This window comes from Seriola aureovittata, chromosome 8 (genome assembly GCF_021018895.1).
Source record: "Seriola aureovittata isolate HTS-2021-v1 ecotype China chromosome 8, ASM2101889v1, whole genome shotgun sequence".
In the NCBI taxonomy this organism is placed as follows: domain Eukaryota; kingdom Metazoa; phylum Chordata; class Actinopteri; order Carangiformes; family Carangidae; genus Seriola; species Seriola aureovittata.
Window position 1 is genome coordinate 29385018 of NC_079371.1, and position 72089 is coordinate 29457106.

The following is a 72089-nucleotide window of genomic DNA, read 5'->3' on the forward strand; positions in this document are numbered from 1 at the left end:
CAGATGGACACATCAGCATGAGGAAATTCAACTTGTCGGTATAACACAATGTCTCATGTATATTTAGGTTTTGTTTGACTTTGTTGATGACATGGCGAGTGAAATTTTTGTGTTGCAAGAAGCCACATCATCAAGATTGATTGAGAGCAGTTCCTCCGGGTCAATAATGGATCATGACATAAAGGCACCTTCAACTCTACATGTACTTTGGTTTTCAAATCAGGATGTACAGGTGAATATTAATGTATGTTGCATTTAATTTCCTATCTCAAATGAAAACAATATTTGTTTGGTTCGTGCAAGCTCATATATTGTGCTTGTTTGTTTTCAAATAAGGAAATTCTCTCAGGTCACCAAAATGATGGAGCTTATGCCCTACACCATGCATCGCCTGGTCAGCCACTACTGCCTGAGCCCTCCACCCAGCCACCACCGGCTGTGCCCTCCAGCCAGCCACCGCTAACGCTGTGCTCCATCGAGCCAAGGCTGTCTGTGCCTTCCACCCAGCTAACACTCAATCTGCTCTCACAACCACTAGAAACCTTGATTTGTCAAGATGAAGAACCACTCACTCCTTGATCTGCCCAGGAGACAATCATTATTCTTAATGAATAAGAGGAGCCAGTTTCATAAAATCTGTCTCCTGTATCACAAGATCACCTCAGAGAACCTCTGGATGAGTATGATTTTTCTCATTAAACTTACCTGTATATTGTTTTTGTGTGTGAAGATTTTTCTCTGTCTATACCACCTAAAGGACTCACACTAACTGAAAGTTAGTATACCCAGTTAGTGTGATACTTATATCCTGTTACCTTTAATCAGGTGGTTAAAGTTGTAACTGCTGTAAAATATGGTACATTTGACATATGAATAAAACACATATACTTCTTTGGTTGCAGGATTGATCTACAGACCATACTGAAAAAACTGGTCAGCAAAGTTGATGGAAGCCTCTGTCCAACAAGCAACCAAATAAATGGATGCTGGAGTAATGTTTTCATGTGTAGCTTACACACATTCAAACATAGTCACTTCAACCCTGAAGCAAAGTTGGACATTGTGTTTGTGGATGGCAATGGTGAAGGGGCAGTTGATGAAGATGGTCTGACAAGAGACTACCTAAGACTGTTGATGAGGGCCATCCATCAGACAAACGTCTTTGAGAAAAACCGGCAGTTGTGTTTTGATACTCAAGGTAAGTAAGCCCACATTCTTATGACTGTCTTCATTCAACTGGCAAAATGTTCCTTTGTTTAATTATTTTGCCTTGAACTTTATTCTTGGTTAGGTTTTTTACCTTGATTCGTCATTGCTTTGTGTTTTTTAAATGTACAGAAAGACCTTTTTGTGTTTTGAAAGGTGTGTAGCGTACATACATGGCCTGGCATCAGTCACAAGCCATTAAGGAAGTTCATTATAAGGACATGCAGAGTTACGGACTCACAATTGACACTTTGCGACTCTTTCCATCATCAAACTATCAGATTGATAGGAAACAGAGACAAAGGACCCCTCCTCCACAAACAGACCATGCTGTTAGCATGGCTGAACGACACAGAACCAGACCAAAGATCAAAGGGTCAGCTCCAGGGGATCAACCAATGGACACCAGATAACTGGAGAAGTGATATTTGATTGTTTCTTGTATAGGACAAGTAACAACAAAAAGGACTGATTAACACTAAGGTGTGAATCCTGGCCTGTCTGTGCCATGCATGAACACACACACACACGCACACACACACACACACACACCAACCTCTCTTCCTCTGTCCCTCTCTAGATAAGAGTCATAAACTACAACCCACATTCCAATCCTGGGTAGTGACAAGCAGAACACTCTTCACAGACACAGATCAAAGGATGAATGTAAAATTAAATATCCAACTGTTCTCTAACTCATGAGATGTTCCTATGTAATAGTTTAATCCCGAACTTCTATCCCATAGAATGTTTGAAATGTAACATGTAGATTTTAAGACAAGGTCCTTCATGTGACCATACTGTCAGCATCCTTCACACAACGTAACACACTACATGACATCCAGAATGTGCATATTATTATTGTTACAGTCGAAGAACTGCTGTGTAATCCATATGTATAGATTATTAGCTTTGGGAAATGTTTATATTGTTGTTTGATCAATTAACCACTTGTATCATAATTAATTCCAGGTTTGAAGGATGTAATATGAAATCAACACTCCTATTACTCCTCTCTGCTATTATTAGTGCAAGTAGTTTTATGTTATTTCATTTAATGTTTTCTTTGGTCATGGTGGAAGAAGGATGTGCAAGTTTATAAGTAAACTGTAGATTTAAACTATTCTAAAGTTCAGTGGAAAATTACTCTCTTCTCCAAGTGGAAACACAGGAGAAGATGGGTGACGCCCATGAAACATGCGCCAGCCCCCAGGGGATAAAACAGTCGTGAACCATTCACACATGGCCAAAAGCCTATTTTTTCTAAGTCAAGAAGCCAAGAAGCTAAGAAGCCAAAATTGCCTATTGCCTATTTCTAAGCCTATTCTGAAGCCAATGCCGGACAGAAGCCCTGAAAATCTGTTCAGAATCCAGAAACCAGAAGAGAAACCAGAGGACAAGAAGATGCGCGAAGTGAGAAACGATGCAGAAACTAGAAGCTGAGATCTTTGCTCAAAGCTCAGAGTCCCGGCTCAAAGCCCGGCTCTGTAGCCATGGAAACTCTTAGCTCTAAGCTGCTAACCACAAACGCATGACTCTTAGTCATTTTTGCACTTTTCGCGTCTTTTATTTTTCTTTGCCACCAACTACAAGTAACATGATTTTTGTCTACATGCGCGATCTTTTATTTTTATAAGCCAAGTCAAGACCAACTGAACCAAAGCAACAGAAGTACCTCAGAGTAATTTCGTAACTTTTAATCATCATCAAGTTTTCCTTTTTTGAAGATTTTGACAACTTTAGAGTCATCTGGTCAACGCCAGTCTCCTCTAAGTTACCCAACCAGAGAGAAGAGCATTAGAGTTTATTTCGCATCAACCCGCAAGAGACACCAGCAGATAACACATCTGCACGACCTCCTGCAGAGAAGCCGAGCAGAAATCAAGAGAGCCCGAGACAGAAAGTCTCCTGGCAAACTCCACCAGAGCTGAACTGCTGAGACACCGGCAGAATCCGTCATCGTGATAACGGGACACGGCCTCCAGGAGAATCCACCTAGACCCCGCGTCTCCAGGGTTACCTCGGCAACCACAGCCGCCTGGGTTCCAGCCGAGGGTCTTCAGCTACAGCGCAACTCACAGTAGGCCGGTCTTAACACTCTGCTCATGACTGGGTTGATGTCGAAATATAGCAATATTTAATCATCAAACCTAATTCGTAGATGTAGCATCATTAGCTGTATAGTCATAGTGTATAGCCATAACATATTCTCTCCCACCATTACCAACTCATCACACTGCTCATTCATTATATTATTTTCATCTTCATGATTATTACACCTTGCATTTACTCTGTACATAGTAGTTTAGTTAATAAACTCATTTATTTACACCCAGTTGTTGTCCTGTTGTATTCTTTTGACGTAGAGACTGGAGATCCATTGAATCGAGAAGTCATGGCTTCCGATATGAGATTGATAAATTTGGCAATGAAGTAATTCATTGTTGTCCTCCTAGAGGACTGGTGCCCCATTTCAACGAGAGTAAATCATTAAATATAGCGTTAACGCTACAGGTGCTACACCAATAAAGTTGTCAGTAGTACCACTAACACTTATCATTCTATTTTTAAGACACGTTTTTAGGAATTATTAGAGCATAGCAACAGTTCACTGCTGTAGGACAAAACTGTACACATTGATGGCAAAAACTATAGCTGTGTGTGTCGTTCATGGAGGAGTTGGTCCATACTTCTTCTCCGAAAGGCTTTTACAGCAGATCTGTGGGATACCAACACCCCCCACTATAGTAGATAAAGTTGGTGACGATAGCTTAAGGGAAGAGTTCATCAAAGTAAGTAGTAGATTAAAGTTATTACACATTGAATGTACAGTCTGTTGTGACACATCCCTCAAGCTGTCTTCTATTAACTTCTTATTAATCTTAATCCCCCCCTTCTATTCATGGTGTATACCTATTTACATCTATATAGGGGAGATATCCTTATAAGCCAATTTTGGCTTCTTGGCTCTCCTACACAATGTTTTAATTATCCTTGTTGTTTTTATGTGCAACTCCCTCACTCACACACTCTCTCTCTCTCTCTCTCTTTTCAGATACAGGAAGCAACAATGGCAAACGGTGCTATTGCAGAGGCAGCACACAGTCTCAGCATTATAGGTGCTTTGAGACATGTATCCAGCCTGGAGGAAAGGGACTCCCTTGTCCAGTCTGCTGCAGACTTCTTTGTCAATGGAAGGATGCAGACTGCCCTGGACCAGTAATCAAATCCCTGACCTGTCTCTGTTCAGATAAATGAAACATGTCATTAGTTCAGGACAACTTACACATTATGTAACATATTTTACAGATTTGTTGAGGGGTTAAGAACCCTTGGTTTACTGGAGGAGCTGAGAAAGAATCCAGCAGTGTTCTACAACATGTTTGTCAGTGAGGAGACGCCACTTCAGACGAAGGACCTATGCACTCCATTTGAAGTGGACTTCTTTGTGCAGGGCAGCAACAGAAGAGCAAGAGAAAACATGACAATATGCTATTGGCGTGACTGGTTAATTGAAATCGATACTATTAGTATATATACTATTAGTAATAATGTCATGTACTTCATAAGTACAATGATTTATGGTCATGTGTTGATCAGTCCAAGACCTAGTCCTAAAATGTCTTGTTTTGTCATTTTGTCCACAACTCAAAGCTATTCAGTTTACTGTCATAAAGGAGTAAAGAAACCAGAAAATATTCACATTTAAGAAGCTGAACTAAGAGAATTTTGACTTTTTTTCATTAAAAATGACTAAAACCAATTAAATGATTATCAAAATAGTTGGAAATTAATTTAATAATTGATTACTCATTGCAGTTCTATCTTCAGCTCCATCAAGGAGTGAAGGATATCACAGACTGTTAGTAGTACTCGTTTCATTCTACCTAAACAGCTAAGAACCACTTTCTTGTGTTGCAGAAGGAGAAAGCAGTCCACTCACCCTTGAAAATGTATTGGAGTTTACCTCTGGAGCATCAACAGTGCCTCCACTGGGATTTCCACACCGTCCACAAATTCAGTTCTTGCACGAAGCCAACAAAATCTTTCCAGAGGCAAATACCTGCCTCATAATCCTCCACCTACCCATACATGATGATTTTGACACCTTTGCAATCTGGAGTGTGACCAGTAAATGTAGAATTGAACTAATAAATTGATTTTTATTTTATGTCAAAGAACGTTTTAAGTTTGCTATGTTTTAAAATCCTGGAAACAGGACCTTTTCCTGCAATGTTATTGCAATGTTTTGCAGAGTTTTCACAATGACAAGAAGTTTGCAATGCTTACAGAGTTTTACTATGTCTACAATAGGTACACCTCTGTAGTGTGACCATTTAATGTAGAACTGAATAAATAGATTGTTTCAACCTTGACTTTGAAGTTTGTTCAACTTGCCCACTGCTGAAATATAGCATATGTCAAGTTTTCTTTTGCTAACATGCCTCTTACAGCATTACCCCAGTGGTACTTACTAGATTTTGTCATGAACTTTCAAAGATGTCACAGTAAGTATAGCTCCACCATTGGTAAAACAGGTGAGAAGTTATAATAAACTTTGCCAGTTTATTATTTTTTTAATAACATTTTAAGTTTGATCTGTTGCAAAACTTAAAATCCTGAATAAAGGAACTTTTCTTGGAATATTTTAAATATACAGAAAATACATAACCAGTGGATTCAGAGACAGAAGTACCCCAAGTTATGTCCATGTCATTCTTTGATTTCTGTAGAAAAAATAAGACAACCAGTCATAAACAAATATTTACAAAGCTAACGTACAATGTCACTGACAAAACCAGGTATTTTACTTATAATATATAATGCCTTTAATATGAGGCAAGTAAGGAAATATAGACAGTTCCGACTAGAGTTGAAGAGTATGGAGTTACTGCTAAACACTGTAGATTCTATGAAAGCTGCTCCTTAATTTTAACCCCAAAATTAAAGAAAAATGACAGTAGGCTGGAGGCATGATGTCTGATTTCTCTTTTTTCATATTCAGCGAATATTGATTTCTTTCTGGAGTTTAAAAGTAAAAGCACAGGCAAAGTACAAACATCAATTATACATTGATCCAAACAATGAAACATATAATGTTCCAAAATATATAAACCGAAGTTCAAGCAATGTCATCTGCAATTTCAAAATTGAAGCACAGGGGCCTGAAACATCCCAGTATGGTGCATTTGCATAAAATGTGGAATCCTACCAGGTTCAACTACACAGGAAGATGAGAGGCAGGAAGTTTCCTGATGTCATGAACAGATGCAGCATTTCAACAGATGAATTAAGACACAAATAGATACAGCAAACCATTTCTCAGTTTACCCTACAATCTGGTGAAAAATCAGGGTCACTTCACAGAGATGAAGATCCTATTGGGAGTAAGCACTCAAACATGTACATGTAAGACATTATGCACACATAGGCCTGCACACAAACAGAGCATCACCTTAAATACTTCAAATGCAACCCCAGAATGCATTACACAGCAGTAAGTTTATGGAAAAGTAATATTTAGTCTTTGATATGATTGTTGTGCCATGTGTAGCTAAGTTGCACTTAACTGCAGCTACACTGTAAGTTATGTCACTAAACTTTACACTACATGCCTTGGTTACTCTCAGTGATCACAGCACAACGGTTGCTTGTTTTAGACCTTAATTAGACTGCCTGTCAAGTGTAACAAGTCACACAGCATTAATTACATTAAGATCCCAGAGTGAACAAATGTCTAAACCTTATAATACAGTAAGAGAGAGTAAGAAGAGCTTACTGCGCTAACCGGGCTTCAGGGAAGGTTTCGCGAGTGTAACATCATGTGCTTCAGGGAGACGTGGCTGAGTGAACTTTCTCCGGACTCACATGTCACACTGGACGAATTTCAACTGGTACGGGCGGACAGGAAAACCACGGAGTGCGGTAAGAAGAAGGGAGGAGGGGTTGCTGTGTTCGTTTATGAGAGATGGTGCCACCCTGGACACATAAGTGTCAAGGAACAACTCTGCACTAGAGACTAGGAGCTGCTAGCGGTTAGCATGCGGCCATACTATCTCCCGAGAGAGTTTTCACATGTCATTGCGGTGACTGTGTACATGCCCCCCTCGGCCGTCGCCGCTGCAGCCACAGACGAGATCCATAGTGTTGTCTCTCAACTCCTAAACCAGCACCCCCATTCCATCCTCCTCATCTCTGGGGACTTCAACCACACGTCCCTGTCCTCTGCTCTTCCTACCTTCACCCAGTATGTGGATTGTCACACCAGGGACAATAAAACTTTGGACTTGTTGTATGCTAATATCAGAAATGCATACACCTCATCCCCCCTCCCCCCGCTGGGACGCTCAGATCACAACGTCCTTCATTCCAGCAGCTGTCAGACTCCACAACTCCTGCTCTTCCTGACTATGTGCAAACTTGCACTTTTTCATGTACATATCGTGTGTATTGTGTATATTGTATTTATTAGTGTATATTTGGTATATTTTTGTTGTATATTTCCATAGATGTTTATTCTATAGATGTTTATTTTCTGCTGTGGTAAATGAATTTCCCAGTTGTGGGATAAATAAAGTTAATCTAATCTAATCTGAAGAGAAAAATATCTCCTGCGTTCTGTCTACAGCGGATGCATTCAGCTGTGTATTTTATGTTTTAGGTTTCCATAACATTTGAAATTTCTGTAGAGCATGCCAGATACTTTATATTCAAATCAGAAATGTGATCAATGGCATGAGAGATTGATTCATTTTGCTGTTGACAGCAGATTGAGATTGCGCTACAATTACAGCTGGGAGATCATCCTCATCAGTAGTGGATAAAGAGTCAATTCCATGCTGTGCCAGAATTGCCTCCAAATTTTGTGGTCTGTAGGGATTTTCCCCGAAAACATTGTCAATAGCTGCACTGTCCATAGCCGGTGTTTGGTTGTTTTCTGTACGCAAAGCATGGTTGTTCCAGGCCTCCCTAAAGCACTCAAGGCTTTTTTTAATCTCAGGGAGAAAAATTATGTGAAGAGAAAGCTTGTGGACATCATTACTGGGATCCAGAAGCTGTGAATCCTCAAGAGAGTAGAACATGCTGTAAAAGGATTGCAACAGATGCAAAAACACATCCCTCCAGAGATGTTCAATTCTTTGGTTGTGGACTGATTCCCCTGTAATGAAACTGTGGCGTTCAATACCCTGCACAAGATTCATGAACAAGGTCACCTGAAAGTTTTCACCACCATAATCTGATCAGACTCTGAACAGTATTCCATAGAGTCACGTGGCTCAGCACAGTGGTGGCACTGTTGTCAGTGTTGCAATTCAGAGAAGTGATCAGCCAAGAGTGTCCATCTATGGCACCATGAACTGGAAAGCCCCATCTAAAATGGTGAATACAAAGACATAACAAATACTTTTGCTTATTAAACAAATTTGAAGTGTGAAATAACAAACCAAAAGAAGGCATCAAATAATTAAAAGGTGTTATGACAATGCAGTGTTAAATGTCATCACTGTCTTTTTTTATTAGGCTACCACAAGAAATATTTGAGTGGCAGCCTACATAATCAAGACAGACAAAACAGGCTGCCAGGGTCAAAAATGTTTACACTTTAGCATCCCAATTAAATAGGTATTTATCAGCTGGTTGCATTCACGTATAATTGTCAGTAGCTCTGATTCATTGTGTGCTGCATGGCCAAATGTCGAAAAATATGACCTATAAATGTGACTACATCATTACAGTATAGAGGTCATAGACTGTGGTTAACCAACATTTTTACCATGATGAATTTATCTTGTGAGGAACATATTTCCATCTATGTGCCACAGGCTGTTAGGGTAAGGTGCATGATACACCCGTCTTGCCACAGTGCCATCTCCTAGCAGTAGCTGCTGGGTTTACCTGAGCCAACATCTCTCACACCCTACGTTGTGGAACCAGCAGTCCATCTACGTGTAACAAGGCTCTTATCATCTAAAATAGTAATAATGTCTGTAATGCGACTATCCAAAAGATGCAACAATTAGCCGCTGAGAGGGCTGCATAGGGAGATCTGTCCGACACGCTGTGTACAAAGCAAGAACAGGAATCGGCATCTGCGTCTTACTTGGCATTTATTTACAAGCACATAAACACTCTCTATGTCCATAAACTGGACATAGAGCGGTCAACAGAAAGTATTGGCACCCCATCTCACCCTCTCTCTGTATCTAGCAACAAAAAAAACTCTCAGACAGGTAGAGGTGTGTGTGGAGACAACCATTCAGCCCCCATGACACACACACACCCACAGCTCCACACACACACACACACACACACACACACACACACACACACACATTACCCCTGGTGAGAAAGTGAGTAAAAACAGCACTGCTCCTACATTCCGGCCCCTAATTATTATAACATAATAATTATTATAACATAATAATTAGAGAATAATAACAGCAGCACAGAATAACTCATTGCAACATATATACAAACAAGATGAACAATTAGATTTTACCCTTTTTTTCACAAATATGAGTATAGTTCATTTTCAATGTCCTTAAACGAGCAGGTTTTTCACGTGTCTTCAAGTGTCTCTAGGCCAGAGGTTCTATAATTTACGGAGTCTAGATCAAGTGTGGTCTGTGGTCACAAGTCACATGTTCAAAGTCAAGTCAAGTCAAAACAAGTCATGTCAACAAGTAGCTCATCAGGTGTTGTCTGCTTCCCGAAGCAGACAAATCTTTGTGACAGGCCTGTCCAGACAACTTGTCCTTGTCTTGACCTTTACTTGTCGTACGAGTCCTTTGTTATCTGGAACAGCTTCAGAAACTCTCCCCATAATCCAAGAATTTCGCGGTGCAGTCATCCACGATGAGTATGATTTCCATAGAAATGAAGTTGCGCTTAACTCTGGTCCTCTTTTGACATTCCTGAAGCTGCGATAGATATTCCTTTGTGCATCTTTTCCAAAACAAATTGGACATATACTGCAGTTGTTGCCGTCTGTGGACAGCATACAAGTCCTCCTTTTGAGAGAGTCCAGGTGGCAATAATGGCTGACCTTTCAGGAGCAGGAGGTGATTAGGAGTCAGGGCCTTTGCCTTTGTTATTGGTCTGCTATTAAGGATACCTTCTACCTCACAGAGCACTGTGTGGAGACTTTCCTCATCAAGAGCTTGTACCCTCAAGGTAGAGTTAAGGACCTTTCGAATGGAACGAATCAATCTCCGTGATGGGAACCAGTAGGAGGATTAAAAGTCCACTTTATACCTCTCTGCAGGAACTCGTCATGGATTTGAGATTGATTCCATTGTTCAATAGACCTTCTCAACTCTCTCTCAGCGCCGACAAAGTTGGTACCGTTGTCTGAGATGAGTTCTTTGACTTGTCTTCTTCGTGCTATAAAGCGGCGCAAGGTGTTGATGAAGGAATAACAAATGATGCTGCCACTTCAATATGCACAGCTCTTAATGCTAAGCATGTAAATATAACTCCATACCTTTTCACTTGACTTCGTCCATGTCTCACGTCAAATGGACCAAAACAATCAACTCCCACTGAGGTAAATGGTGATTCATCTGGAGATATTCTATTGAGTGGCAAATCTGCCATTTGTTGGCTGCCTGGAGCTCCTTGTACTCGCCAAACAACGCATTTTGCCAGGATCTTTCTTATTGCCACACTGGCACCAGTAATCCAACACTTCTGGCATAGCCTTGCCATCATGTGGGCTCTCCAACAGTGGCTGACCTCTTTATGCACTTGTCTCAAGATGATATCAGAGATATGTTGATCTTTGGCCAGTATAACTGGATGCTTTGATTCTTCAGGCATAACTGCCCTATTAAGCCGTCCACCGACTCTTAAAACACCACCTTCAAGCACAAGATTAAGTTTGTATATATGACTTGACCGTTTCACACTAGAAAAGTCCTCTGTGAATCTTTTCCTTTGACAAAATCTGATTATTTCCATCTCAGCCTCCCTTAGCTCCCCCACAGAGAGAGAAACATGGGATAAATCTTTGACATTCTGCAGCCAGAATAGATAAGACGTTGAGACCCTGCATTAACTACCGGGGTTTGAATGACATCACCATAAAGAACCGGTACCCTCTGCCTCTTATCTTGTCAGCTTTTGAACTGCTTCAGGGGTCCACAATTTTCACCAAACTTGACCTTCGCAACACCATCTTGTCCACATCAGAGTGGGGGATGAGTGGAAGACAGGGTTCAACACCCCCACGGGGCATTGCAAATATCTTGTAATGCCTTTTGGACTCACCAACGCCCCTGCCGTCTTCCAAGCCCTCGTGAATGTCGTGCATGGGGACATGCTCAACCACTTCGTCTTTGTATACCTCAATGACATCCTAATCTTCTCGAAGACCCAGCAGGAACATGTTCATCATGTCCAGTCAGTGTCCCAGCGTCTCCTCGAGAACTCCCTGTTTGTAAAAGGCGAGAAGTGTGAGTTCCATGCTTCATCCGTCACCTCCTGGGGTACATCCTTACTCCCGCAAACAACTGCAGCGCTTCCTGGTGTTCGCCAATTTCTAACGCCGCTTCATCTGCGACTTCAGCTCTGTGGCCGCCCCTCTCACCACCCTCACCTCCTCCAAAGTGACCTTCCAGTGAACTTCGGGTGCTGACGAGGCCTTCCAGACCCTCAAGTCCAGGTTCACCTCGGCGCCCATCCTCCAGATGCCTGATTTTGAGTGCCAGTTCGTGGTGGAGGTGGACACTTCTGATATAGGGGTGGGAGCCGTTCTGTCCCAGAGATCTGTCACCGACCAGAGGCTCCACCTCTGCGCCTTCTTCTCTTGGCACCTGTCACCGGCTGAGAGGAACTACGACATCGGAGCACAAAATTGTTGGTGGTGAAGATGGCTCTGGAGGAGTGGCTGGAGGGTGCCAAGGAACCCTTCCTGGTTTGGACCGACCATAAGAACTTGGAATACGTCCAAACAGAAAAAAGATTGAACTCCCGCCAGGCCCGCTGGTCCTTATTCTTCACTCGGTTCGACTTCACCCTCTCCTACCGTCCAGGGTCCCGCAACATCAAGCTTGACGCCCTGTCCCGGCAGTTCCAGAAGGGGGAGGATTCTGCTGAGGGGTCTGCACCATCCTTCCTCCTCCCTGTGTCATTGCCACCCTGAGCTGGGATATAGAGGAGACAGTGAGATGCCACGGAGGGTCAACCTGGTCCCAGCGCCTGCCCGCCTAATCGACTGTACGTCCCACAAGCCCTGAGGTCGGAAGTGCTACAATGGGCCCATACCTCCAAACTCTCCTGCCATCCGGGTTCCCAGCGAACTCAAGACGTCCTATTACAACGCTTCTGGTGGCCCACCCTGAAGGAGGACACTCGCGATTTTGTCAAGGCCTGCTCTATCTGCAACCAGCATAAACCCTCCCATCAGGATTCCTGCTCGCCATGTTGCCAACCCTGACCTCATCTCCGACTTCCACCGTGATCACCCTGACCAGCCCTCCAATACCACCGCACCACCTAGGGGTCGCTGTCCGACGGTCCACGCCTCCTCCCTGCCTGTTCCCTCTGACATGGATCTCCCTGCGGAGGGGCCATCTGACGACGAGTATTGCCTGCCTGTTTTCTGTTCCTCGTCTGCCTGTGGCTGGTTGGCACTCAGCCTGTTACTGCTCAATCAAGAGACCCACCTTGTCAGCTTCGCCTCGCCTGCTCACCTCCTCTGGTGACGTCAGCCACACCGACTCTGTCTCAAGGTCCGGATCCACACCCCGCCATACTCACCTGAATCCAGTTCTCTGCTGCCATCCTCGGGTTAGCTGTGTACCTGTTTTGATCTGCCAAATAAAGACTGTTTCCAGACTAAAACCTGGTTCACTTGTGCTGCTATTGGGTTTTCTCCATACCTGTTACAAGGAGACTTTGGGGATAGATACAAGACCTAGGTTGGGGATAGATAGGGGGCTTCTGGACACCTGGCACCATTACTATACCCTGGCATGCCTGGTTTGGGGAAACTACACATGGGGCTGGACACCATTGTTCCCATAGTGTTGATAGGTTCGCTTAAGAAAATAAGTGGAGAACTCACTAAGAAGGAATTATATATGATGATTCACAGGCACTCTCTCTTTAGTTCAGATCCAGATCCGATCTCGCTTTTGTCTTTGTGTAAGAATAAATTCTATTGCATTGGAGTCTGATCTCCTTTTTTAAAATCTTTTTTGACTCCAGTAAAAGTGCAGTTTTTGTTGAAAGTTAAGTGTTGGTGAAGAGGTCTAGACCTTGACTCTGGCCCGGACCTGGGCTTTTTTGCCATCTGACTGAGTTGGAATTTTATCATACGTTGTTGCTCTTTCAGAATGAATTGGTGCAAACAAATTCTATTACGGGGTGCCATTTACAGTATTGTTGCCTACATAATGCATTTGTCTCCAGATTCAGAGAGGTTTCTTTTCAAACAAGATCACGTATAAACCTGGTATGTGGCTGGACCATGTATGGATGCCAACCTTGGGCTTAGGGGTACACCTCTTGTTACAGGCAATTCACCAGGTGCCCTGGTTTCCCGACTGCTCAGGAACTGCAGAGAAATGGAGGTCCAGGTCACCGAGCCTCCATTATGGCAAATAAACTACTTTCACTACATGTATCATTATTACAAAAGAAGCAACCAGAAATGAAACAAAATGCTTACTACAGCACATCAGCAAAGCAGTAAAAGCCATGTCAAGAAATAAAAGGAAACAGAAACAGAAACACTTAAATAAATGTAAACAGCTTTATTGTAAAGTCAGCTGTATTAAAATACTGTATATGTGAGCACAGAGAGGAGGAGCGAAGAGAACAGATAAAGAGCTGAAACCAGCTGATACTATATTGAAACCAGCTGAGACTAGAGTGAATGCAGACGGCACGATGTCAGTTGTTTACTGCGATTCCACAACAATTTCACACATTGACCATATTCATTCCAGCAATATAATTGGCTGTGAGCTAGTCTTGTTAGATTTGCAAATGTATATTTACCTCTAGTTGTCTCAGCCATCTTCAGCCTGAATTAATTAACAACAATGAAAATTCAGTCAGGTCAATCCGCTAAAATAATATTTTTCTAAATTTGTGTTGTTATTCAACGCTTTAAAATCAAAAACACCATTAATGTTATTGAGGCAGGGGATGCCACTCCATTCCCGGTATAAGCATTTAAGCTAGCTTGTTTTAGCACTGGTAACAACAACAATTGTTAAATGGTGCATATTTTCAGTATGAGGGGATTTCATGATGACCTGATCCGTTCACTTATTGTATTTATAATACATGTTTATACGGTGTCATAATGTCATATAGTTTAGAAGTTAAAACACCTGCCCGTAAGTTAGGTTACATTGGCTAACTGACAAACTTTTCAAGAACCGTGATAACATTTGCACTAAAAAGTTAGTTTTTTGGGTGAACTTCTTCTGAAATGTTGATTCCTGTTTTGTTGGAGCGCGTCACATGAACTGACTGGGCTCCAACAGCATTGGCTCACCCAAATAAATGGGATATAACAGCCTCCTTAACCTACTAGTTGGTTTAGGAGGCCCCTACTTGAATAAGCTTCCCATATCTGTGGGACAGATGTGTAATGATGAAGCTTATTCAGTGGTTTGACTGGTATCAAACAGTTATCAAACTGTTATCAAACAGTCAAACCAGGTGGAATGGTACACTCTAATTGACAGCTTATGTGTAGGCTGGTACTCTGGTTGGGTAGCTGGAGGGGACTGGTTATGTGGAGGCTGGTGCTGTGGCTGAGTTGCTGGAGGTGAAAGGATATGGAGATTGGCACTATGGCTTGCTGGTTGCAGGTGACTGGTTATTGAGGCTTGTACTTGCACTGGCTTGATAGCTGGACATGACTTGTTATGTGGAGCCTGGTAGGCCTACTGTTTCTGAGTTGCTGGAGTTGACTTGTTATGTGGAGGCTGGTACTGTGGCTAAGTAGCTGTAGGCAACTGGTTATGTGGAGGCTGGCACTGTGGCCTGGTACCACGAGGTGAATGTTTTTTTGGAGGCCGATAATGTGGCTGGGTAGCCTGGGGTGACTGGTTATGTGGGGGCTGAAACTGAGGCTTGGAAGCTTGAGGTGACTAGTTATGTGGGAGCTGGATCTGTTGCTTGGCAAATGGAGGTGACTTTTTATGTGGAGGCTAGTACTGTGGCTGGGTAGCTGGAGGTGACTAGTTGTGGAGGCTGGTACTGTGTCTGAGTGTCACAGGATGCAAAACATTGCTAGAGTTTTGTTATGATCGGTTATCTTGTATATTTTGTTATTTAATTAGTTTATTTTTGTACGCTAAACAAACAGTGGACAATATTGATTTATTGATTTTTATTTGATTTATTGCTGTGCGCTACAAAGGCGATTATTATATTGTGTTTATGGTTTGCTGGATTTATTGTGTGCTGTGTTTGACTTTTACCCGCTTCAAATGTAAACAAAGGCACTTGTTGCTGCAGATGGACACACCTGAGCCTCATCACATCAGTGATTGCAATCACCGGTTGTTCCTCCCAGGCTTTTTAAGGAGAGCACCAGATACCTGCGGGGCGTTGGACTGAGGACAGGTCGCCGTCGCCGTCGCCGTCGCCTCCGTCTCCGTCTCCTTCTCCTTCTCCTTCTCCTTCTCCTTCTCCTTCTCCTTCTCCTTCTCCTTCTCCTTCTCCTTCTCCTTCTCCTTCTCGCACTCTCCTGTTGTTGCTGTTGCTGGACTGGATCCACGGTTTCCCTGGTTTGGTGAAGGAGATCTCCAGACTCTAGATCAACGCTTGCAACCCTCCACAAAAAGGAAAGTAGTCAATCTTCCTCACGGGGTGTGTGTGTGAGTTCCTTTGTGGATAGTGTGGTTGCTGAGTCCTGTTTTTTTCTGAGGGTTGAGGGCAGCGGACCTGGATGACGGAGGATGGTGGCATGTTGAATTGATGGGCATTCATGTAATGTTTTAAAGGAAAGTGCATTAGTTGAAGGCCACTTGAATTTGCCGGCAGTGAGACAGGCTGGGCGCTGATTCTACTCTTCCCCTCTGACAGCGGCAGACGGCGGCGTGGGAATCCTGGCACCAGATTCACTGAGCGGACCGAAGGCGTAGGGAGCCTGCTGGAGCGGGCCCTCCTCTCCCGGCTGACAACCGAGGTGACAAGGAAAACCCCGGGCGGCACGACAACACCAACTGGACTCGACTGTCTGGTATCTTGACTTGCAAAACTCGGTGACTGCCTCTGAGACTTGGACAGTGTTTTATTTTACCCTGATTGTTTCATCTTTTATGATTTAAAAAAAAAAAAAAAGAAAAAAAAAAAGCAATTGCCTTTTTAAACTGAATATTTAAAATAAACATTCTAATTCATCCGTGCTTCTCATTGTGTTGGTGTGGCTGGGAATCAGAATATTCAATTAAAGATACCATATCTACAATCTGGTACATGAGCAGCAGGAGGTGATTTTTAGATTCAGACTGGTATTATAGCTGGGTAACTGGAGGTGACTTATGTGGATGCTGGTCCTGTGGCTTGGTACATGTAGGCAACTGGTTATCGAGGCTGGTTGTTGGTTATGGAGGCGATTTCTAATTGCAGCATAATTTAGGTGTAGACTCTTAAAAAGGATATAATTTTTTTTTTTTTTTTTTTTTATGTCTAAAGAACATTATTTATAGTTTTTTTTTTTTCTAATTTGATACAAACTACAGCTTAAGTCTTATTACAACTTTTACTTTATTAGTATCTAATTTAATACAAAGTGCGGCTTTTTATGTCTTATTAGTGCCTAATTTTAATACGAAGTACGGCTTTTAACGTCTTATTGGTGTCTAATTTTATAAAAACTACAGCTTATGTCTTATTAGTGTACTGCAAAATAGTGACTGAGTTATGGCCAATATTGGCTAAGCCCCGCCCTTTGCAAAGATATTTTGGTTGTTTTTCGACTGATCTTGCTCATTTGTAATAGAAATGTGTCTGTCCCCCAAGCTGGATACCAAATGTAGTATTGATAAAGTAAAAATTAAAAAACTTTACACTATTTGTTTTGCTGTTTTTTATGATATACTTATTAGCTAAAAATCCGTAGTGGTGGCTTTTAAAATCAGAGGCTTTTTGTAGAGAATATTAAGCTGTAGGTGTGAGTTAAATTTGAAGATGATTGGACCTTTGGTGTGGCAGGGACAGAATTTCAGATTTTTCACAATTTTGACTGTTAATTATAGCACTACCATATGGTCAAATGGGATCAGATTTTTTCTGAAACATTTACACATCATTTGTAGTTAGGTTACCAATTCTTGTGTCCCTGGCTCATTCCAACTCACTGTAAATTGAGCAAAGGCTTAAGATAGCACATATTGATAAATAGTGCCTGCACATTTTCATCAATCAATATGGCACTTCAGTTTTTGATTAATACTTGCCCCAAAAACATGTGTACAAATTTGGTGAAAATCTGTCCACCGGATTTTGAGGTACACATTTTTGGTATTTGTGGTGCCCCCTATAAATCAGACTCAAAATGCTTTTTTGCCCGATCTTGCTCGTTTAATATAAATATTTGTATTTTTGTCCCACAAGGCTGGATACCAAATTTGGTGTTTCTTATCTCAAAATTCATAAAGTAATTTTACTTTTTTTCAAATTATACAAATGACCAAAAAATCTATTTAGGCGGACTTTAGTGGTCCAATTGGGTTTTTTTGTAGAGCACGTTGAGGTGGACTTGTGTCTAGAGACCAAAGGACCATTGGGGCTTGTGGCTTGGCTGAAAGTGGTGACTGCTTTGTTGTGACATCACAAAGTTCCAGAAGTCCTGACTGCTCATTTTAAGGCTGAGTTTCCTAATACAGGCTGTGTGCATTGCTCTGTGGACTGAGCGCTTTTATACTTTCACAGTATTAATATAAAACCTAGACCTGCTTTATAATCAAACAACACATAAACATCTACCTTTATACTATATGGACCTTCAAGTCTGGTTCAACTAGTCAATAAATTGACTAGTTGCTGTAGCGGGATTTCCAGGGGTGATGCATTCATGTGGCTGAGGGGGGCAGTGTTGCGCACACAAGCGTTCAAACGACGTAAAATACGAGGAAGAAGAAGAGCTGAAAGGAAAAGGAAAACGAGGAGAAAGGAGTCAGTGCTCTGTGCAGGTTAAAGTGATCAGTGTTTGAGAACAAAGTGAGCGAAGACCATGCTGAGGGCTTGTCTGAGAGGAGCTAATGCCACAGCCCGGGTAAGAGCCGCAGAGAGCCTCCCCAGACCCGCCGTCCGCTGCCATGTTAGCATTAGCTTGTTGTCATTCAGTGACCCTCAAGGTGCCACAGCGGGTCTGCAGTGAACAGAGGCGGGGTGTTGACTTTAAAACATGAGCTAACGTTAGACTGCAGAAGTAACACGACTCTTTAGTGAAGCTGTCACCAGGAAGAGCCGGTGACGAATGAGCACAATGTCAGAGCTACTTGTTAGCTTCAAGTGACATTTGGCTAAAGCTAACGAGTTTAGCAACTGTGTTTGGGTCACTACATTTCTGCTCTAAAGCAGCGCTAACTAAAAGCCCCGGGCGGTTCTGCCCTACATTCCCACGGATCTGCCTCTACATGTCGGCTTCATGTGTGACTCAGATACTCTTTGACTTAAGTTAAAAATTGTCAGTGCTGTCCGCTAGAACCAAGACAAGGATCGTGACATGGCCCAGGGCTAAGCCCTCTAATTTCCGAGCGTTTAGCTTCACCTAGTGGTTAAAACCGAGAACTCAATTGCTTTGGATAATGTGACGTTTCTACAGTGTAACAAATATATCGACAATATGATAACCGTCTCAAATATTAGTTGCTGTGTTTAAAGTAATAAAACTTTGTTCTAGTTATTACATTGTGGTTTAAGGGATTTTTGTTGTCAGAGAAAATTGTGATAACTTGACATATGTTGTAATGAATGAATTTTTAGGACTGGTGTGTGGACATTATGTGCATCACCTTTGCAGAGACATGGGCTACATCCAGATCAACAGAATAAAATACGACTTTAGTATGTACTAAAGTGAAATTGTCTTTTGTCTACCAGGACACAGCACCAGAAGTGAACATTCCCTTACTGGTGTCCTTAGTCTCGGCCCTAGCACCTTTAGTTCAGAGGTTAGAGATGTGAGGAAACATCTCCTTTATGCTTGAAGCATTATCTGACATCAGTCTCTGTTGACACCTGTCTGCAGCAGCTTTGTTATTTTGAATGTTGTATTTGCATAAGTGGGGTGTGCTGCTCATGCTACAGGCAAAGGGTAATGTGCAGTTAGGCAGGAAATATGGCCATTGTGTGTGTTTGAGACATTGGAGGTAATCTCATGAACTAGCTGTGACCGATATTAAATTAATTTTCCCTCTTCCTCTCTCCTGTTCTCTCTTTAGAAGCACTGTTGGAGGACTCCTCTAACCAATCTGCAACACTCCCGGCACTACACCACAGGAGAGTCTGGGTAATACACACACACACACACGTACACACATACACACAAACACACACACACACACAAACACACACACACACACAAACACACACACAAACAAACAAACAAACAGCCCTCAGTTGTCTGTCCTCTTCCACCACAGTGGAGCTGCTAAAGTGGTTGCTGCTGGCTTGGTGACAGTAGGCGGAGGCATTGGAGGTACGATACTCTACGCCAAATGGGACCACAAGTTCAGAGCAGCTGTGGAGAGCAATGTTCCATACTCCGACTGGCTGCTGGGTGTGGCTCTGGGACCCCCTTCTCAAGATGGCCTCCCAGTCAAGAAACAGGTAACTGGAAAGTCCTCTTCATTAGATTAGACTGTTTGTCACATTAGATAAACACCAGTGTTGTGTGAATCCTGGGATCTTACATTTACCTTTACAATCAACAGCAGAGCAACAGTTATTTACTTGAATGTAAAAGAGTGTAGAGTCACATGATCAGATAAACTGGTTAAAAACTGAAGAGCAGGGATTTATGTTGAATAATCACACAGCTTGACATGAACTGTCAGTATAGACAGTACAGACGTCCACTGTGTTGAACAGAGACTGAGAGTCTGTCACTGTGTGTGTTGACCTGACAGCCTGACAGCTGCAGACAGATCTTAGCTGCAAAGACACACTGAAAACAATAGAATCCTGAATAGAATTCAGTCCTCTTCAGACCTGTATAGATCTGGTATTAACATCCATCTCAGGTGATCTGATCACCAGTGGTCAGCTCTAAGTTCAGGTGTGGACGCACCCTAGACGCACTGAGGATGCATTTGAGATCCAATCAGTCAGACCACATTCAGAAGTGGTATGTTCCAAGTGTGGCCACATTCTTTTAGCAGTGTGAACGTGAATGTGTATTAGGCCACATTGAAGGACCAGTTACTCTACTGAAGGACTGCATACTTTACTGATGTCCGCTGAAGGACTGTTTACTCTACTGACTTCCTACGAAGGACTGTCTACTCTACTGACATCCTCTGACAGTCTGATAAGTCCCAACACAGTTTATAATTAACCAAAGATATTTTACAGTGTCAAATGGATAAAACTTTATTTAAGTGAGCCAGAGCCAGAGCTCATATCTCTACACTAAACACAAACTGAGCTCAGATCAGTTTTTTTCTTTGCTTTCTGTCCTGACAGTCCCATATACTGTTCATGTGACTTTGATCACTTGACAACATGCACACAGCATGCACTAGAGTTGTGTTTTTAGTGGGACACAAATACAAAGATAGATCTTTGCCGGACTCTACTGTGTTGTTCTTCCTCAGCCTACTGGTGTTACACAGCTGCTGTGTTTTATGACAGCTGGTTCTACACTCTCACTACATATGAGAATGAACATTAAGCCGCTTTTCCACTGCAGAAACTTTCCCCAGGAACCTTTTGAGGAACTATGCCAGGAAGCAGGGTCTATATTTAGTTCCAGGGTAATTGGTCGACCCCCAAAAAAGTCCCTGGTCGGGAAAGGTACTTTCCAAAGGTTCAGGAACTTTGGGGGGTGTAGTCTGGAGTGCTGAACATTTCTGACTGGTCGAGCACTCACTGCATTTTATTTCACCCGCAATGTTTAAAAGTTCGCAGCGAGCGAGTGAGCAAACACATTTTCCACACCGCAAAACAGGTCTGCGAGAAGGTAAAAAAAAACTGGAACTGGGACTTAAAGTTCTAGGTACTTTTTGATCGAAACGCGGCTTTAACGTTTGAATATGAAAAATTATTTTGTGCCTGTGATCGACTCTGTTCTTCCCTAAGATCCTCTGTCAGACATCAGAAATGAAATGGTAATATGTACTTGCTAATTGCTGTTCGTTCGTTGAAGCATCGAACTTGTGTACCTTGGTGTGGAGTTAATGGTTAAACTAAACTGAACTGAAGAAAAAGTAGCAGCTAAGCATTTTCTCAGAATTTCACTCTTCTTTGATCAATATCGGAGTTCGAATGCATTTTTTTTTGCAATGAAGTCTCAGTGTAGAAAACATTCAGATAGGAGTTATTCATGTTTTAGAACTCATCATTGGTCATGTTTATGGGTTCTCTACACTGCTAAAGACTGTTTATGAAGTAAATGACACAACCTTTAAAATCTGTGTTTCTGTAGTTCCATCAAAGCAGACAGAGTAGTACCTCCTCTCTCTAGATGATTGTATTCATGTCAGTTTCAGGAGTGGCATTCCCTCAGTTAAACTGTCCTTATCGGATCAATAATTGAAATTAGTCTGCCAAACAGGACCTTCAGTAGTTTGAAAAATGTGTTCCAGATTTAGATGGCTTCAGCTGTTATTTCACTGTGTCAGATACATATTTAATCAATATTTAGTATTGAATGTAAACCACCTGATCAGACTCTGTTGAAGATTTGCAGCAATAAAAGACTCTGATCAGCATCAGGGCCAAAAACACTTGACTTGATCATTACATTGAATCATGAACTTCAAGTAATTTAAATTCCATCTAAAATGTCTTGTTGTTGGATATGACTTTGTCCAGAACTGAGTATCATATGTGGCTTTACACAGTTAAAATGGCTGCTATTTCTGCTGTTTAGATGGAGAAGGCCCAGCCTCCCTCCATGATGGACAAACAGGTGGAGGCATCCAAAGCGAAGTCAGAGAAGAAGGTTAAGGAGGCAGCAGAAGGTTCAGCCAAAGAGAAGCGTCCTGTGTCTACACAGCCTGCACAGAGCATAGAGGGTAAGTCTTCAGACTCATTGTCCACTGACCTCAGTCACTGCAGGTATCCCTCAAAAAAACTTTGAAACTGCGAGGCCAAAGTGACCTCACAATGATGGTTTCGAACCTAAGCTTGTCCCCACAACCATAACAAGACATGTATGCACACATGTACATGCCCTAACAGAAGTTGATCTACAATAAAGCTACTGTGATATCTCCTGCTAGAACAGAACAACATGGACAACAGTAAAAAAAAAAATGCCCTGAGTTTAGCCAATCACAGTCAGTTTTGTAAAAGTTTGGGCAGTAACCGCACTTGTGCACTTGTGTGTTTTTGTATATACCAGTTCCTCATATCAGTTATCAGTCTCCTTAATCACTAATGAACAATATCGGCCCCGAAAAAAGCCACATCGGTCAACCCCCATGATGTGTGACCACACTTCTGGAATTTTAAAACATATTATGTTCTTTATCATGTTACATGAACATAATTTGATTTATTTAATGTTGAGGCTAAAAAGAATCTCTCAACCTGTTCTGATTGAATTTGATTTGTTCATTACATAGAGAGTTAATGGAGTCTTCAGGGGTCAATGTTCCCAAGAGCCCACAGGTAAGACCAGTCTAAGGAGCACCAAAGGGAGACAGAGACTGAACCATGATGTCGGAGACTTTGTTACTGTGTGTGACTCATTTTAATATTGTTGAAATGTCAGTGTTTTATGTGCACTCTGTTGTTTTCTGTGTCCACAGAGACATCTGAGGGTAAGCTGTCCTCTGTCCTACTTTAGCTTCCTGTAGCTTCCTGTAGATCTCTGTGGTATGCACACACAGACATGGTGGACACTGAATTTTCAAATTCAGACATACCATTATTTATTTAGGTGTTTATTAATGACTTTTTAATTAGAACTTTTATTATTTATTCATAGATTAATGTAAAATCTTTTATAATAATTTTGTCTTTTACATTCAAATATCAATTAATGAAATACTTGTAATTAATTAATTTATGGATTAATTAATTCATTTATAAAATCAATTTATTTATTCTTGTTTTTATTCCTATATTTTTATTCTGCTTTTGTTGTCTAATCAGTGAAATGCTTCATAAGTACTTCCATGGTCCCTTGAAGACCAAGACCTGAGGACCAGTCCCAGACTAGAACCTGCAGTCAGAATAGGTCCTTTAAAAGAAGCCAAAAACAGTCTCAAGACACCTTTTCATAACAGAGCGCCAGATCAACCCTTTCAGTCTCTATTTGTGGAGTAGCAGATCTAGAATGTTTTAGAGACCAGTCCTGATCCACGATAGTAGCATTGAAGTCTGGATCACAGTTAAATAATAGAGTAAATCCACTGAAAAGCAGAAAACACACACTAAACAAAAAATTAAATATTAGAAATATTCATAAATATTAAAAAGACAGAAAAAAGGAAAAAACATTTATTTAATAAACTAAAGTGACTTGTCAGTCTTGGTATGAGAGGAATCGATGACAGGAAGCACAAACACTTAACAGAGATCATTCCACAAAGAACACAGTCTCAGATCTGGATCCGGTGTTTTTAACCATAGTACCGCAGCGACCTGCAGACTCTTAGTCTATAAACTCCAGAACTTCATCAAGGTTCAGTCCATGAGTAAGTCAACAAAAAGAAGAGCATGATCCTGTCTTCACCAGACGACTGACAGATGCTGGACAGTTCTGCATTAAGTATTTTATGACAATAACCACTGACAACACAAGTGTGAAGCCGAGGTGTCTGTGCACCTGTCCCGGGTAGGGGCAGCTCAAGTGCAGGAGCTGGGATGAGGTCACACTGAATGTGGTGACATTATTGATTCTCTAGCGAGTGGACATGAGACAGGACCCACCTGTTTCCTCAGTGTGAATCTGCTGCTGCTGGTCTGGATAGAAAACATGGTTTTGATGTGTGTCATATGTCTGTGGTGTGTGTTGCCCTTTAGTCCTTTAACTGAAGTAAAACACCTTCACTTCTCAGATGTGAACATTTACTGCTCTTTCTTTATGTCTGACATTTTAAAAACTGAAAATAAAATAAATAGCAGACTGATTGATGATGAAACTGATCATTTGACTCAGCCCTCTTCCTTAGGGCCTTGTGGCCTTAAATACATGTACAGCTCATAGGTCATTAGACTGTAGTGCAGTCCAGTACATTTAGCTCTGTGATAACTTACCACACTACAGCTGAAGCTGTTAGTGCAGATGAAACCACGTGCTCACAGACATGCTGTGTCTTCCTGTGTGTGTCCCCCCACCAGAGGCTTCAGCAGAGGCAACTCATATCATCTCTGCCATCAGTGAGGTCCCATCAGTACCTGCTCCCTGTGACACCGAGGCAGCAGCAGTCAAAGGTAACATGTCTCCACCACAGGGTCACTATGATATCTCTGCGAAAGAATATATATATCATATCAGTGGAAGGATTAATGTTTGTCAATTAGCTGGTCATCTATAATTATTACATTTTTCATACCATCAGCTGACAGTGGATTATCACTGAGTTAATGACAGTCAGATCAAGCAAGAGATCTTAACCTTTGACAGCAGTGTCCACTGGTTATTACAATGCATGGCTGCTTTAACCGTCCTACTGCAAGCCGTGGCAGCATGGTGAATTTCGATGATTCACCATGAAAAATCAGTTAGCTATAACTCCAGTATACATCGTCCAAACTGCCTCAAACTTTCTGTGTTTATAAGAGTAATAAATAATTACTAAATTAATATAACAATGTAAGGTTAAAGTAAATAAACAGATTCTACGAAGCTGTAAAATTTGAAACAGGAAGTGGTTATAACTCTATTATACTTTGTCCAGTCTTCTCCAAATGTAAGCTTTATGCCTAGATGATGCTTCCCTGTGAAAATTCAGAGTTTCCGTTAAACTACCACATGTGGGCTTATTCCATGGTCTCTGGCTCCACCTGTTGGAAAAAATGGAAATGCAAACAAACATACAATGTCTTCAGCGTTAACTCTGTTGTATATTGTCCAATCTTGCCCAAATTCCATATATGATGAGAGTCTCACACTGAAGACATCTGTAAACAAATATGAAGTCATAGTCACAGCGCTATCTTTTGAAAACAAAAAGTAATTCTTGAGTGGCAATTCATCTTTCTATTAACATGACATTTTCAACAGCTCTGCATGTGACATACAGACACATAATGTGCACTTGTTGTTTGGTCTCTGGCTTCACACAATGGACAAAATTAAGAATGCATATAAAAATTCAGTACATCTTCTCTGCTGCCACAGGGTCTGTGAAAGAAATCTTAACCCCGGGGTACGGTGTCCAGCGGCCGCCAGGATGCGTGCCCACGGGCTTGGCAAAATGGCTCAATAGTGCCACCATGTAATTTCAAAAAATTGAAACCCCGCTCTGTGTTTCACCTACATGCATGAAAATCGGTAGGCACATGTAACATGCCAAGAATTACAGAAAAGCCTCTTGCACCCATACCCTAAACCCAACAGGACATCTGCCATTTTGTATTCAATTTGCAATTTTCACGCTGTTTTTGCGATTTGGGGGTCACATACTTTAACGAACTCCTCCTAAGAAATTCATGAGATCGACATGATCTGTGGTCAGCCTCATCTTGAGACCTTTGTGATGTTAAATTGTGAAGCTTTTCAGTTTTTGTTGGAGGACCTGCCCGTTGCGAATTTCTATTCCTCACCATGAAAAATCAACTCGTTCCCATTCCAACACACATTTTGCAAACTGGTCCAAACTTTTCCCCGGTGCTAGGACCCTTTTGAAACTGTACTGTTTATTAGGGCTGGAGCACCGAGTGTGCCAGGGCCCAGTGATCCCTGGCACTGGAGGTGCAAGGAACCTATTGTCTTTGCAAGGATTATTATTATGATTATTATGATTATTATTATTATTAATAATAATTTCTAGTTTATTTTTTCTCACGCTACACCTCCCCTGAAGTTCTCTGGCACCCCCCCTCCCCCGGTAGGCGCGCCTCACACTTTGAATACCGCTGGTGTGTGATGTTTAGTGACTGACAGGCTTCATTGGGTCTGTGTGTGTGTTTTCTTCAGAGGAGTGCAAAGAGTGTCATGACCATCAGGACACCTCACTGTCAGCAGCAGTTCACCTTGACACTGAGTCACCTGCAGCAGCAGAACCACTGAGAGAGCGTCCAGTAGAGGAGGTGACAGCTAGACTGGCTCAACAAGACCAGGAGGAGCAGGACGTCATGGCAGGTAGGCTGGAAACAACACACACACACATACACACACACACACACACCTCTGTCTCTCTCTCTCTGTGTCTGACTGTCTCTCTCTGACTGTCTGTCTGTGTTTGTCTGTCTGTCTCTCGATCTGACTGTCTGTCAATTCAATTCAATTCAATTCAACAGGCTTTATTGGCATGGAATGTTCAATGTGTAGCAGCCAATACTGCACATTCTCTCTTTTCCCCCAGAATGATGGGTAATTTCTCCCTGTCTGTTAAATTGTTAAATACAGGGCACTTCTGTTCAAATTTTGTGAAGAATTCCTCCCTGATGTTTGTGTATTTGCTGTCAGGAAAAGTAGTTCTGTCTCTATAGCTCCGTGATCAGAGTGACAGCACAGCCTGTTCTTTCTGGGCAGCCAGGTCTGCCTGTGTCTGCCCTCCTCTATTGCAAAACTGTGCTCACTCAGTCTTTACATTGTCAGCATTTTTCTCAGGTTCTTATCAGCTACTGTGGTCAGGTAGTCTGCCACAGTATACTGTCTGTGTAGGGCCAAATATGTTTCTAGTTTGTGTTGTTGAGGGTGTAATATTGTTCCAGTAGCTTTTCTTTGTCTTTAGTTATAATTTGGTTGGATCTAATCTCTGACAGTGTAACTGCTCTGATGCTGGCTGCGGTTTGTGATGTGAGAAGGTGAAAGGTAAGCCAGCCTCAGGACCAGTTTGCTGAGGAGACTCCTTTCTATGTCCAACTCTTGGCAGGCGAGAGTGTTTTAATGGTAAGAGGCAGCGTTACTCTTTTTAATTAGGCTCCAGAATTTGAAAGCTCTTCTCTGAATACTCAGAAGCAATGGGTTTTGACATAATTCAGCCCTGCAACAGAGGGCTTGGGCTTTTTCTTTCTCCCTGGAGAATACTTTTGCAGAACTCTGTATGCAAGATTTCAATTGGATTTTTTTTGGTGCTTTTTTATGCCTTTATTGGATAGCACAGTAGAGAGAGACAGGAAATGGGGAGGCAGAGAGAGGGGAAATGACATGCAGTAAAGGGCCATCCGATGCGGGATTCAAACCGGGGCCGACTGCAGCGAGGACTGTAGCCTCTACATATGGGGCGCCTGCTCAACCCACTGCGCCACTCGACGCCTCTTCAATTGGATTTTTGTCCCATTTTTCATTTTCATTTTGTAGTAAGGGCCCCCATATGTCACTGCCACACGATGCAATCAGTTCTATAACTGATTGTAATATTTTGAGCCAACTGAGAACTCGATGGCATAGAAAGCCTTTTTGCCTTTTGAGTTCCTTCACAGCAGAGCTGAAGTTTCCTGTGGAACTAGTCTGTAAACCTAGGTAGGTGTAGGTATTTGTTTGTTCTATTTGGGTCCCTTCTATTTTAGATGTATAAATGTAATTTCTTTGCTTCTTTTCTGGAAGGTGATAATTTTGGTGTCAGTCAGGGTCCAGGTCTGACGTTACTGATGAAGAAAGTCCAGATTCTGCTGAAGACATTCATTAATAGGAGAGAGTATGACCAGGTCATGTGTATAAAACAGACACCTGATTTCTGTGTCTTGAAGTGTGAGACCTGTCGCTGGTGATTGCTCTAAAAACAATGCCAGTTCATTAATAAATTCCTTTATTAAAGGCCGCGGTATCAAATAAGTTCTGACCTTAACGGTTCTGCTATCGGAACTTTTTTTTTTTTTTTTTTTTCTCCATTAGATAAACGTTATCTTGCACATTTATTTCACCAACTTTGTCAAATATCCGTCTATGTATGACATATTTTTGCTATTCTCGCAGAAGGCGAGAGATCTGTCTCTCATTCTGCCTGCCTGCTGTTTGTGTGGTCCAAAGTGTGGCTCTACTACAGTTGATGCAGACACAGCCCGTTGTCACAAACATGTGACAAATGTTTTGTTTTAAGTTTTTTTCGTCCTCAAAAAGTATGGATAAGAGTACCGTTAAAGTACCAGATCGATAAGCAGTATCGGTAAGAGAAGTAGTACCGTTAAAATCTTAACGATACCCATCCCTACTTAAGGCTCTGTGCTCGATAAGGAAGTCTGTAATTCTTGAATTTAAAATATTTTTCACGGATTACTACTTACACGGATGCATCTGTAATTATTGGGATCATATTTGTCTCCATTTTTGAATATGGGTGTGATCAGCCCTTCACTCTAACTTTAACATCTTATTTAAGATGCCATCAAGCCCATAAGCTTTTCTGGGCTGCAGAACCTTCAGTTTGTCTTCCAGTTCTGATTCTGTGATGGGGTAATCCAGTGGGGTCTGGTTATTCTTTATCAGTTTTTCTGAGATCTTCTCTTGAACTTGATTCTTTGTAGGTTTTCTATAGGTTAGGTTAGGTCTATAGATTAGGGGTGGGCATGATTAATCGATGATCTATAATTGATCATTAAGAATTTTGTCGATCACATGGAATCTGATCGTGCTAACATATGTATCAATGAGGTTGTGTTGTGTAGTGTGTCGTGAGGAATGCAATGAATTTCACGTGTTCTGATAGTAGAATAGTAGATAGTAGAGCAAGCTCTCTCCTCTGGCTTTCTCTTGTTGTAGGTCACTCACTTGTTCTTTCAGAGTGAAGAGGTCTTTCTTGTGGCTTTCTGTCTCTGATTAATTGTTTTTCATGGGTTATCTGTATGTTCTCTTGCTCTTTTCTCATCTGTTATATTTGTTGTCATAAGAGCTGTGTAGAATGTTTGTCTGTCTGATTTAAGATGATTTCTCTGAGCTGCATCATCTCTACTTCTAACTGGGTGAAGTGGTCTGATGGGGAGGGATGAGGATACGCTCTGTGTCATCCTGGTGCTCCTTCTCATTTGGGATGCTAGAGACAGTTGGAGGGTGTGTCTCACTGGCATGAGGCTGGAGTTCCATAGGAGAGGTGTTTACTTTCTCTACCAGAGATTCAGTGCCTGGAAACTGTCCTGGAAAGGCTTGAGATACCCCTGTACCATGCCTTTACCACTTCTGCAAATAGTGATAGTTGTAATCTTGCTGTTTTCCGAGTCCTCTGGGATAGAGGAGTAGGGTGAAGTGTAAGGGCTAACTGGCCCTTCAAACGAAGATTTTTCAGGGGCACACTTCAAATGAAGTGTTATGAGATATTTCCCAGAAGCCTGCCTTGCAAATCACTGGCAAGATAGCTGACACGAGCGACTAAAGAAAATCACAAATGTAATTTTCTCCATTAATAAAGATTTTAAAAATTACAATGATGAATAGGAATTATGGTCCTCTTCTTCATAAAAGCCACAAAAAATGATTAGTAGTATGCTTATGTCTCAGTAGCTATCTAGCTAACGGTAACATTATTCTTTATTACTGATTTGTGCATGACAATCCTGCATTTTGGAATATTTTAATGATAACCCTAACCTAACCCCATTTGATGGCATATGACGACCTAAATTTAAGTGACGTCCAGCACGTAGTTTGCTGAACTTTACCGCTCCCATATCAGTGCAGACTGTCATGGCTGCCTACAGAGCATCACTTAACAATAGCCTGGCAATATAGCAGTTTAATTGTTTTTCTTTTTCAATTGATCGATTGATGCATGAAATGGAACTTGTGAAAGTATCGCGTTTGTCCGTGATTTTCACATTTTGACGGCATGTTGAATCTCCGGCAAAAACACTTTGCGTCTGCTTATGTAATAGTCATCATAGACTACTGATGATGTATCACGTTCTTTAAAGGGGTGTCCCATTTAATAGGGATAGATATCAATCACTACCCCTTGTAACTCAGTTCCAACAGGAAAGGGGAAGGTGTAAAAATCAGAAATGGGATTGGGCCTTGTCTGCTGGGTAGTGTATATTAATGATGTCACTCTGCGGGAGTGGGGGAGGGTTAGCTGCTGTTCTGAATGGCTCATTGGTCAAGTTTGAATCAAAATGCCTATTTTCCAACTGCTTCTGTTAGCCTCCACTGCTCACATCCAACTGCCACAGTTAGCTGCAACTGATTCCAGCTGCCGTTTTGGGGTTCCAAATGTCACTGTTTGACCTCAAGTTGCTTATCTGAGTTTTTCTTGGTAGTAAAACTATTATAATATCAGCTTTTTAACACTCCAGGCCTACTCACTCTCTTTTGAGTATGTTCTTTGCTGATTCCTATTGTTGTTGTTGTTGTTGTTGTTGTTGTTGTTTGTTTCCTGTTTTCCCCTATTGCATCAACAAGCTTCTGCTAACTCCTGCTAGCTCTTGTCACACTTTCTTTGGAGAAATGTTCTTGTTTTCTCTTGCTTCTCCACTTGTCTAGTTTGACTTTCTTGTTGTCCTTGATCTTATCTTTATGTTTTCCAAATATGACTTTGTTCTTCTCAATTCAAAATGACAAAAAAACATGCAAATATAGGAGCTGATGTAGTACATGCCTGGTCTCTCTTTTGGAATTCTCTCTCTATCCCTACCTGTCTCTGTTTGTCTTTCTGTCTCTCCCTCTCTCTGTCCGTCTCTCTCTATCTGTCTCTCTCTCTGTCTCCCTCCCTCTGTCTGTCTGTCTCTTTCTCTCCCTGATTATCTTCCTCTCTGAATGTCTTTGACTCTCTCTCTGCCTGTCTTTCTCTTTGCCTGTCTGTCTCTCTCTCTGTCTGTCAGTCTTTCTCTCCTCTCTCTGCCTGTCTCAGTCTCTCTCTGTGTCTCTCTTCCTATCTGTCTCTCTTTCTCTGTTTCTCTCTCTCGCTCTCTTTGCCCGTCTCTCTGACTGCCTGTCTGTCTGTCGGTCTCTCTGTCTGTCTGTCTGTCTGTCTTGCAGCTGTAACAGCCAGTCTTGAAGACTCTCTGTCCAGCTCAGCAAAAGCGACCCTGCATGCAATTGGAGCTCAGGAGGCAGCGCTGCAGGCCATCACACGACACACACACAAGCTGAAAGAGGCCATGGAAGCAGAGGTACAGAGCAGAGGTCAACTGTATGACTCATGGAATCATTCATTAATGCTGCTACAGGTACTGCTGTGTCTCAGTGCAATCTGACCCGACAACAGTTTGCAGGACTCAGTGTAAGTGAGTGTAACCGTCTAAAAGCCCTTTGAACTTGCCTGGACTGGCCAATATGATCTCACAGTAATGGTTTTCTAATTGAATTTATAATCACGATCATAGAAAGACATGAAGACACACACACACACACACACACACAACACTTCACAACTTCACAACCAGTGGTGTAGTCGATGTGATATGCAGGTGTACGTCGTATGTCCACTATACGTCCACATGTAGAAGCCAAATTCTGGGCAGATTTTCACATTGCCATGGCAACGGCAGCTCCTGACCTGTGTGCGTGCCTGCGTGCGCCTAGCAACCAGATAACCAACTCTCCAAGCTCTGCTAGCTTTACATTAGCCGCATGTTAGGTCTTAAATTACATTTAGTTAGGTCTTAAATATGTAAGTCCATTTACTGCTTCCTTCGTTGCTTTTTGTTTTGTTTTGTTAAAAGAGTGAATGAAGTTGTGACGGTCTCCGCTGAGACAGAGGAGAGGAGAAGCTACTAGCCCTCTCTCGCTGTGACTTCTAGTCGCTCTCCTCCCCAGTAATGTTAAATTTAGCACAGAAAAAAACATAATAGTTGTAATTTAAATAGCGGTTCATGGGATTTATTAAGCCTCAGGGGTCCCTCTGTCCTTTTTTGGACATTTTCTTCACTTTTCTTTTTTGATTTGCTGATCAAAAAAGCATAAAACTAAAACGAATCAGAAACTGTTGAAGATATCAAAAAGTTAAATATAAGTTTAATAGCTGAAAGTCCTGTGAACACTGTAAAGCTTGATTGAAGGCTGTAGCTGAAAATATGCTGAAGTAGCTGAAGTTCAAAGAGGCTGAAGTTTTCAGGGATTTGAACATCATCTCAATTTATCTGAATGGCAAACAATTGTCATAAAACACTTAATATTTCAAAGTTTATAAATAGTACTAATAAGAAATATAATAGCATCCTACTCCTAAAGAGCAGCATAGCCATTTACCTCCCAGAAGGAAAGGAAAGGAAAGGGAAGAGGAGTAGGAGAGGAGATAAATGAGAGACACCTGGGAGCCGAGGGAAGGGGAAAAGTCTCTATTCTCCTGTCTGGCACCCACTAGTTTGAATAACTATTTCATTCCTCTATGCTACAGCACGTTTTGGTATTTGAACGGTTTTTGTAGCACAAAGTATGAAGGAGTAGTTAGATGCCAAAAAACTGGACTAAGAAAAAGAATTTGAAAGAACTAGAAAATGCTTTTCTTGCTTAAAATGCATGTGAATGCTGAGAGCTGAATGATATTGCTGAAGCAACTGCTCAAGCAATGATGAAGAAGCTGAAGCAACTGAAGCAATGGCTGAAGATTAAAAGCAGACCTTGTAAGCTGGAGGTTGAATGTTCTGAAATGTTTGAAAAAGGCCTGAATTGTGTAAGAAACAGCTGTACAAAATATACAAAATGTAAAAAACAGAAAAACTTGTTAGTTTAAGGCTAAGTGGCTTAAATTGGCTGAAAAAAACGTAAGAAAGAAGAAATGTTCAAGTAAAACTTGTAATGTCACACCTGAAGGAGATTTCTGACACGATGCTAAAATAGTTGAGAAAGCAGCTCATATTAACTTCAGTCCAGTGCTTTGAAAAAAATTTAAACTGGAGGAGCTGAAGTCCATTTGCTGCAGTAGCTGAGAAAGGAAAGATGTTGTTGAAACTGTTGTAACAGCCAAATTATTTACTGCCAAAGGTGGAAGTAGGAATAAAATGCCATAAAATTTGAAAGAGGAAATCATTAGTATTAGTAAGAGAAAGATGAACTGCATCCTAAACAAAAGAAAGTTGGGGCGTCGTGTAGCGTAGTGGTTTAGATTTTTTTTTTTTAGATGGTTTTTTTATGTGTAGAGGCTACAGTCCTCGCTGCAGTCGGCCCCGGTTCGAATCCCGCATCGGACTGTCTTTCACTGCATGTCATTCCCCCTCTCTCTGCCTCCCCGTTTCCTGTCACTCTCCACTGTGCTGTCCATTAAAGGCATAAAAAGCCCAAAAAAATATACTTTAAAAAAAAAAAAAAAAAAAAAAAAAAAAAACTTTAAGATGTCATTAAGCTGAGTAATCACTTAATAGCTGAAAGTCTCATGAACAGTTTAAAGTTTGAATGAAGTCTGTAGCTGCAAGTATGCTTAAGTAGTTGGAGTTCAAAGGTGTTGAAGTTTTGAAGGATTTGAACATTGTCTCAATTGACTTACATTGAAAAAAATGCAAAATGCAAAAAATGAATGAATGTAAGCATAAGTCTCCTGAAGAAGCTGAACATTTTTGATTGGTGAACGGTTTATTTAGCACAAAGTACGCAGGAGTAGTTAACAACCGAAGGAAAGTAAAAGGAGGATCTCAAGTTGTCCAGTCTGAACTGTAATCTCTCTCTATTAATACTAACTTGTAAACAGGTTGCTTTCTTTCTTTCTTTCTTTCTCTCTTTCTTCTTTCTGTCTGTCTGTGTTTGTCAACATCACAGATCAAAAAGTCTCTTAAACAAGCCATATCGCACAGCTGTTTAGAGCTGGAAGACACAGAGTTGACACAGAGCTGAGTGAGATTTTGGCTCAACAAGCCTCTCAAACAACTGATCTTTATGAAAAAATGGTAACTCCTATCAGAACAATTATTAGATTGTGAGCGGCACAAGACCTTCATGCACAGAATATGTGGCTGAAAACGAGACAAAATTGTTGTAACAGGAGTGAATTACAAAAAAGGGTCAGTTCTGCTATTCTTGGGAAATCAGCTCCTGAGTTTGTATTGCAGTCTATGGGAGAGTTGTAGGGTACTCCATCACTTTGAGGGTTACTGTTCAAATTCTGTTAGTCTCTGTGCTTAGACAGACACTTTCTGTGAAAGAGGACAAATGTGTCTACAACCTAGGAAGAAATGATGTGTAAAGACTGAAATATGTGGGCATGAGGACAAGGTAGAGAGATTTTTCAGACAAGGTTTAGAGCTTCTTCCACTCTAGCAATGATGTCATCCACTTTAGCCCTGAACATTTTGTGCAATACACACCCATTATAAACTCAAAAATTGTCAGAAAAAAGCATAAAACTAAAACTGTGATAAATCAGAAACTTTTGAAGATAGCTGAAATCATAATAATAACTAGATAATTCCAGGGAAATTTTGAGTGCCATGGGGGCTACTGCCGGGATAGGGTTAGGGTAAAAAATCTTCTCTGTGTCACTGTAGCGATGACATCACGCAGCCCTTGGCTGTCAGAGGTCAGGTCAGGAGCTGCCGTTGCCATGGCAATGTGAAAATCTGCCCAGAATTTGGCCTCTACATGGCTTCAAACAATTGCAAATTTTGAGAAAACCGTTACGTCTTTTCAAAAACCGAAAACACCGTGCCAGACACTGAAGCCAGACGTTTCTTACAGTCTCTATTTTATTCAGATATTCCTTTAAATGAGTGAGTAAGCTCAGTGTGAAGACAGAGTGAGATTCTTTTGGAGAAAAAAAAGACGATTACATTAGGTGTCAATGAGAGTGAGACAGGTATTGCTGCCGTACTCGGCACCCCCGTTTAAATTTTGTGCAGACCCTGCCTGTCAAAGTTACATTTTATGAATCCCAACGCCTATGTCTACATTTTGAGAAAGAATTATTTGTCTCTTTTTTTGCGGTTTGGCCGTGAGCTCGGGTTTAAAAATAAAAATAAAGGTTATTTTTTACTGCTTCACGCACTCTAGCCAACTGACGCTGTCACTCTAACTTTTGTCAATGAGAGTGAGACAGGTATTGCTGCTGGACTCGGCACCCCCGTTTAAATTTTGTGCAGACCCTGCCTATCAAAGTTACATTTTATGAATTCCAACGCCTATGTCTACATTTTGAGAGAATTATTTGTCTCCTTTTTACGGTTTGGCCGTGAGCTCGAGTTTAAAAATAAAAATAAAGGTTATTTTTTACTGCTTCACGCACTCTAGCCAACTGACGCTGTCACTCTAACTTTGAAGAAAAATTGTTTTCCACTCCTCCTTTGAGTGCTCATAGTTTGAAAAGTTTACATATTATGTAAAAGCAGTTGTTTTCCTCCGTTTTATAGTTTGAATCACATTTCTACGTGCAGGTATGAGAGAGCTAGGTGACTCAGAAAAAAGGTGAAATTTTGTAGAAAAAAAATGAAATTTTGTGGGTTTTTAAAAAAATTCCAATGCATTCCTAATGCATTATTATTCCCAGTATTTTGGGAATAACTTTGGGAAAAATTGGAATTTTAACACCAAAAGTTGTAGCACCTCTTTCGGGATCAAGACGCACGTTTTGATGTATATATTACCGGGGTTTTCTCAAAGCTGCGGGACGAGTTACGCGCCAAAATTTGGTGGAAGGATAATAAGTATGAGGAATATTAAGCGATGCCTCGGAGCTGAGCACCCGTGGCGCTAATAATAATGCTTGCTTGAATGCCTCGACAGTACTGAATATGCAGGTAATAATGTAGTAATAACTACTGAGTGCTCATAGGTCAAAACCTCACCATGCTGACAGGCATGGCAGTAGCTGTGTTCCCATCACAAGATGGTCTCTAGTTCTAGACTGTTGATAATTATGTATTTAATAGGATCTAGCTTTGAAAAGATCTCATCTTGATGGGATCTGGTTTTCATAGGATATGGTTTTCTAACTTTTCCTTTATCCACAGTTGATGAAATTTCTCTCACCTTAAGTCTAAATTAGAGGCATGTATAATCAGCTGTTTTATATCCAGTGGCAGAATGAGGCCTTGTTAAGACAAGTTAGCAGAAAATGTTGCTGCTAAAGAAACAGTTGTAGCTTTTGAAAAGTATAAATGTAGGCACAACTGTAGTTGGTTTAGACTTTAATCATGATCAGAGATGATTTGTCATTTTTGATTGTTTTGGTAAAATGGACAAAGGTCGGTAGAGATGTGAACAGTGACAGGAACTCTTCTGTTGAGACTGTGATGGCTTTGGTTTCTGTACAGTTTCTGTTTGTGTCTCTTTGTTACTGGAGTGTGTGGACGGGGAAGTTTAAAAAATTTAACCTGTTTTACAGTAGACTGATTACAGTTCCTCTTAAATCCAGGTTCCACCTCAGGAGAAATCGGACCAGTGGAAGGATCTAGAAGCTGCTCTCACAGATAGAACCTCTGCTGTGAATGATGCTGGAGCTGCTCTGTTGAAAGCCAGGTAAGAGAGATACACACACACACACACACACACACACACACACACACACACACACACACACACACACACGCACACAAACACTAAACAGCTGTTAATGTTAACCTTACCATAAGTGGTGACAGAGGAGTTTGTCTATATAGTAGGGTTGTCACGATACTAGAATTTGAAACTCAATACCAGTACCCAGGAAAATACTCAATACCATTTTCAATACCACGGGGAAAAAAATGACAAAAAAAAATAAATAAATAAATTTAAATAAAGATTAGAACAATACACACAATAAAAAAAAAAAAAAAAAAAAAAAACGTAACCTTACTGTAAGGTATATACACTGTGTGCACAATTATTAAGCATGTTGTATTTTTTAGGATTAATTTTATTGTTGAACAAATACAGCGCTCTCGGTCAATCCAAAATGTTAATAACCCTAATAAACCTCAAAAAATGAGTTTTTGGCTTTCTTAGGAGAATATCCATTTGTGCACAATTATTGGGCAGCTATTAGTGTGCACAATTATTATGCAACTAAATGAAAAACAAAAATTTTCCCATCTCACTTGTTTATTTTCATCTGTTAACCCATTAATACCGGATGCCGGCAGCGCAACATTGCCCCTTGCGTAGCGCAGCAGTGTTGATTACTCGTCATTTTCATGGCACATGCAGCATATAAATATGTAAAATATGTTTAAATATATCATGAAAATGACAAGGAATCAACACTGCTGCGCTACGCAGCAGCCAGCAGGAGACTCAATGCTGCGCTACGCAGCAACCGACGAGAGGGGCAATGTTGCGCTGCGCAGCATCTGGTATGAATGGGTTAAAATGAGAATAACAAACAAACAACTCAAAATTTACAAATAAACATTTCAGACATTTCCAAAAAAGAATTCAGTGACCAATATAGCCACCCTTCTTTTCAATAACAGTCATAAAAGCCTTCCATCCATGGAGTCTGTCAGTTTCTTGATCCGTTGAAGATCAATTTTTTTGTGAAGCAGCAACCACAGCCTTCCAGACGCTCTTCAGAGAGGTGTATTGTGTTCCCTCACTGTAAATCTCCTGTTTTAACAAGGGCCCGCAAGTTAGGGTAGGGTTTAGGTCAGGTGAGGAAGGGGGCCATGTCATTATTCTTTCATTTTTAAGGCCTTTGCTGGCTAGCCACGCAGTGGAGTATTTGGATGCATGCGATGGAGCATTGTCCTGCATAAAAATCATGGCCTTCTTGAAAGATGCAGACTTTTTCCCATACCACAGCTTGAAGAAAGTGTCTTTTAAAAACTGGCATAAGGTTTGGAAGTTGATTTTTAAGTCCATCTTCAACCCGAAAAGGTCCAACTAGCTCATCCTTAATAATACCAGCCCATACTAGTACCCCACCTCCACCTTTCTGGTGCCTGATTCGAAGCAGAGTTCTGTGCCTGTTACTGGCCCATTCATCTGGTCCGTCAAGAGTCACACTCATCTCATCAGTCCATAAAACCTTTGAAAAATCTGCCTTCAGATATTTCTTGGCCCAGTCTTGACGTCTCAACTTATGTGTCTTGTTTAATGGTGGTTGGATTTCAGCCTTCTTTACCTTTACAGAGACTGTCTCTGAGCACTGAACACCTTGTACTTCTGGACACCTGACTATTTGCAACAAAACGTTTGATGATTCGGTGATCACGCCCCAATATCAATTTCAAAAGTGCGGCATCCCTCTGAAAGGCTTTTTACAATTTTTGACCTTTCAGAGTCAGTTAAATCTCTTATTCAGCCCATTTTGTCAGAGTAAAATACCCTGCCTAATAATTATGCACACCTTGATATAGGGTGTTGATCTCTTAAGGCCACACCCTCCCTCATTACACAAATACACATCACCTGATATGCTTAAATCCAATAAGCATTCAAGTTTATAAATCTTGGAGTTGGAAAATATGCATAAAAATGATGATATGGTCAAAATACTCACTTGCCTAATAATTGTGCACACAGTGTGTGTATATATACACTTGGCACCATATTTTCATTGCTGATGAAATAGAGTTGGTAGGGTAGGCTGCCGCTGTTTGTCTAGTTGCTGGTTGACTTTTCTCAGCTTCAATCTGGGACTTTAAGAGAAAAATAACACTCTTCGGTTAAATTAACACTGTCTATTCATGTTACAGACGGGCAGGACTGATAGAGTTAAGTGCCTAGCTCCGACATTTACGTTAGTCGTATTATTATTAGCCGCTAGCTTAATGATAACTTAGAAGACATCTAATGTGGCTATTGGCTAATTGCTAATAGTTAAATGGCTCACATTAACGTGTGCTGCCGGCCAGGTAAAATAATAATTTCAAACGGCACTTTTGCTTTTTTTCATTTTCAACTAAAACAGGTTGTGAAGGCCCTTCAGGTGCAGCACTTGCCATGTTAATTTATTTTTATGCTGGCAACACCAGCTCAGTGTTGTGAACATCCATTAGCATTCATGTGTTCAGCTGCAAGTGAGTGGAGGGGCTGTGTGCCTGCCTGTCTGCAGTGGTGCTGTATGAAGTTGTGTCAACTTGAGGAGGCCAAGGCACTGTTGGTATCGATACTGTTGCAAATGAGTATCTAATCCGATACTAATTTTTAGTATCCATTAGTATCTGAGTATCGATTATTTTGACAGCCTTACTATATAGTCCATATCAGACCAGATGCACAAGTTAAGTCTGAACTTCTACCATGTATGTAACTAGTGTTTAGTATGGTGTTTGAGTATATTGTCGATTGAGCTGATTGTCCTCTTCCTCCCCAATGTCACCCCCCTTATAGCGAAGCCTTGGATAGTCTGAAGACAGTGATCGACAAGTCTAAAGGTCTGAAGGTCTCTGCTGTTCGCCCACTAGTTTTAGCAGCAGAGGAGAATCTCCACAACATGGTGGTGGACTTGGATAAAGTGGTCACTAAGGTGAGGACATCATTCTGTTCTTGACTGGGACCACTCCACAACCAGTTGAGACTTCGGGAAGTTACAGGCTGTAGCCAAGAAAAAAGTAAAGATGACATTTGTTGTAACAAGTGTCTACAGCCGTGGTACTGTTAGCATAACATGGCTAGTATTGATTAGAGGTGTCATTAGTTCTGCAGATATTTCAGGAAAATGTTGACCTAATGATGATGCTAGGCGAAAAGTCCAGAGATCTCTACAGTGACTGGAGTCTGGGGTTGAGATCTACCAACATTGACCAAAGTGGTGACTGACAGACTGATGTCCGTCCTTGGAGCCACGCCGCCTGCACATCTGAAAATAAAGGATTAGACATTCCTTGTATCTGATTTAGATTTAACAGCAAGAATAAATTTGAACAGAAATGCTGGTTTCCTGAACTCAGTGATCCCAAGACTCATGGTCTCTGAAATTAGTGACCAACAAGACAACTGCCACTGTTTCACACTGCATGTCAAAATGTGTGTTTGTGTGTGTAGGTGCAGTCTGCAGAGTCAGAAGCTAAGATTGTCTCCCAGTACAGTGAACTGGTAAATGAAGCCAAACAACAGTTCCAGAGGGAAGTGAGCAGCCTAACTCCAGAGATCCAGGCCAACTGGAAGGGCCTCAGTAAGAACACACACACACAAACACACACACACACACACACACACACACACACACACACACAGAGGAAGAACCATCCCGAATAGATATATTATCATGTCTATATTGAATCCATGTTGGAACGTGTTCTGAACAGTCCAGGTACAGAGGAGACATGTTTGCAATAGAACCTTGTGTATGTGTGTGTGTGTCTGTGTGCATCAGCTGGTAAACTGTCGGCAGACGACCTGAACGCCCTGATTGCTCACGCTCACCGCCGCATCGACCAGCTGAATCGAGAGCTGGCTGAGCAGAGGGTCAGGGAGCAGATCCACATCGATGCAGCTCTGGAGCAGCAGAAGCTGGAGGACCAGAGAGCCCAGGAGAAAGCTGTTGACACAGCCCTGCAACACATCAAGGAGGAGGCCCGTTTGGAGCAGGAGAGGAAGGTATGGAGGGAACATAGGCTGGTGCTGGGTGTCACATGTTAGCAAATGTGTAGAGGTGCAACCAGTCTCCAGTTTGTCACTGTAATACAAGCAGTGTAACTTGAAAGCAACAATAAGTAATAACTCAAAAATTCCCAGACAAATTTTGAGTGTGCCTGCTGCTTGGTGCATGTACTTCACTCATCACGTTTCAATCTATACAAAGGATGTTACTTTCAGTTTCATCATGTCGTAGAGACTTATCCTGACACTGACCTCAGTCACTGAAGGTGTCCCTCAAAAAGCCTGTTGAAGCTGTTGCAACTGGCCAAAGTAACCTCACACTAATGATTTCAAACCCAAATTTGTCCCCACAACCATAGCAAGACATGTATGCACACATGTATATGACCTAACAGAAGTTTATCTGCAATAAAGCTATACCACTATATCCCCATATAGACGATAGCTTCTAAGATCAAACTTTTATTACCTACCTTACCTCTTACCTTTTTGAGACTGTTATTTTGAAAGTGTCTGTGCTTCTGTGTTTGGCAGTATAAATTGCACAAGGTTTTGTACAACAGAGCCAATAATTCCCTCTTACCATGTTTAGACTTTTATTTTGAAGGTTTATCCAATTCGTTGAGATGCTTGTTTGTTTCTGTCCGTGTGTTCTGGGTAGTACCTGCTGAGACACTGTTTGCCACTGGCGAATGTGGCCACCAGGGAGAGGAGGGAAACACGTACGCACAATCCCCTCTGTCTCCCTAGACAGCCAACAGCTTTTAGGATTAAACTTGTGTCCTAAAATGGGATATCGGAGGAAAAGCTACAAGTCCTATTGAAAAGATCACTTCACCACAATGCTAAAATGGTTTAAAAAGTAGCTCATAATAAATGAAGTACAGTGCTTTGAAAAATGTTATGTCAAAAGGATGATCTTTTCATAATAATGAATATCCAAAGGTGGAGATGGTTTGTGTGTCTTTCAATATATGTGTATACATATATGTGTACAAAAATGGGTTCTTAACAAATTTGTCTTGATAATCATAGAAATACATGAACACACATACACAGTGTTGACTTGCCTAATAGATGCTCTCATACTTGAGTAATAACAGTAACAGATAATGAGTCTAATTAGCCAATAAGAATCAACTTTGCCCATTTCTCCCCAGATAAAAGTTGTATGTGTGTTCGTAAACATCTCAGAGATCAAAGAGTGTCTTAACAGGCTGGTTCAAACACCTGTGTCTATTTGTGAAAAAGCGGTAACTCCTATCAGAAGAGCGGACCATGTCCAGCACAAGACCTTCATGCACTGCATATCTGGCTTTGGTGTTTCTAGAGCCAAAAATTTGGACACAGGAGCAAGTTACAAAAAATATAAATTTTGCATTTCTCTGGAAATTAGATCCTGAACTTGTATTGCAGTCAATGGGAGAGGTGGAGGGTACTCCCATCACTTTTAGGCTCATGTTCAAATTCTTTAAGGCTAAGGTAGACACATTCTATGAAACAAGACAAGTTTTTCTACAACTTAGGAAGCCATGATGTGTGAAGATATGTGGCTATGAGGACGAGTTAAACAGAATTTTTTTCTGAGGGCGTTCTAGAGCTTCTCCCACACTAGCAATGATGTCATCCACTAGCCTCGAACATTCTATGCAATACACACCCATTATAAACTCAAAAAAAGCATAAAACTAAAGCTGGGATAAATCAAAAACTGTTGAAGATATCAACAAGGTAAACTGCTGAAAGGGTTGTTAAGAGTTTAAAGGTTGAATGAAGTCTGTAGCTGAAAGTATGCTGAAGTAGTTAAAATTCAAAGAGGCTGAAGTTTTCAAGGATTTGAACATGGTCTCCATTCATTTGAATGGCAAAAGAAAGCAAAAAGCTTAATATTTCAAAAAATTATAAATAATATTAAAAGTTGAATACATCTTATAATCTAAAGAAAAAGCCGAATGTTTTGATAGTTGAACGGTTTTTGTAGTACAAAGTATGAAGGACAAGTTAGAGACCGTAAAAAGGCGAAAGAATTATTAACAAAAATTCTTGGAGAAATTTTGAATGTGTTATGTATATGTTTACTTCACTCCTCGCGTTTCAATCTGTACAAAGGATGTTATTTTCAGTTTCATTCATGTAGCAGAGACTTATCCTGACACTGACCTGGCCAAAATGACAATAATGGTTTTTAACCAAAATTGTGCTCACAGTTATAGAAAGACATGTACAAACGCAAAGAAACACACATCAACACAAACACACAAGTAAACACAAGTAAACACAAATGCACTTTGTTGATTTACCTTAGAGTTGCTCTCATACCTGAGTTAAAAAGAATTAATGAGTTTAATTAGCCTATCAGAATCAGCTTTGCCCATTTTTGCCCAGTAACACCTGCTCCTGAATTTGTATTGCACTCAGTGGGAGAGGTGGAGGGTACTCGCATCCCATTCACCATCAACTCTTGCAGTCATCACAGAGCAAGTGGTGGCGCTTGTTTGTACGATGGCACCAACAGCTGGAGTGAAATTGGCACAGCTAAAAAATAAAACATTTCACATCCACCCAATTTTTTTCCTAAACCTTCATTTTCATTTCAATGAACAAAATTGTTTTTTCACATACATCTAGTTTGTGTTACTTTGCTAGTTTTCATTAACGTGTGTGTGTGTGTGTGTGTGTGTGTGTGTGTGTGTGTGTGTGTGTGTGTGTGTGTGTGTGTGTGTGTGTGTGTGTGTGTGTGTGTACGCACGCAGCTGTCTGAGTTAAGGGATGTGATGGAGGCAGAGATGAGAACTCAGCTTCGGCGTCAGGCGGCTGCTCACACAGACCATGTCCAAGATGTCCTCAAAGTCCAGGAGCAGGAGCTAAAAGCTGAGGCAGAGCAGGTCGCCAAACACTGTCCTCATTTCTACACACATCACAACACACAGATGTATTACAATCTGTTCAGTTTACTGCAAGTTAATAGTAAATGGCTTCATTTTATATCATGTCTGAGTCACCTAGACAGGTGAATATCACCCACCTGTCTGTGTGACTGACAGCCTGTCCATCTGCAGCCCTCTCTCACTGCTCTGCTGTGTGTTGTGTTCAGGTGCTGAGCAGTAAGATGCTGGAGCAGGAGACCTGCTACCGTCAGCTGAGCCAGGAACAGCTGGACAACTTCACTCTGGATATGAACACGGCCTATGCAAGACTGAAGGGGATGGAGGAGGCCATTGACAGTAAGATACACACTTACACACACATAGTCTGTCATCTGGTGACATCATGCTTTGTCCCTGCAGTTTATATACTGTGTTGTGGTTTAATCACCGACTGAGGAGCTGCTTCTTTCTCTGATCTCTAATCAGATTTAAGTTTATTTGCAGTGGTGTTTTCATGTCTGTGTGTTCAGGTCTGATTGAATCATGACTCAGATTTTTGTCTTGTGTGAGTTTCAGATGTGTTTGGATATTGATATTTGATGACCCGTTAAATGATCTTTTTGATAAGATTTGTTTTGGAGATCAGTTTGAGTGTTTTGATACAATATGTGAATAAATGTAACCAGTGATAAAAAACATGAGGAGCTCTAAGAGTAGAAAAGGTCAGAGACCACTGGGTTAGAGGAATACAAGGGAAATATGCTGGTCTACATAATCTGGATAAATGTTTACACAACAAAGTAATACACAGCATAAGTAATGTTCGGTGGTGGGGTGGTCATTTTGATCTCTTGAAAGTCTGTAAAGCTCTGGACCTCCTGATATGAACCCCTCCCTGTCTTTTAAATGCAGGCCATGTGGTGGCAGAGGAGGAGGCCCGTAAGGCTCACCAGTTGTGGCTCTCTGTCGAGGCTCTCAACTACACCCTGAAGACCGCAGATGCCGAGTCGCCCACGGTGCCTCTAGAGGGCGCTGCTCAGGTTGTGCGAGACAGCTGCCACAACAGTGACTTTGCCTTGGCTCTGGCATCAGCTCTTCCAGAAGAATCACTCCAGCGTGGCGTGTACAGCGAGGCCTCCCTCCGTGCCCGCTTCAACTCCCTTCGATTGCTGGCTCGCCGTGTCGCCCTCATCGATGAGTCTCATAACTCCTTGTACCAGTACTTCCTGTCCTACCTTCAAGCTGCTCTCCTGTTTGAGGCTCAGCAGGAATCCCCGCCAACCCAGCTGAGCAGTGAGGACTTAGACCCCTTCAAGCTTCTGTCATACGCTAGTTACTGCTTAGAGCACGGGGATCTGGAACTAGCAGCTAAACTGGTGAACCAGCTGAGAGGAGAGGCTAGGAGAGTGGTGGAGGACTGGCTGAATGAAGCCAGACTCACACTAGAGACCAGGCAGGTCATCAGTTTGTTGTCTGCTTATGCAAATGCTGTGGGGTTAGGAACCACCCAGGCTCCATAGGCTGCTCTCACTTAACCTGGCAATCCTTAAAGGAGCAGCCTGCCAGTTGAGGATCAGGTAGTAGCTGCAGGCTTGAAAGGTGGTGGGGTCAAGGACAGCAGCTGCAATGTCAGTTACTCAGAATTTGTGTCCCTTTAAGGTGACTGAAGATACCGCAGAAGTTTATTTCTTTTACAGCACTAAGTCACTGTGGATGATTATTTGTACAATAATTGATGCACCCTCTCAATCTAGTCTCGTCATTCAGGCCCAAAGGTTTGGTCCAGGTATTTATTTCTGGATAATTTCTTATTTTTTTGTGTTATGGGAAAAAAAAATCCTAACATTGATTTTTAAAATGTTTCATGCTGCATTTTATTTTTGTTAGTTCTGCATGTTACAATAAATCATGAACAATTATTCTGTTAAATTCTTCCCTCACAGTTGTGCTATTGTTATATTTAATGGTTGATCAGTTTGAGTTAGTGACAGAACATCAGTAATGAGTCTCCAGTATCACTTCAACAATGTCACTTCTGTAAATACTGACACCACAGAATAAATGTTGAATATTTAAAGGAGCTATACGTATGTTTTTTTTTTTTTTTTTCTATTGCTACATAGCTACGGTTAACATTAACAGCTGTTTACTCACTAAGGGTGTGTGTGTGTGTGTGTGTGTGTGTGTGTGTGTGTGTGTGAGAGAAAGAAAAAAAAAAAATACAATACATCCTCTGATCAGCAACGTCTTGTACGTTAGGACAGACTGAAGGCTACAGTGAGGAGACAGGTCGGGGCTAGCTCGTTACCATGCTAACTTCAGTAGACGAAAAGACATGATAGAAACGAGTTAATATTGGTGATTCTTTCCACTTCTGGAGACAGCTGTTGGTGAGTAAAGGAATTAAGTTTGATGCTGAACTCACTTTTGTTCTAGACTGGTAACTTCTGCCTCTAGGGGTCTCTCACTCAACAACAGACAGTGTTGGGTGACATTGTGAAATAGAGGGATCACGGGAGTTGTCTTCACCACCATTACTGTAAACTGGTTTGTTGGATTCCTAGTGTCATAGGTTCAGGAAATCAAACAGACCTGGTGATTATAACCATTAAAAACACTGAATAAAGCATTTTCACATTTACCTACGCTGTATGGATAACAGACAGCAGGGAAGAGATGGGAGCTTGCTGCCAACCTTTGTTTACTTATGAACCAGAGCTAAAAGTAGCTCGTAACTTGCCAATTTAGAAGAAACGTCTGTCGGTCTGATGGTCTGTTAGTCCTAACTTTAGGACTTCTATTTTCTTTTTTTCACTAAGCTATTCATAAAGTCACTGCAAGCTAAAAGTAGGTCCTAAGTCTGGGAGAAGTTAGAAGTAGTCGAGAGGACTCCTAACTCACTAAGACCAAATCACAAAGAATCGTAAAAGGGCCGCTGTCATTTCACGTCGCAGTGTTTTGGAAACCTTACTTATGCTGAATTACTTAAATGATACTGACTCAATCACGAGGGAATAATGATCGTTGTGGAGTTTGTGGGGGCTTAAATCACATCTCCTTCCAACTGAAACCCAATCAGTGCGGAAATTAAGTGTCTGCCAACGCTGCGTTACTTGGTGTGGCCGGGCCGTGGCAAGGCCCGGATTTAACTGAAAATTTAGGTACCAGTGACCCCGTTTAATACCTCAGTAAGACCAGTTAGTCGACAGATGCCTTAAAAGATACAGATGACAAAAGATGGATTGAGACAAGGATTTCCCCCAAGATTACAAATTTATTTAAAAAGGTCAATATATAAAATCAACAATTAATTAAAGTTGATAAAAAACTATAGGAAAAAAAAAGTGTCTCAAGTTTTAATTTGTCCCATATATAAATGAATAACAGGAACACAAACAAAAAAAAAAGCTGTAGGATTAGCAGCTGTGAGGAAGCACAGGTGAGGAACTCTACCACCAAACCCTCCACCGTCGCGCCGGCCACGCACCTACAGCACTCGTACAGAAACAAAAAAAGAACAGGTATTAGAACTCAAGACGGGTACAAATTCTTGGAAGAAATAAACAAACCAATAACAGTGTGCAAACAATGAAACAACTAAACAGACAATTAACCAAAACACAATAACTAAACCAACAAAACAAACAGAGCAGACACAGCACACAACAGCCTCACCAGGCAGCAAAGAGAGAGAGAGAGAGAGAGAGAGAGAGAGAGCAGCAGCAGCATCGAGGTAAAACAATCCCCAAACAATTAAAACCAGGAAGTGGGCGTGACTAAACCCCATGGTGGCCTGGAAGGGATCTCCCACTACTTGCTACATTGGCAGCAGAGAAAAGCTGATATATCCACCAAACAATGAATGCGCTCTGACCCAACATCATAGGACAATTAATACGATTTCTTTTATTCAACAGCTACAGAGAAATGAAGCAGCTTTCATGGCAATAGCTGGTCGACCTGATGTAATCGGTGCCAGAGATGGAAGCATGTAAAAAATTATTGCAACATTGGAGGTATTTGTAAACAGGAAAACAAAATCACACCATCAACACACACGTTGTATTGGATGCTGCCTGTACAGCTGTAGATATTGTTGTACAGTGTCCAAGATTTACAAACGATTAATAGATCTTAATGGAGAGTGACCTCAGGCAGCTGTTTGTCACCTGGATGTCACTTGGTGGGGGCCAGTGGAAATCGCCACACACCTTAACCCACAGCTATGACCACAGCTACTCCACAACAGGTACAGCTACGACGGACTATTGCTGTGTGTAATAGCCTGCGAGTTAGGTGGTCTAAGACAGGTTCGTGTTTTTTTTCCATTGAGAGAATTTAATGTAAGTTTTTATAGTAAAATTAAATTCTCCCGGGTCCAAACAAACCTTATCATAAGGATGCATTTTGAAGAATGCACTACTAATGAAAACCGCTTAGTCCGTTATTATTTAAATTGTATTAGTTTGTTTCTCAGTTTTTTTGTTGTTGTTTTTTTTATTATTATTATTGTTACTGCCGGATGTTGAGTATGGGTTTTCACAGGTGTCGTGCCAAAAAGTGACTGCCTGCCATTGTGATTTCCGTCCGCGGGAGTGCGCGCAGCCTGTTAAAGCTCAAAAGGGGCTGAGACGTGAGGCGAAGGTCAGAGGCAAGTCGGGTCGATACCAGGTAAGCAGTCCGGGAACAAGTGCAGGAGAGTCAGGCACGAGAGTGAAGACAATCTGGCAAAGTGTGAGTGGAGTGAAGCTGCATATCTACTGGCTTGATTGGAGATGGTGAGCAGGTGAGAGCAGCAGGTGAAAGCAGTTGATGAGGGGTGTGGCTGAGCAGCAGCGCAGGAGAGGGACAGAGCAGACTGTAACACCATCACTATCTATCCTCAAAGTCCCCTATCTATCTTCAAAGTCCCCTATCTATCTTCAACATAAGGCTCCTATATCTATCCTCAACCTGTGCCTCACTACGGCTGCTACTTCAACACCATTGCTCCCAGGGCCCTTCAGACCATTTTCTAAAACTTAATTCCCTCAAGGTTCCATTCTATAAGAATCCTTCTTCAGTAAAGGCTTGGTTCACATACAAATCTAACCTCAGTTGTGAATATAGCTATTTCATTGGATTATATCAATTTAACATTCAGTAAATTTATAACGCATAGCATATTTTAGTAAAAAATTTACTACAACAATGTAGCGTACATACCTGGCCTAGCATCATTCACAAGCCATTAAAGATTCATTGTAAGGACATAGAGTTACGGACCCACAATTGACACTCTGTTACTCTTCCCACCATCAAACTATCAAATTGATAGGAAACAGAGACAAAAGACCCTTCTCTCACAAAGAGTCCATGCTTTTAGCATGTCAGAGAGACACAGAATCAGACCAAGGGTCAAAGGGTCAGCTCCAGAGGATCAACCAATGGACACCAGGCAACTGGATAATATAGGCAAAATCTCCAGTTTGTAAAAATAACACTCTGTCTATTGATATTTGATTGTTTCTTATATATTGTATATTGTATTTATTAGTGTATATTTGGTATATTTCTGTTGTATATTTCCATAGATGTTTTATTCTATAGATGTTTATTTTTCTGCTGTGGTAAATGAATTTCCCAGTTGTGGGATAAATAAAGTTTAATCTAATCTAATCTAATCTAATCTAATATAGGACAAGTAAAACCAAAAGGACTGATTATCACTAAGGTGTGAATCCTGGCCTCTCTGTGCTATGCATGAACACACACACACGCACACACACACCAACCTCCCTTCTTCTGTCCCTCTCTAGATAAGAGTCATAAACTACAACCTACATTCTAATCCTGGGTAGTGACCAGCAGAACACTCTTCACAGACACAGATCTAAGGAAGAAAGTAAAATTAAATATCTAACTGTTCTGTAACTCATGAGATGTGTCTATGTAATAATTTAATCCCAAACGTCTATCCTATACAATGTTTGAAATGTAACATGTAGACTTTAAGACAATGTCCTTCATGTGACCATACTGTCAGCATCCTTCACACAAGATAACACACACTACATGACATCCAGAATGTCCATATTGTTATTATTACAGTTAAAGAACTGCTATGTAAGCCACATTTATAGACTATTAACTTTAAGAAGTGTTTATATTGTTGTTTGATCAGTTAACCACTTGTATTATGATTAATTCCAGGTTTGAAGAATGTAATATGAAATCCACACTTGTATTACTCCTGTCTATCATTATTAGTACCATTATGTTTATATGTTATTTCATTTAATGTTTTATGGTCATGGTGGAAGATGGATGTGCGAGTTCATAGGTAAACTGTAGAATCAAACTACTCAAAAGTTCCGTGGAAAATTACTCTCTTCTCCAACTTGAAACAAAGGAGAAGGGTGACGCCCCTGAAACGTGCGCCAGCCCCCAGGGGATAAAACAGTCGTGATCAATTCACACATTGCTAAAAGCTAAGACAAGAGAACATGCTAGACGAAGCTAGAGAAGGCTAAAAAGCTAGAAGCTCCAGGGTTACCATGGCAACCACAGCCACCTGGGTTCCAGCCAAGGGTCCTCTGATTCGTAGACGTACTATAATTAGCGGTATAGCCACAGAGTATAGTCATAACATATTCTCTCCCACCATGGTCAACTCATCACACCGCTCATTTCATTATTATTTTCATCTTTATGATTATTACACCTTGCATTTACTCTGTAGATAGTAGTTTAGTTAATAAACTCCTTTATTTACACCCAGTTGTTGTCCTGTTGTATTCTTTTGACATAGAGACTGGAGATCCATTGAATCAAGAAGTCATGGCTTCTGATATGAGATTGATAAATTTATCAATGAAGTAATTCATTGTTGTCCTCTCAGAGAACTGGTGCCCCATTTCAACTAGAGTAAATTCTAAATTATGGCATTAACGCTACAACAAACTCAGTTTGCAGAGACAGTAAAAATGTTTGACAGAATTGTTGATGTGTGTTACTGCTTAAGTGTAATCCTGTTTGCTGACAAAGAATGTTTTAAGTAGTTGACTACCCTCGACTTTACTTTACTGTGAGAAGAAGTTTATTTTACTGTATTAATGTTTTTAAAAAATTAAGACTTCTTGATTGTAAAATGTGAGTACAAAGTTATGGAATGTCCTTAACTTTTTTGCCAGTAGTCCAGTTTAGGTGAAGAAGACAGGGAAAGGTACAAGCAAAGAACAGAATTAAGTCCTGAAATGAGGCCCCAAAAAATTAAGAGACATTTAAAGCAGATTAAGTTAGAGGTTTGTTAGAGCTACTGTATTTCTTTAAAGTGCCCATGGAGTTGCATTAAGGCAAATTTTGCTTCAGTGAGTTGACACAATCCTATTTCAGTAATGACAAACAAAACTACATTGGAGTGTTAATGAAGTTCAATGCTAAAATGTGTGTGATAGAAGGATAATCAAAATTCAAGAGAATTGTAGAGAATAATAAAGGTGTAATGATATCATTGCACTTACTCCATCAAGTGCTGAGTGAGTCTTAGAGATAAAATCTGCTTTTGAAGAGTACACTTGATTACAGAGCCGCATAGTCCATGAACACAACAAAATTAATTTAAGTTAACTTCTGGGGCACTTTGATTTTTTTAGATTTATGCCTGCAACATTTTACTGAGATTATATAATAAACAAAATGTTATATTGTTTAGTACTAAATATGTTTTTGATTTTGTTATATTCCAAATTTTGCAAAGTTGTCCAGTTAGGCATCAAAATGGCAGCATTATTTTGTTATTTTACTGTGGAGTGGTTGTACTGTAATGAGTCAAAACTTGAAATAAAGTGTCAATTATACGATAATATTTGATCTGTCAAATATATACAGGTAGTGGCAGCCTTTGAGTAAAAATTAAACTACTTTGCGTCAGCTCGGTCCAGCTTATTGGCTATGATCTAGTTTGCTTTGAACTACTTTTAATATTTGACACATAAGTTCATTTTTAGTTAATGGTAATTTCAAGGATTTGCAAGTATTTAAGCCAATAGAAGTTCTATCAGTGCTTGGATTGTAGCTCATTTGTATCTCAGTTTTATCCAGATAAATAACTGAAAATGTAAGTGTAGTAGCACCACCCATAGGATGAATTCCACATGTATGGATACACATAATTTATTAAAGATTCTGCATGTTCATATATTGATAGGAAATCCAGTTGTGTTAAAACAGATTTTTGCAGATTTTTGTACATGTTCTGTCATGTTCTGTTTAGCCAGCTTTTCATCACCAGCCCCTGTGAAATCTGTTCATGATTTGGTTATGAAAGTCCAGGACTTATTCAAACAAAAATACAGTAAGCTCTTTTTCCTGAAAAAACAATTATAAACTGACAATAAAATAATTCAGACCAAGGCATCTAATGACATTAGAAAAAATGTAAATATAAATAATTAAAAATAAGTAAATTAAATTGTAAAAATAGTAAAAATGTCCACTGAAAAACTAAATATGTTTTTGATCAAGTTTCCATATTTTGTACACATCTTATGTCTCCAAATCATTTGTTCATCATCTCCATCACTTGCCCCTTTCTCTCACATATTAGTTCTCACCAAAAATTCAAGAAAAATATGTAGAAAAACATGCAACAAAAGAATATCAGACAAAACATCATTCTTTCCTTCATACATATAATTTAGGACATATTATGTGATAACTAATCAAGTCAATACACAGGAAATCATTTGAGACACTTGAGTCTTGAGATATCACATGCAATGTCTGAGAACGTTATTAAGAACATCATTATAATACTGTGTAGATCCTCCCTTTGCTCTAAACCAGCCTCATTTCTTGTCTTCATGTTCACAGCAGTAGTCAAGAGTGGTTATTTGAGTAACCTTAGCCTTTTCATATGCGCCGAATAGACTGCTGCTGGCACTAGACACACTCAGATGAACACTTTAACATTTTCAGTAAAAACTGACATAATATTACAGACAAGTCTGTTTCACTTCATATTTGTCCTAATTGCAACTAATACAAATGGAAAACACCATACTAAGGTGTTCCTGTTAAAAAAGACAGGCGAAGAGAAAAAAGGCAGAGATTGATATGTAATGGTGTGAACGCTGTGGATGAAGTGCTGGAAGTATTGTGAACAATGTATTGTGCCGAGTATCAGTACAGTCTGTTTTAACTTCAAATTCATCTCATCCTGAGGTCTTCTTGTTCGGTAATCACACTTAATGTGAAAACTGAGTATAGCTGACAAAGAGTTAGCTTCTGATGATAATTAAAGCAGAATCAACTGCGCAGAATTATGCATTCTCAAGTGTAACTTATAACTTTATGACATTTAAGTATGGTTTCCTTCATATTCGTAATGAGTGCTACTTAAATAGACAGGAGACCTCATCCTGAGGTGTTCTGTACAGAAAGGACAGTGAGTGAGAAAAACTAATTTTGCAGACACAGAGACGGCTTCTGACGATAATTAAAGCAAAATCAATGGCTCAAAGCGCTTAGACGGCGCTATTGAACAGTATTGCATTCTCAGGTGAAACTGATAACTTTAAGACATGTCAGCATGAAATCCATCATATTCTTCACGAGTGCTCCTCTAATAGATAGGAGACCTCATCCTATTGGGTTCTGTAAAGAAATAGAGACAGCTTCTGACAATGATTAAAGCAGAATCCAACGCCCAAAGTGCTTAGACAGTAGTGATCCATCATATTCTTCATGAATGCTACTCAAATGGTCAGGAAAACTTATCCTGAAGTGTTCTGTAAAGACAGGACAACGAGTGAGAAAAACTCAGTTCTCAGACACAGAGACAGCTTCGAAGGAGGAAAGGAGCCGATCCTGACGCTGGAAACGTTAAAACAGCGCTATTGAACAGTATTGCATTCTCAGGTGTAACTGATAACTTTATGACATGTAAACATGAAACCTATCATATTCTTCATGAATGCTACTCAAATAGACAGGAAAACCTATCCTGGAGTGCTCTGTATGGACAGGACAACAAGTGAGAAAAACTCAGTTCTCAGACACAGAGAAAGCTTTGTTGTTTCTTCTCTTGCGATGATATGATGATGATGAAGGAATCTCTGCTGACACCGGCTCAGTTGTAGATAAAAAGGTTTATTACAAAAAGACACAGCATCTTTGAACAAGCATCAAAAACAGCCTGTGAGAGGACCCAAGGCCAAAAAGGATCTCCCCCGTTTGTCCCAAACCCATACAATTTATAGGCTGAATATTTTCTTGATACCTCTTTGCCCAATCCTAACAGCCTATGGAAGAGCAGAACCAACATTTATGTCCATAAATGGTTATTCTCTAAGTTCAAATAGATGATAACATAAAACTTGTCACGTTGAACAAAGGTTCATATTGAGCAATGCAAGGAAGTGGAAGTCAGGAGAGGTACTCCCCCTCATCAGGCCCCGGCCTTCACTCCTAGAGTATCCTCCATAACATTTCCATCCTGTATTCATATCTCAGCCAAGATACCACAGCTTCTAACAAGGAAAAGAGCCGATCCAGTCGCTTAAAAAGCGCTATTGAACAATATTGCATTCTCAGGTGTAACTAAATAGCATATTTTAATTTCTTAGCAATATCTTTTTTTTTTTTTTTTTTTTTTTTTTGGAGTGTGAGAGCGAAAAACCTGTCTGACAGCCATCTTTCCTTAATTTTCCATCAAACACTCTGGACAGGAAAATTCTCCCACGGCCCCTCTGCCTAGGCGACCACTTACAGTACTCCAAATCAAAAATGAAAACTGTCATTATTTGTAACAATTTATGCAGACTACAATTTAAGTAAACACATATAGAAACCTCAGAAAGGAAAATCAAAATTTTGTCCAAATTCAGGCCAGTCGTCCCGTCGCACCTTCCAATGGACCTTTCCCTGCCTAGTCCCCAATTTCCCTAGGCGTTAAAAGAAAAAACATCTGAGGTCCCAATATATTTACTCAATAAAAAACATCATTCTACAAACAATTGATACAAATAAATCATTATAAAAGTTAAGTATCACTCATAAAAATATATATGTAGGTGAAAACATAAGAATATATCACACTGCAGCTCCTCAGCAGCGTCGACTTCTTTATTGTAGTGTTGATGTTGTATCGGATCTGAACATCACCATGTCCTTGTTCAGAATCCTTCAGTCCTTTGTAACTGTCAATTTTTGTGCTTCTGAGTCCCTTCAAAATAGTTTTCCCCCACTGTCCTTCTGGAAGAAGAAAAAGAAAAACACAAACCAGTATCTTTGCCAAAAACAACAAATGCATTTTAAACATCAAATACAGAGTGTAATATAAATTCAAAACTTCATATTATGTCAGGTTATAGTTCACACTTTCCATTTCCCCCCTTGCACACCTCCTAAACAATCACTCGCAATAAAAAGAATGTTAAGAATATACTAGAATTAAATGTTCAATATGGGTATTTCTCCACTAACTCTCCTTCTACCGTCTCTTCCTCATCATCGACTTTACTTTCCCTCTGTAGTAACGGCATCTGGGATTGATCTCCAGGCATTACAACACCAACCCATCGCATTATCATTGCCTTCGCAAAGGTCAACAATAGTGTACAACAACAAAACATCACACATAATGATAGAAGCACTGCCACCAGTATTTGAACCAACACTGCTCCTACTGGTCCTAGTTTGCTCTGCAACCAAGAATTTGCAGACCATCCAGCTCCTTTTGATGGGCCAAATGCATCTCTTATTTGTTTTAATGCACCTATGACACTAGTCATATTATCAGACGTATCTGGAATCAAAGTGTAACAAGCATCTCCTGTTAGATTCAAAGCTACACATAGGCCACCTTGTTTGGCCAAAATGTAGTCGAGAGCCATGTCATGCTTCAACAATGTCAGTCTATGACTCCTTTGAGTATTTGACAAATGTTCAAACCCCTTTACGGTTTCATTAGCAAATCCCTGTAAGGTGTATGTGATATTATCAATGTGATCTGCCAAAAATGTCACACCATACCATGGAAACAGTCCTATTCCCCACTTTTCTCCTAGACTGACTTTCCAATGGTAGGCTTCCAACTTATGAAATTGCGCTAACTCCCTCTTCTTTCTATTTTCGGGAACAGCATTAGGTTGATCATCGTCTTCAGGCATCTCTCCTTTCTGAATAGAAAAAACTTCATATGGGAGTGTCAGTGTAGCCATATAACAACAACCTGTCCATCCATGTGGCAGAAATATATATGCCTTATCTCCACAAACCCACCAAATATCTTTAAAATTTCCTATTGTCTCATTACCAGGCAAAAGCTGATCCTTCACCATTACAGTTTTCGGATGTCTCTGATTAGGAACCGTAAATGACACTTTATACTTTTCAGTCCTAACCTTGCCTTTACTCTCATCCGCAGTCATTAAGTACTCCTTACACTCCGATAATCCCATAAACATTCCTGGTCCGCCATAGGTATTATTTGAACAGAAACAGCTATCAGCCATTTTAGCTGTCACAACCATATCATCTGGGATTGCTGTTAGCATATTTTCCTGTTGATCGATCAAATTTATGTAAGGTAGTTTTTCTAACCAAGAGCAATTAAATTTAGGTCTAAACAGATGTTTTGACAAAGACATAAGTGCGTCTGTTGCTGACTGCTGCTGATACAATAGCCATGATAAAGCAAAAGATTGACACATGGTTGATAAAGGTTGAGGTATAGCCTCCAAAATCGAAGGCCATGTGCTTGGTGATGGAACTTTCACTACACATGGACCATTCAATCTTTGGGCTGATCTTACCGAATGAGTCCACTGCTGGAACCATAGGTTCTTAGCCGCCCATGTATCTTTAATCTGTAACACAGAAGAGTCAAATCCAAATGCCTTCCATTCAGCTTCTCTCTTTCGTAAAGCATGATCTCGATTTACAATCATTTCCTCAGACATCTTATTAATGTCAAAAAACTCATCTTCTACATCTGGAATCGTCTGTTGAGCTGTCCCAGATGAATCAACCTTATTTTCTTCCACCATCTTGTCTTCAACTGCAAAAATGTCACTGCTACTGTTTACACCAGACTCCAACTTCAGCATAGGTTTCTGGGTTACATTTACTACTTCCTTGAGTACCAAAGAAGTCTCCTTAGGTGGTTGTGTCACATTTATAGCATTTTTAGACATCAAAGTCGTTGTTTCTGTTGTAACATTAATCTTCAAAGTTGCTGTTAAAGTAGTCGATTGCATTGTTACATTAGTACTCTTGGTGGTTTCTGAAGGCAAAGTAACCAACTTCGTCTGAGTTTTGTTCACTCCCGGGGTTATTGTAGTAAATTGTTCCTGAACTTTTTTAACGGCTGTGGAAACCTCAATAGGCTTCCAATCCTTTATCCTAAGGGTTACCTTACGAGTTACATAATTCTCCCTCCAATAGTTTTGAAATGGAACTAATTTAAACTCTGGCTCCAAATAAGTACACTCATACTCTCCTTGATCTTCCCCTCTAACATTTCTCAAGACTAGTGAACAGTCACCTATAACTCTGGACCACCTCACGTCATTATACAAAAGATACTTCCTCTCCTCACGAGGCACTGTATCTACTTCAGGTCCTGACAACAATATCTCCTCACCGCGACTATTCTTCCACTTGGGAGGATTGTTGCCGCCAGTATTCCATCTCCCACATTTACAAGGAAGATACGCTGTGTTACCCAGCTTAACTGTCACCACAGTCTCCGTAACATTTTGGTCTGACTCTTTTCCGGTTTGGTCTTGGATTCCTATCCCTGACCGGATCTCCGGATCCTCCTGAGACAGGTTCACAGCTCTTTTTAGTCTTTGACGTTTCACACTCCACTGAAACAGGTTCTGCTGTTTCCGGGATATGTCGGAAGTCAATCTCATTGAACCTTTTCTCCTGTCCATCGACTGCAGTGTCAGTTCCGGCACCATCATCAGCGTGTACAGAATCATCACCATTGTCGGTAACATTGACAATTTCCTCTTCCGAGTTCTGTCTCTGGAGATTTGAGCGCTCGCCATCTCGGCTCTGCGAGGGTGGCACCTCCTCTGTTGGTGCTTTAACACAATGTGACAAATGATACCAAGTTGGAGACCCTTTAACCTGGACCGCAGTTCCCGTACTGCGAACAACTTCAAATGGCCCTTCACGGCGTTCGTTATACCACTTTCTTCTAAATACCTTCACGAACACCTTGTCTCCAGGTTGCACTGTGTTCTTCCTTTGCTCATCGAGCCTCTCCTGTATCTCCTCTTTCCTTTGCCTGTCAGAGACATATGTAGATATTCTTTTATGGAAATTAGCCATATATGTAACATATGCTCGCATTTCATCCTCCAACAGAGACAGACTTGGACCCTTTCCACTTGTTCGTAAACAAGGTGTCGGCATCCTTCTTCCCATGAGCAACTCATGAGGTGTCATGTGCAAATCACGTAACTCACTCGAGCGACACACCATTAATGCTAATGGAAGTGCAGTTACCCAATTGAGACCTGTATGTTGACAAATTTTCACTATGCGATTTTTTAAGATGCCATTCATTCTCTCACAAATTCCTTGACTTTGTGGATGATAAACAGCACCAAGACGTTGTTTAATTCCCAACTTTTGCAAAATCAGTTTCACAGTCTTATCCACAAACTCTTTCCCATTGTCTGAGGATATCCGATCTGGAAGTCCCCACCTGCTTATGACTTCTCTACACAAAAACTTGGCAACTGACTGAGCATCCTTCCGCTTAGTCGGACAAGCTTCAGGCCATCGAGAAAATCTGTCCACAACAACGAGCATGTATCTTTTACCTTCAACTGGTTTTATCATGTCGACAAAGTCCACCACTAACTCTCTCATAGGACCTTTCGGCGTTGGAATATAACCAGGAGGAACCATTACTCCTCTCCGAGTGTTATTTTTCAAACAGATCGTACATCTGCCTATGACATAGTCAATCTGTTCCAGCAAACATGGAGCCCAAAATCCATACTCCTTTGTGATCTTTCTTTTAACTTCCCCCCTTGCAACATGAGCTAACCCATGTGCTTCCTGGATCATCAAACCCAACAGGTCTGGGGGTGCTATTACCAGCCCTTCATGATTTCTCCAAAGACCAGTAGAATCTTGTGTAGCACCTCGATCTTGCCACAACTGTTTATCCATTGCAGATGCTGTTTCCTGCATCAAAATCACATCCCTGGACGTAATTTTATCTTCTAAGTCAACTTCATGAGTGACCAAAAGAACTTTACCTGGTTTGTCTGCACCCGTGACTGCTTTAGCAGCTTCATCAGCCGCTTTATTCCCCTGGGTGACTTTTGACACATCCATTCTGTGTGCTGCACATTTAGCTATTGCTATTTCTTTAGGCTTCATCATAGCCTGCAACAATTTCATTATCTGAGTGTGATGTTGTGTTGGAGAACCATCTGTTTTCTTAAACCCTCGGCTCCTCCATACTGATCCAAACAAATGACATACATTATGTGCATATGCAGAATCGGTATATATGGTCACTCGCTTACCTTCTGCTAACAGACATGCTTCAGTTAACCCTACAAGTTCAGCAAGTTGTGCAGATGCAGGTTGAGGTATTGTTTCAGCTTTTTCTACAACAAATCCCTCTCCTTGTGCTCTTACCACAGCATAACCAGCACTCAATTTATCCCCTACACGATAGCAAGAACCATCTGTCCAATATTCCAAGTCTGCTTCATGCAATGGGAGGGCTTTCAAATCAGATCTAAGTTTTGAATATTTCTCAGCTTCCTGAACACAATCATGGGGTTCACCATCTTCTGGGGTTGGCAGATTTTCCGCTGGATTCACCGTAGCACATCTCACTAGAGTGACATCTTCCTGTTCTAAGAGTCTATGATAGTCTCTAAGCCTAGGCATGGTCAATGTGTATTTGCCATAGTTCAAAAGATTTCTGAGACTATGATGTGTGAGTATTGTTACTGGATAACCCATAGTGACTGATGATGCTTTATCGTACATCAAAGACACTCCAACCATTGCTCTGTAGCACAGTGGTAGTCCCAATTCTACATCAGAATATGCAGTAAAATAATATGAAATAGGTTGAGGACTGGTTCCTGTCCCTGTTGGCTGACAAAGTACTGCACATGCATATTTACCTCCAGTAGAAGTAGACACATACAACAAGAAATTTTTAGTATAATCTGGAAGTGCTAATGCTGGAGCTTCTTGTAGTCTCTGTTTGATTGTTTCAAATGCCAAAAGACCATCCTGAGTCCAGGAAAGATTACAATGTAATTGAGCATTACCAGTATCTTTGATCATAGCTCTCAAAGGTCCTGTTAAACTAGCATAATCCTCTATCCATGCAGAGGAATATCCAGCAATACCAAGAAACGTCAACATCTCTCTGACAGTTCTAGGCTTAGGAACCTTTCGAATTGCTTCCAACTGACTCTCAGAAATGCTTCTGTGACCCTGTGTTATTATTTGACCCAAATAAACTACTTTCTCCTGACAATATTGTAGCTTCTTCTGAGAAGCCTTATGTCCCTTCTCTGCCAGTATTTGTAGCAATTTAATTGAGTCCTTGTGACATGTTTCCTCATTTGGTGAGCAAATAATGATATCATCCACGTATTGAATAACAGTACTTGTTAGCATCTGGTCGATCCCTGTCAGATCATCCTTCAATACTTTATTGGAAATGTGAGGACTATGTTTGAATCCTTGAGGCAATCTCTTATACTCATAAAACTGTCCCTTGTATGTAAATCCAAATAAATCTCGGCTTTCTGTACTAAGTGGAACACTGAAAAATGCACCACACAAATCTAACACTGTAAAATGTGTAGCTTCTGGCGGGATTTGAGCTAGCAAAGTGTGCGGGTCTGGTACCTCTGCTGGAAAATCAGATACCACTTCGTTCACTGCTCTTAGATCATGTACCATACGGTAAGAACCATCTGGTTTTTTCAAAGGCAGCAAAGGTGTATTACTTTTAGGGTTTTGTGTTATTTTCAAAACATCAGCCTTTAAAAGTCCTTCAATTTGTGATTCAATTCCTTGAACCGCTTCTTCCTTCAATGGATATTGATTTTTCCAAGGAGATTTAACTCCTGGTCGGAGTTCAACTTTCACTGGTTGAGCTGATTTTACTAGTCCAATGTCAGTATTATGTTGAGCCCACAAACACTCTGGCACTTGTTTCAACATCTCCTCTCTCCTAGAGTCTGAATCTACTTTAGCGCTGCAAATTGATTCGTGTGTCATCCGCACAACCTGTGGTTGTCCCCATCCTTGTGCAGAGATCATAATTTTAATAAACTTTTGATCTTTACTTCTCCAAATGGCATGATTCTCTTTCATTGGTTCAAAGACAACATTTTCTGCTTCCACCATCATCTCTCCTATGTGTTTCTGCTCATATCCTTCTGACACCAATAAAGTTACATGTGGCACACTCTTTTTTATATCAAATTCTCCATTCAAATAGTCATCTCTGTTTATCTTTATAGCTGCTCCTTGTGGTCCTAAAATTATGCAACATGTACTGAGTTGGACTTGATTTGGCTGACGACTCAGCCATTCTTCTGGGATCGACTGATCAGCATTTTTGAAATACTTGAGTGTACAGTGAAATGGATATTCTGGAAGTTTAGCATTGGGCATGTTTGCTACAATGAACTTCTCCCACAGATTAGCTGGTTCCAACAGTTCAGTGCTAAGATTTCCTATCCAAAATACTGAAGAAGTTTCAGCTTCCGTTGTCATCACAAATTGATTAGCAACCTCGTTTGGCACTTCCACTAGACAGCCGTCTGGTGTGCACTTTATTGTACAATTCAATCCACACAATGCATCTCTTCCCAACAGAGCTATAGGTGTACTTTCTGATACCAGTATAGGTATTGTAGTTTTCTTGTGTTTATAGCAGAGTTCGATTGGTTTTGTGAGTGGGATCAGCTGTTTAATTCCCTCAAACCCGATTGTCCGAATCAATTGACCAGACATGGGGAGATGTATAGCATCTTCAGGCCGAATACAGGTGAAAGCAGCTCCGCTATCAACCATTGCCTCCAATGGCTGATTGTTTATTTTCACCTCTATTGTTGGATCTCTCTCCGGCCCTGATACTACCAGCTGACACCCCCCTTTCGAGTCTTCTGGGCACCTCTAGAATCCTGGTTCCGGACCCCTGTAAGGGTTCACCGGCCCTGTGGATGACCTTGGTTGGCCCCTGAATCCTCCTCTGTAATTTCCTCTAGAGTTTCCTCTATAGTTACATTCACGAGCAAAGTGACCACACTGTCCGCAGTTATAACATGCTTCAGAAGATTGTTGAGAATATGGTATAAATCTTCCTCCCCTTCTTCGTCCTAAGGTTCCTCTACCTCTTCCTCTCCAAGTCTGCACCTGACCAAAAACAGGTTGCAGGTAGGGATCGCTTGGACCCATCTGTGTTGGCTGAGATGATTGAAACTGAACCTGGTTTGGTTGTGGTTGTGATAATGATTGATTCTGTGGAGACTGAGTTTGTATAACCACAGCCTGCTTTTTTTCCTTCCTTTTGTTGTCCACTAATTGGACTTGGTTGAGTTTTCGAAGGACCTCTTGATCCTGTTCTTTCTGAGCATTCTCTTTTTTCCTATATAGCTCCACCTGATGGGCTATGTGATCCATATAAACACTCTTCGTCATACTTCCAAGACCTACCACCTCAGCAAGTTTACTTCTCACTGGTAGCGGCAGCCCCTTTTGTACTTTATCTCGCAGTACTGACTGTTCTATTTGACGTTCATCTGGATCATTACCTGTAACATTTCTCCAGGTTTGAAGAGCTCTTGAAACATAGGCTCTTGGATTTTCATTTTGTCCCAGTGGTTCAATGAGGATATTGTCAGGGTGCACATTAGTGGGAAAGGTGTCTCTCAAAGACCTCCACATTTGACCTCTATTTGCTGCAAACAGTTCCGAGTCATTTACAGAAGTTGCCACAAATCGATTAAGTCCTGCTCTCTGGAGGATTTCCTCCATGGCTGGGACCCCTAAGATGTTTGCTAGGAGTCTCTTAATGTCTCCCATGGCAAGTTGTATCCCCACCATAAGTTCTTCTAACTTTGAGATCCACGGATGTGCTCCGTTTTGGAGAATGGGTAATTTCTCCAAGATGTCAGTCATGTCTGTGTTCTGCCAAGGTCTATATTCAAAGTTTTGGCCACGAATTACCACTGGGAGCATTTTATCGGATTTATGTTTTGTTTTTGAACGCAGAAAGTATCTTTCTTCTCCCTTTTCTGATTTCTTTGAATCTTTTTTCTTTAACTCTTTCTTTTTTGTTTCTAGCTCTTTTAAGTATTCTTCTATTTTTCGTGTAGTATATGGTGAAGGGCATGCATCCAATTCTGTAAGGCATTGTTTAATGTCTGCATCAATCTCTTCCTCCAGCTGTTTTTTATTTCTTCTTCGTCTAAGACTATATACTATTTCATCAGACTCATCTAGAGGACTATCACTGTCTGAGTCTCTGTCCCTACTCTCATCCTCGCTTTCTGCGGAACTATCATCTTTGGCTTTTTTCTGCTTTCCCTCTTTGGTCTGTTTTTTCTCTCCCTTATCAGCTCCCTTTTTTTCTGCTCTAGCCAGGAGTCTCCTGACTGTTAGGCCATATGCTCCCATTGGTTTTCCACAATCACTCAGATCTTCCTCTGAATCCTTCTCCTTAGATCCTAACTTTCCTCTGGAGTCAGCATGTAATGTTTTCTTTTTATTCTTAGTGGATGGGTACATTTTAGTTGTTGTCTATGCCTGTCCTGTTTCTATCACCTGATCATTGTCATTTCTGATGCTATACCTCCCTTCCTGGCTCAACATTGGAAGTTGAGGATAAATCTCCTTATACTCCACTTCCTTCTCATAAGGTGGAGGACTCTTGATTGGATCTGTATGTGAAAATGGTGTATTAATTTCTGCCATCACTTTTTCTATTTCTTTTACATTTTTCCGAATTATTTCTATACCTCTGTCATTCTTATCTTTTGCAGCTTTTAAGCGTTTCTGTCCCTCATTTTCAAACAACTGAAGAATGCCAAGCTCTTTTTGTCTTTTTTCTTTACATTGTTTCCCTTTTTTACCCTTCTTTTCATCTGCTTTATAGGTTGACACAAGTACCTGCATCGTTTTAATTACATCAGGGTTAAGAGTCCCTTCCACTGGCCAAGGTTGATCAATTTAAGGCCAACGTTTATGCCATTTTTCTGATATCTTCGCAATACCTTTAATTAGAGGATTACTCTTTTGTACTACATCAACAGGAGTAATTGTTTTTGGATTTAAATTTTTAACTTTCTTTTTCCACATTTTGATGATTTCCTGTATGTTCACAAATTATAAATCAAAATTAATAACTGGTCCTTTAAATGAGTTAAACTATTTAGATAACTCCCTCTCTTTTTATTAATTATTTAATTAATTAATTAACCATTCTATTTTTAATTAACCAATTAATCACTCAATCAATCAACTGACCAATCTGTTTCTCTATTTGTTTGTTTGTTTATTAATTAACCACTTATTTATTCCTATGTCACTATGTTGCTACTACGTTGCCACAGTAAACAAACTGCAAAAAGTCTTGCCAACTCCGGAGGGATCAACCATTTACTATTATAATAGCTATTCACAGCCACATATGATGTCAACTAACTACACACACAAATCTCTGAGAGCAAAAGCAAAGTTCTTTCCAATATCCTGTAAGCAAAAACCTACAGGAGGCCAACAATCCCCAAATGCTTCAGTTCAACTAAACCACACACGGTCAAGAGCCACTCTTTTACAACTTCTCAACAAAGTATGATTCCAAGAACAATATTCTGATAATCACTCAAGCACAGTAACTGGTCAGTCCGTTGCCAAGCTTCACCCTAGATGAGCCACAGCTGTGCAGCTCAGATTGCAAATAGATGCTCTCTATTAATTTATATCATTCAACCGTATAGAATTATTATCTTTATTTAGTGCTATTATGTGATTTATCAATTTACTCAACACTCATGCAGAAATTCACACGTATCCCCAATACTTTCCACTTTTCTTAAAAACGTCTTTCCTGGAGGCTTATATTTTAACCCTTAAAAATGTCCCCTTATCAGAGGCTCATATGTTATTACAAATTCAAATATCCTCCATAAAGTTCATAACTTTTAATTAAGTATAAATGTCCTTTTTGAAAAGGCTCATACGTTTTAACCAATCCTGAAAACGTCCTTTGAAAAGGCTCATAAGTTTTATTAGTAAAAACAGAATATCTTTCCCTGCTTTTACTGACTCCCCCACTTCTATTGAATATAATAGTTATCGCTTTAACATAAATCTCCTAGCTCACTGCAGCTCTCCCCTAACAGACAGGACAATGTCCACATAAAAAGAAGAAAGAAGATATCTTTAAACACTCATACACTCATACACAGATGCAGCGGCTGCAGAGTCTGACTCCACACCCACAGAGATAAATCATTCAACAAGTAAAACACACAGCAAACTTGTAGCACATAAAAATTCAGCAAAAACACATAGCTAGCAAATCTTATCACATGTAAGGAAATAACTAACATATAATGCTTTAAGTCTCTCTTTAGAGGGCAGAAAGCAAACAGAAAAAAGGGAGGGGTAAAAAACCCTCTCCAACTTTTCAGTATGTTGATTTTAACCAATAAACACACAATACTCTATTTTAAGTCGACACATTCATACTGTCCTATAAGCATGCTCTGCCGCTCCCTTATCTCTTTTTCTTTTTTTTTTTTCTTTTTTTTTTTTTTTTTCTTAATCTAAATTTTTGCTACCTGAGAAAGACAGCACTTTCAGCACAAGCAGCTTCATACATGACCCGTCGACCACATAAGAGCGGCTACTATCTAGCTGAAGTAATCTGCTCCTCCAGCCCCCCTTTCTGAGGACTGACCTGAAATTCTACCTAGAAAACAACAGGTTTTTTGGCCCGTCTAAAACCACCTCCCTGAGGGTTTTTATCAAATCAGCGGCTACCTTAAACTTATTATTTTCTTCCTTTTCACTTTTATTCCTTTTTACTCTTTTCTCTTCTATTATTTTCTTTTTGTTTTCTTTTATTCTAATTGTACTACTCCCCCCTTTTGCGTTGTGCACTACGCAAAAAGCAGTAAATTTAGAGCAGAGTCTCACTCCACCATCAACACATCATGGCACACATACACACACACACATGATTCTTTACGGTGCGCCCACAGCAGACAACAATCTCAACGACCAAATCAGCACCCCAATGTGTGAGTAATGCTCACCCTTTTTTGCCGGCCTGGAGCGGGGATAAGTGCGTTGAGGTGCGTTGGCAGCACAGCAGGTCGCAGCACGTCCGGAGTTCGTGACGCCAAGTTTGTTGTTTCTTCTCTTGCGATGATGTGATGATGATGAAGGAATCTCTGCTGACACCGGCTCAGTTGTAGATAAAAAGGTTTATTACAAAAAGACACAGCATCTTTGAACAAGCATCAAAAACAGCCTGTGAGAGGACCCAAGGCCAAAAAGGATCTCCCCCGTTTGTCCCAAACCCATACAATTTATAGGCTGAATATTTTCTTGATACCTCTTTGCCCAATCCTAACAGCCTATGGAAGAGCAGAACCAACATTTATGTCCATAAATGGTTATTCTCTAAGTTCAAATAGATGATAACATAAAACTTGTCACGTTGAACAAAGGTTCATATTGAGCAATGCAAGGAAGTGGAAGTCAGGAGAGGTACTCCCCCTCATCAGGCCCCGGCCTTCACTCCTAGAGTATCCTCCATAACATTTCCATCCTGTATTCATATCTCAGCCAAGATACCACAGCTTCTAACAAGGAAAAGAGCCGATCCAGTCGCTTAAAAAGCGCTATTGAACTGCATTGCATTCTCAGGTGTAACTAATAAGTTTATGACATGTAAACATGAAATCCATCATATTCTTCATGAATGCTACTCACATGGTCAGGAAAACTTATCCTGAAGTGTTCTGTGTAGAAATCCCACTTAATGTGAATGCTGAGATTTTGGAGACACACAGACAGCTTTAACGAGGAAAAGAGCCGATTTAGGCGCTGGAAACGTTAAAACAGCGCTATTGAACAGTATTGCATTCTCAGGTGTAACTTATAACTTTATGACATGTAAACATGAAATCCATCATATTCTTCATGAATGCTACTCAAATAGACAGGAAAACTTATCCTGAAGTGTTCTGTGTAGAAATCCCACTAAATGTGAATGCTGAGATTTTTGAGACACAAAGACAGCTTTAACGAGGAATAGAGCCGATTTAGGCGCTGGAAAAGTGAAAACATCGCTTTTGAACAGTAATGCATTCTCAGGTGTAACTGATAACTTTATGACATGTAAACATGAAACCCATCATATTCTTCATGAATGCTACTCAAATAGACAGGAAAACCTATCCTGGAGTGTTCTGTACAGAAAGGGTAGGGAGTGGGAAAAACTTAGTTCTCAGACACAGAGAAAGCTTCTAACGAGGAATTAGAGCCGATCCTGACTCTAAACAGCGCTATTGAACAGTATTGCATTCTCAGGTGTAACTGATAACTTTATGACATGTAAACATGAAATCCATCATATTCTTCACGAATGCTACTCAAATAGATGTGAAAACCTATCCTGAAGTGTTCTGTAAAGACAGGACAACGGGTGAGAAAAACTCAGTTCTCAGACACAGAGAAAGCTTCTAACAAGGAATTAGAGCTTATCCTGACGCTTAAGGGCGCTATTGAACAGTATTGCATTCTCAGGTGTTACTGATAACTTTATGACTTGTAAACATTAAATCCATCATATTCTTCATGAATGCTACTCAAATAGACAGGAAAACTTATCCTGAAGTGTTCTGTACAGAAAGGATGAAGCTGTCTGTTGGAGACATACAGACAGCTTTAACGAGGGAAAGAGCCAATCAAAACGCTGGAAACGTTAAAACAGCGCTGTCGAACTGTATTGCATTCTCAGGTGTAACTGATAACTTTATGACATGTAAAAATGAAATCCATCATATTCTTCATGAATGCTACTCAAACAGACAGGAAAACCTATCCTGAAGTGTTCTGTACAGAAAGGATAAGGAGTGGGAAAAACTTAGTTCTCAGACATAGAGAAAGCTTCTAACGAGGAATTAGAGCCGATACTGACGCTTAACAGCGCTATTGAACAGTATTGCATTCTCAGGTGTAACTGATAACTTTATGACATGTAAACATGACATCCATCATATTCTTCATGAATTCTACTCAAATAGACAGGAAAACTTAGCCTGTAGTGTTCTGTGTAGAAATCCCTCTAAATGTTAATGCTGAGATTTTTGAGACACACAGACAGCTTTAACGAGGAATACAGCCGATTTAGGTGCTGTAAACGTGAAAACATCGCTTTTGAACAGTAATGCATTCTCAGGTGTAACAAATCCTCTGTTAAGCGTCAGGGTCGGCTCAATTCCTAGTTAGAAGCTGTCTCTGTGTCTGAGAACTGAATTTTACTCAATCGTTGTCCTGTCTTTACAGAACACTTCAGGATAGGTGTTCACATCTATTTGAGTAGCATTCATGAAGAATATGATGGATTTAATGTTTACAAGTCATAAAGTTATCAGTAACACCTGAGAATGCAATACTGTTCAATAGTGCCCTTAAGCGTCAGGATCAGCTCTAATTCCTTGTTAGAAGCTTTCTCTGTGTCTGAGAACTGAGTTTTCTCACCCGTTGTCCTGTCTTTACAGAACACTTCAGGATAGGTTTTCACATCTATTTGAGTAGCATTCATGAAGAATATGATGGATTTCATGTTTACATGTCATAAAGTTATCAGTTACACCTGAGAATGCAATACTGTTCAATAGCGCTGTTTAGAGTCAGGATCGGCTCTAATTCCTCGTTAGAAGCTTTCTCTGTGTCTGAGAACTAAGTTTTTCCCACTCCCTACCCTTTCTGTACAGAACACTCCAGGATAGGTTTTCCTGTCTATTTGAGTAGCATTCATGAAGAATATGATGGGTTTCATGTTTACATGTCATAAAGTTATCAGTTACACCTGAGAATGCATTACTGTTCAAAAGCGATGTTTTCACTTTTCCAGCGCCTAAATCGGCTCTATTCCTCGTTAAAGCTGTCTTTGTGTCTCAAAAATCTCAGCATTCACATTTAGTGGGATTTCTACACAGAACACTTCAGGATAAGTTTTCCTGTCTATTTGAGTAGCATTCATGAAGAATATGATGGATTTCATGTTTACATGTCATAAAGTTATCAGTTACACCAGAGAATACAATACTGTTGAAAAGTGCTGTTTTCACGTTTCCAGCGCCTAAATCGGCTCCTCTCCTCGTTAAAGCTGTCTGTGTTTCTCCAAAATCTCAGCATTCACATTTAGTGGGATTTCTACTCAGAACACTTCAGGATAAGTTTTCCTGTCTATTTGAGTAGCATTCATGAAGAATATGATGGATTTCATGTTTACATGTAATAAAGTTATCAGCTGCACCTGAGAATGCGACACTGTTGTAACGCTCTGTTAAGCGTCAGGATCTGCTCTAAGTCCTCGTCAGAAGCGTTCTCTGTGTCTGAGAACTGAGTTTTTGTCACTCATTGTCCTGTCTATACAGAACACTTCAGGATAGGTTTTCCTATCTATTTGAGTAGCATTCATGAAGAATATGATGGATTCCATGTTTACATGTCATAAAGTTATCAGCTACACCTGAGAATGCGATACTGTTGTAAAGCGCTGTTTCCACGTTTCCAGCGTCTAAATCGGCTCTTTCCCTCCTTAAAGCTGTCCGTGTGTATCCAAAATCTGAGCATTCACATTTAGTGGGATTTCTACACAGAACACTTCAGGATAAGTTTTCCTGTCTATTTGAGTAGCATTAATGAAGAATATGATGGATTTCATGTTTACATGTCATAAAGTTATCAGCTACACCTTAGAATGCGATACTGTTGAAAAGCGTTTTTAAGCGTCAGGATCTACTCTAAGTCCTCGTCAGAAGCTTTCTCTGTGTCTGAAAATGGAGTTTTTGTCACTCATTGTCCTGTCTGTACAGAACACTTCAGGATAGGTTTTCCTGTCTATTTGAGTAGCATTCATGAAGGATATGATGGATTTCATGTTTACATGTCATAAAGTTATCAGTTACACCTGAGAATGCAATACTGTTGAAAAGAGCTGTTTCCACGTTTCCAGCGTCTAAATCGGCTCTTTCCCTCCTTAAAGCTGTCTGTGTGTATCCAAAATCTGAGCATTCACATTTAGTGGGATTTCCACAAAGGAACACTTCAGGATAAGTTTTCCTGTCTATTTGAGTAGCATTCATGAAGAATATGATGGATTTCATGTTTACATGTCATAAAGTTATCAGCTACATTTTAGAATGCGATACTGTTGAAAAGCGCTTTTAAGCGTCAGGATCTGCTCTAAGTCCTCGTCAGAAGCTTTCTCTGTGTCTGAAAACTGAGTTTTTGTCACTCATTGTCCTGTCTGTACAGAACACTTCAGGATAGGTTTTCCTGTCTATTTGAGTAGCATTCATGAAGAATATGATGGATTTCATGTTTACATGTCATAAAGTTATCAGTTACACCTGAGAATGCAATACTGTTGAAAAGAGCTGTTTCCACGTTTCCAGCGTCTAAATCGGCTCTTTCCCTCGTTAAAGCTGTCTGTGTGTATCCAAAATCTGAGCATTCACATTTAGTGGGATTTCCACACAGAACACTTCAGGATAAGTTTTCCTGTCTATTTGAGTAGCATTCATGAAGAATATGATGGATTTCATGTTTACATGTCATAAAGTTATCAGCTACATTTTAGAATGCGATACTGTTGAAAAAGCGCTGTTTCCATGTTTCCAGCGTCTAAATCGGCTCTTTCCCTCGTTAAAGCTGTCTGTGTTTCTCCAAAATCTCAGCATTCACATTTAGTGGGATTTCTACACAGAACACTTCAGGATAATTTTCCCTGTCTATTTGAGTAGCATTCATGAAGAATATGATGGATTTCATGTTTACATGTCATAAAGTTATCAGCTACACCTTAGAATGCGATACTGTTGAAAAGCGCTTTTAAGCGTCAGGATCTACTCTAAGTCCTCGTCAGAAGCTTTCTCTGTGTCTGAAAACTGAGTTTTTGTCACTCATTGTCCTGTCTGTAGAGAACACTTCAGAATAGGTTTTCCTGTCTATTTGAGTAGCATTCATGAAGGATATGATGGATTTCATGTTTACATGTCATAAAGTTAACAGTTACACCTGAGAATGCAATACTGTTGAAAAGAGCTGTTTCCACGTTTCCAGCGTCTAAATCGGCTCTTTCCCTCGTTAAAGCTGTCTGTGTGTATCCAAAATCTGAGCATTCACATTTAGTGGGATTTCCACAAAGGAACACTTCAGGATAAGTTTTCCTGTCTATTTGAGTAGCATTCATGAAGAATATGATGGATTTCATGTTTACATGTCATAAAGTTATCAGCTACATTTTAGAATGCGATACTGTTGAAAAGCGCTGTTTCCATGTTTCCAGCGTCTAAATCGGCTCTTTCCCTCGTTAAAGCTGTCTGTGTTTCTCCAAAATCTGAGCATTCACATTTAGTGGGATTTCCACAAAGGAACACTTCAGGATAAGTTTTCCTGTCTATTTGAGTAGCATTCATGAAGAATATGATGGATTTCATGTTTACATGTCATAAAGTTATCAGTTACACCTGAGAATGCGTTCAATAGCGCTGTTTTCACGTTTCCAGCCCCTAAATCGGCTCTTTTCCTCGTTAAAGCTGCCTGTGAGTCTCTAAAATCTCAGCATTCACATTTAGTGGGATTTCTACACAGAACACTTCAGGATAAGTTTTCCTGTCTATTTGAGTAGCATTCATGAAGAATATGATGGATTTCATGTTTACATTGTCATAAAGTTATCAGTTACACCTGAGAATGCAATAAGCTGTTAAGCGTCAGGATCGGCTCTAATTCCTCTTTAGAAGCTTATCTCTGTGTCTGAGAACTAAGTTTTTCCCACTTGTTATCCTGTCTGTACAGAACACTTCAGGATAGGTTTTCGTGTCTATTTGAGTAGCATTCATGAAGAATATGATGGATTTCATGTTTATATGTCATAAAGTTATCAGTTACACCTGAGAATGCAATACTGTTCAATAGCGCTGTTTTCACGTTTCCAGCGACTGGATCGGCTCTTTTCCTCATTAAAGCTGTCATTGTGTCTCCAAAAACTCAGAATTCACATTAAGTCTGATTTTTACACAGAACACTTCAGGATAATTTTTCTTGTCTATTTTAGTAGCATTCATGAAGAATAT

The 72089-nt window shown here is 40.5% G+C and overlaps 1 protein-coding gene across 1 annotated transcript; it reads left to right on the plus strand.

Moving 5' to 3' along the window:
* The first annotated feature begins 18291 nt into the window (after window positions 1-18291).
* On the plus strand, window positions 18292-45787 carry immt (inner membrane protein, mitochondrial (mitofilin)). Its single transcript, XM_056382663.1, has 14 exons — window positions 18292-18451; window positions 19623-19690; window positions 19824-20010; window positions 22274-22418; window positions 24694-24786; window positions 26495-26659; window positions 31427-31560; window positions 36729-36832; window positions 39629-39764; window positions 40283-40412; window positions 40614-40837; window positions 43594-43725; window positions 43935-44064; window positions 44620-45787. Exons 1-14 carry the CDS (start codon window positions 18410-18412, stop codon window positions 45225-45227), a joined length of 2298 nt encoding a protein of 765 aa, XP_056238638.1. The 5' UTR covers window positions 18292-18409; the 3' UTR covers window positions 45228-45787.
* Window positions 45788-72089: the final 26302 nt, after the last annotated feature.

Bases quoted from the DNA above. Each gene is read 5' to 3' on its own strand.
- immt (XM_056382663.1), top strand. From the start codon at position 18,410: ATGCTGAGGGCTTGTCTGAGAGGAGCTAATGCCACAGCCCGG. The intron at 36,833-39,628 runs GTAAGAGAGATA...CCCCCCTTATAG, and splicing joins GCTGCTCTGTTGAAAGCCAG to CGAAGCCTTGGATAGTCTGA. The intron at 43,726-43,934 runs GTCGCCAAACAC...TGTTGTGTTCAG, and splicing joins TAAAAGCTGAGGCAGAGCAG to GTGCTGAGCAGTAAGATGCT.